This window comes from Vicia villosa, unplaced genomic scaffold (assembly GCF_029867415.1).
Source record: "Vicia villosa cultivar HV-30 ecotype Madison, WI unplaced genomic scaffold, Vvil1.0 ctg.001498F_1_1, whole genome shotgun sequence".
Lineage (NCBI taxonomy): Eukaryota > Viridiplantae > Streptophyta > Magnoliopsida > Fabales > Fabaceae > Vicia > Vicia villosa.
In genome coordinates this window covers 463,166-535,254 of record NW_026705641.1, presented here as the reverse complement: position 1 = coordinate 535,254, position 72,089 = coordinate 463,166, and the positions used below count along the sequence as shown (strand labels likewise).

At 33.1% G+C, this 72,089-nt stretch overlaps 5 protein-coding genes across 5 annotated transcripts; 2 read left to right on the top strand and 3 right to left on the bottom strand.

Moving 5' to 3' along the window:
• Positions 1-14,297: 14,297 nt before the first annotated feature.
• LOC131635485 (probable E3 ubiquitin-protein ligase LUL4) lies at positions 14,298-21,473 on the bottom strand. Its single transcript, XM_058906103.1, has 3 exons — positions 20,785-21,473; positions 14,814-15,330; positions 14,298-14,688 (listed from the first exon to the last, which is right to left on the bottom strand). The coding sequence occupies exons 1-3, from the start codon at positions 21,294-21,296 to the stop codon at positions 14,575-14,577; spliced, it is 1,143 nt and encodes a 380-aa protein (XP_058762086.1). The 5' UTR covers positions 21,297-21,473; the 3' UTR covers positions 14,298-14,574.
• Positions 21,474-23,073: 1,600 nt separating this feature from the next.
• Positions 23,074-26,550, top strand: LOC131635486 (uncharacterized). Its single transcript, XM_058906104.1, has 8 exons — positions 23,074-23,236; positions 23,745-23,960; positions 24,051-24,191; positions 24,885-24,993; positions 25,161-25,222; positions 25,346-25,449; positions 25,838-25,948; positions 26,256-26,550. The coding sequence occupies exons 2-7, from the start codon at positions 23,868-23,870 to the stop codon at positions 25,944-25,946; spliced, it is 618 nt and encodes a 205-aa protein (XP_058762087.1). The 5' UTR covers positions 23,074-23,236; positions 23,745-23,867; the 3' UTR covers positions 25,947-25,948; positions 26,256-26,550.
• A 1,299-nt stretch (positions 26,551-27,849) lies between these two features.
• Positions 27,850-28,691, bottom strand: LOC131635487 (uncharacterized). The gene has a single exon (XM_058906105.1). The coding sequence runs from the start codon at positions 28,597-28,599 to the stop codon at positions 28,120-28,122; it is 480 nt and encodes a 159-aa protein (XP_058762088.1). The 5' UTR covers positions 28,600-28,691; the 3' UTR covers positions 27,850-28,119.
• Positions 28,692-33,994: 5,303 nt separating this feature from the next.
• On the bottom strand, positions 33,995-38,490 carry LOC131635480 (uncharacterized). The gene is made up of 9 exons (XM_058906097.1): positions 38,000-38,490; positions 37,794-37,855; positions 36,614-36,668; positions 35,512-35,610; positions 35,173-35,259; positions 34,866-34,982; positions 34,572-34,664; positions 34,449-34,479; positions 33,995-34,349 (listed from the first exon to the last, which is right to left on the bottom strand). The coding sequence occupies exons 1-9, from the start codon at positions 38,093-38,095 to the stop codon at positions 34,162-34,164; spliced, it is 828 nt and encodes a 275-aa protein (XP_058762080.1). The 5' UTR covers positions 38,096-38,490; the 3' UTR covers positions 33,995-34,161.
• Positions 38,491-66,497: 28,007 nt separating this feature from the next.
• Positions 66,498-67,594, top strand: LOC131635483 (protein MAIN-LIKE 2-like). Its single transcript, XM_058906101.1, has 3 exons — positions 66,498-66,582; positions 66,661-67,376; positions 67,471-67,594. Exons 1-3 carry the CDS (start codon positions 66,517-66,519, stop codon positions 67,592-67,594), a joined length of 906 nt encoding a protein of 301 aa, XP_058762084.1. The 5' UTR covers positions 66,498-66,516.
• Positions 67,595-72,089: the final 4,495 nt, after the last annotated feature.

The window sequence follows — 72,089 nt, the reverse complement described above, 5'->3', positions numbered from 1 at the left end:
TCCAATTATCTTCTAAAATAATATAGAGTAAGAATAAACTCTTTGTGTGGTCCCATGAGAGTCGTAACATATGTATGGTGTTTTTCATGAACATACACATGTAACTTTCGTTTTCCCATGCATGCTTGATTAAAATAAAAACTAACCACTTGCATGGACTCATGGCATGATATAGAGTAGGTTTGAGTGATCACATGCAAGCTTTAACGTGGTTTTGAAGCTCCACCATTTTTGAGCTTCAAACATGTGAAGCTTTCGTTCTCCATGATACAAGCTTCAAATGGAAAAACTAACGACGCTATCATGTTCAGAAGGGTCCAATTAGGTGATCTGGGTGGCCTTTGTTTTTTTTTATTTTCATTTTGTAGGTCGTTCAAAAGCATGAAAAAAAGAAAGAAAAATCCGCAGGAAAATCCGCAGGTAAATATGCAGCAAAATCCGCAGGTAATATGAAGAAGAAGATGAATAGTAAGGTGGAATCTTTGACCAGCACGCGTGGCAGATTTACTCCCTCTCATTCGTTGGTCAACTGCACATGGGCCCCACGTTGGACTTTCCAAATCAGCATGATCACATGTGTTCCCTCTATCCATGTGCATCATGTTACTTCAATCTGGGCCATAGATCTCCACTAATTTTCCATCCAACGCATCAAAAACGTAGCTACACCATGCACCTTCATTTAATTACCACACATGATCATTGTCTTATTTTATTTTCTATTTTATTTTAATTTCTTTGTTAAATTAATTAAAAATAGTTTTAAAAATCCAAAAAATACACAAAAAATATTTTTAGACTTCTAAAATAATATATTATTTTCTGAAATAAAAATATTTTATTTTTCTTCATAATTTCAATATTTTGCATAATTAATTAGTATATATTTATATATTTACTTTTTTATTATTCTAACCAATCAAAAAATCCTAAAAAAAATTGTTCTTTGTGTTAAATATTGTTTATATATTATAAACTAATTTTGTACATATTTTGAATAATTTTCTCTTTAAGTTTTAATTATTTGTATAATTATTTGCATAATTATGTTTTAATTAACTTAAATCAATTCCAAAAATTCCAAAAAAAATTAGTTTTGTTTTAAAATTAATTAACAAATATTTTGTACATATTTTAAACTTAGTTTCTAGGTTTAAATCTATTTTCATCTTTTTTCTTCATTTTAATCTAATTAATCATGCATTAATTATAATTAAAATCAACCATAAAAAATCCAAAAACATGCCTTTTATTTTTCTTGCAATTTAAAATTCCTAGATAAATGTATAGGATGTCAAATTCATGTAAATAGGCTAGTTTACATTTCCCGCACAATCGATGTAATAGCGTAGATTTACTTTCCGCACTTTACATTTCCGCACTTTAATTTACAGCAAATATAAACTGCGTGTATGTCAAAGATAAAACTGAACCGTTAGATCACTAACTTCAAAGATAAATATCTGAATCCAATCACAATCACACTTGCACCTCTTAAGGTAAATCCCTTTTCAATCTTTCAAAATCAAAGTCAAATTCTACTGTTTCGAGTACAAAATCGAACCTTGCTTTTATATCCGGTGAAAGGATAGATTTTTAAAGGAAATAGGATAAAGACCTTACAACTCAGGGTAGACCTCCTAGTTTGCTTGCTCAAATCAAAACAAACAAAATTCTCATCCACTGTTGATTTTTCAAAACTTTCAAAAAAGACAATACTTTGTATACATCCAAACACGGGTTATTACAAAGTTAACGTTCTTTTCAAAACATCTTTCGAAAGATAAACAAGCATTTTGTATACATCCACACACGGATCATTACAAAATTCAATTTACAAAGGTATTTGAAACCACATATGAGCAATTTCAGAGCAATTGAAAAGTGATCGAAAAACAAGTGAGCTAAGCAAACTTAAGAGCCCATGGATAACCATGGATACAAAGGGTGCTAACACCTTCCCTTTGTATAACCTACCCCCTTACCCAGAATTTCTTAAAGGTCTTTTTTCTGTTTCTTTTATAAACCTTTCCTTAATTGGATAAAATAAAAGGTCGGTGGCGACTCTGTGATTTTCAAAATGCGAAAGCATTAAGCGACAAAAAAGAGTCAGTTCACGTATCTCTACAGATCAGAGGTATGGCCCGGTATTAAAAAAAATCGGAGGTCCACACATTGTTTACATGTAGAAACTTGTTTATTTTTGAATGTTAATGCTAATGCAATGATAATGTTTGTCTTGAAGTAATTCATTCGTTTCACTTATGTTTATTTGTTTTTATGCATTATGATACCAATTGCTTTTTCCAAACTCTTGCTTATGCAAAGATTGGAGGGAGAATGATGATTTGAAAATGCAAAATTTCTGGTTGTATGCTTTTGAATAAAACCCTGTTGATGATGTACAGGCATTGTTTCAAATTCCCAAACACCGGAGATATAAGGAAGATAATCCCTTGTTAACCCCTTTGAGCCTTGAAGTAGGAGTTTCTTTTCTAAACGTAAAAACCTAATTTTTAACCTGGGGCAGGGTAGTGTTCAGTTAATTTGGCCAAGTGTTCAAATTTCAAAAAGGATTGTGCATCCAAAGGTCAAGCATGTCATATCCACATCAATGGTTGGATTATGTGAAACCACAATGGTTATCCATCGCGCATCAAAAGGCTGGAAAATGTGAAACCACAATGGTTATCCTCCATCCGCCAAGGAATGAGGCAGTCACAATCCTCTCAACAAGTCAAGACAAAGTCAAATGTCACACGATTTGTTCAAATCAAAATAATGAAGAAAAAAAAGGAAAAAAGAAGAAAAAGAAAAAGCTCGCTAAGTCAGAAACTTGAAAATAAATGACTTAGGCAAAAGTTAGAGCATCCCGCTGGACGACCAATTCAAATGAATAAGTCCAGGAAAAAGTTAGGGAAAATAAATAAAATAAAATAAAAGTGAAAAGTGAAAAGAAAGGACTACAAAGCAAAAAGTCCTCAATAATGAACAAATCTGTGTGAACACAAAAACGAAGACAAAAGGGTGACTGCTACTCCAAGAAAGCTTCATTAGGTCCTTAATGGCACAAAATCCTTTTGAGAGATGAATACTCATGTTAAGTTAACTGAACATAGGACTGGAGAACATCACGAAGTTGGGGTGGGCTAAATAAGCTTTGAGCCTAAAAATCTTTTTTTCTAAAAACCGTGAACCAGGCCACGTTACAACCCTTAAAAGTCCTAATTGAAGCAGGGTTTATTTCGAGAGCATACTTAAACAAGAAAGCGTTCCTGACTCCTATCGGTTATGCTGAAAACTCGTGTTGGTATCATATGCATAAAAAAAATCAATGTCATCTCTTAACTAGTGATTCATTCACAAGGTTTTGTGACATCTTTTTGAAACTTCAAGACTTACATAATTGTTGCATTTTCATTATCATTCTCAGAATAAACATTTTTCTGCCTGTAAACATTTGTTTGACATCCAGGAAGTTTACATCTGATCATCAGTAGAAAACTAAAACATTGCCAGGGGCATGTTGTTTTCCCAGTATAATGCTTTTGCAAGTTTGATTACCATCATGGGGCAAAGCTCGAAGACTTTGTCGAGTAAAAGACTGTGCCAAGTTTAGTCAATCTGGGGCAGCTACGTCGAGATTTGACAAATCTCTCCTAAAAATCTGTTGATATGGGGCAGATTATTCCAAGCTTTCATTATGCCAAGGATCTCTATGAACCTTTTTGAGGTAGTTTCCTTTCATAGACCATGTAGTCTGGGGCAAGTTGTGAATCAGAAGTTACCTTGATCACCTCATTAGCTTGAAGTACAAAGGTTGTTGCCATGATTAGCCTAGAGTAGGTCACTATCTACCAAGAAGTTTTGAGACAACGGTTGACTGTTGGGTTTTCTTTCTCACATTGTGTTGAGTTTTGAACTAAAATCCCCCGCATGTTAACTTGTTTGCTTTGATGTTAACTTCTTAGTTCCTCTGCAAGTTCGGAATGATGATTTTCTCCAAAGAAATTTTCTCTGATTCCCCATAATAGAGCTTGATATGTTGGCCAATCTTTTTGATAAGAAAAAGATGATCTGTAAATTCCTTGCAGAGATTGATAATCCCCACTGAGTTTGTTCCTCGTGGAAGAATTTTGCTTCGGTGTTCCTCCTCGGCTCATTTGTCAGGATGGAATTAATCCCCAGTTGAGTTTATTCCTCAAGGGGCAAAGCTTTGTTTGGCCGTTTCTATCCAGTTTATTCCTGGAGTTGAACTTTAGTCTCTTGCAATACTATTTTGAACCTCTCTAGGCTGGGAAACCTAGATTGAGAAGGCATTTATTTTGCACCTCTTGAGGATTCTGCTTTCCTTAACAATGGAAAATTCATTTGTGATTGATGTTCTTATCAGATATTGAAAGACTTATTTTCCAGCAGTGATGTTATTGCACTCCCATGGAATTTGTGCTTGAAAGCAAGGGACAGGTTTTGACTTTAAGCAACTTATGATATCCCCGTCATGTTTTGGTTGACAACAAATGGAAGCCTCTTTATTTGAGCAAGTTTGTATGTCTTCACATATCAATCTTATCTTCAAATCAAGTGATAATCTCTCATACTTTATGAACTTCTTGATTCCAAATGGAAGAAGCTCAGCAAATGGTAAGTCTCTTCAATGTAAGTGACAGTTTGCATCCAAATGGAAGAAGCTCAGCAAATGGTAAGTCCCTTCATCAGAAGTGACAGTTTGCATCCAGTTCCTTTTCTCAAGCCATGTCCTTGATTAAAGAAGAAGTTGATCCCTGTTCTTAGCGACAACTTATTGTTCTCAGCAGCTTATCGTCAACTATTGAGGCGGTAATTCAATTTCTTTCTACCTTCAACCATTGAGTTGGTAGCTTATCGTCAACCATTAAGGTGGTAATTCAATTTCCTTCTACCTTCAACTATTGAGTTAGTAGTTTATCGTCAACTATTGAGGCGATAATTCAATTTTCTTCTACCTTGAACTATTGAGTTGGTAGTTTATCGTCAACTATTGAGGCGGTAATTCAATTTCCTTCTACCTTCAACTATTGAGTTGGTAGTTTATCGTCAACTATTGAGGCGGTAATTCAATTTTCTTCTACCTTCAACTATTGAGTTGGTAGTTTATCGTCAACTATTGAGGCGGTAATTCAATTTCCTTCTACCTTCAACTATTGAGTTGGTAGTTTATCGTCAACCATTGAGGCGGTAATTTAATTTTCTTCTACCTTCAACTATTGAGTTGGTAGTTTATCGTCAACCATTGAGGCGGTAATTCAATATCCTTCTACCTTCAACTATTAAGTTGGTAGTTTATCGTCAACCATTGAGGCGGTAATTCAATTTTCTTCTACCTTCGACTATTGAGTTGGTAGCTTATCGTCAACTATTGAGGCGGTAATTCAATTTTCTTCTACCTTCAACTATTGAGTTGGTAGCTTATCGTCAACTATTGAGGCGGTAATTCAATTTGCTTCTACCTTCAACTATTGAGTTGGTAGCTTATCGTCAACTATTGAGGCGGTAATTCAATTTTCTTCTACCTTCAACTATTGAGTTGGTAGCTTATCGTCAACCATTGAGGCGGTAATTCAATTTTCTTCTACCTTCAACTATTGAGTTGGTAGCTTATCGTCAACCATTGAGGCGGTAATTCAATTTTCTTCTACCTTCAACTATTGAGTTGGTAGTTTATCTTCAACCATTGAGGCAGTAATTCAATTTCCTTCTACCTTCAACCATTGAGTTGGTAGCTTATCGTCAACTATTGAGGCGGTAATTCAATTTTCTTCTACCTTCAACTATTGAGTTGGTAGTTTATCTTCAACCATTGAGGTGGTAATTCAATTTGCTTCTACCTTCGACTATTGAGTTGGTAGCTTATCGTCAACTATTGGGGCGGTGATTCGATTTTCTTCTACCTTCAACTTTTGAGTTGGTAGCTCACCTTCAGTGGAACGTTGGTATATTTTGTTCATCGTCAGTGGTACGTCGATGCATATCTTTTCATATCATCAGTGGAACGATGGTGTGTTTTCTGTTAATGAAAGATCAGCATTCTGATTCCCAAGTGAAAGAGGATGCATATTTTCTCATCCCCAGTGAAAGAGGATGCCCCCTTTCTCACCTCCAGCGAAAGGTGATGCTTTAACCTCGCTGGTGCGAAATATCTTCCCCAGTGAAGTTTCTTTTCCCAGCGTCTCTCCAACAAAGTCTTGCCTTCCCCAGTGGAGTCCTGCCTACAAGACATTTGTTTTCCCCAATGAAGTTCCTTTTTCTCCCCGGTGTTGCCGTGTTTCATCCTCATCATATGCATTCATTAAACATTGCATAGCATCTTAGGTTCAAAAATTGTGTTTTATATATTTAAGTCTCTTCGATTCCGTCAGAACAAAGATTTCCAATCATCGTACCTCTGAATCGAAGAAACTTAAATAGGGGCATCTGTCATACCCCAATTTTTGACCCTAAGATCATACATCAATTGCATTCAATCATTAATCAAGAGCACCATTGTGAAGCTCTATCCTTGATATTGTGATCGTCTCTGAGGGGAAGCATCAAGCACTTTTAGCTTTTTATTTGTTTAATACTAACCAAAATCCAAAAATATGTGTTTTGTCTCTTTTGTTTACATTTTACAGGTAAAAGATCGGGCAAAAATCAAAACAGTGCAAGGAAGCAAATTTTTGAAAATTTTAAGAAGGAAATCGATTTACCTAGGAAGGAAATCGATTTCCCTGAGGCAAAAATTCAAAAAAAAATAGGAGGGAAGCTTGACATCATTTTGGCACCTTTTTCTTTGATCATTTTTGTTATTTTACCAATTTTCCACCTCATCAAAATTAATTCCCTTCATTTTACCATTTAAATACCATTTTACCATTTAAATACCATTTTACCATTTAAATACCATTTTTACCATTTAAATACCATTTAAACACCAATTAAACATAAGCTAATTACCAAATGCAAAAAGACCAAATTGCCACTACTCTTGCTCCAATTCTATAAATAGATGTCTCTACTCTCTCATTTCTCAAGCTTTGAGAGCCAAAAAACCCCTTGCAATTTCTCTCCTCATCCTTACCAAATTCACCAAAGCTCTTTTTCTTTCATAAAGTTTGTGAGTCACATCTTGAACCTCACAAACTTTGAGCTAAACCACCATCCATTTCACTCTTTTTTCTTCAATTGTTTAGAGATCAAGATTTGTGTTGGTGATTCTTGAAGTAGATCTAAGTTTTGTTCAAGATTTAGTAATTTTCTTCATCCTTATTCATCCATCATAATGTGATTCTTTTGTGCTTGTATGTGATGCATCTTTGATGCTATATTGGTCCTATTTGATGGTGAATTGATGGAAAATTCGTGCTCCAATTGATATGTGATCATAAGGTGTTTGTATGTTTGCTTAAGTCAAGTTTTATGCTTCCTAATGCTGATTTTTTGAAAACTGCACAGAGGAAATCGATTTCCTCCTTAGGGAAATCGATTTCCATTCCGTTTCTGCGCCAGATTTGAAAACCTGCACTAAGGAAATCGATTTCCTCCTTAGGCAAATCGATTTCCCCTGGGACAGAATGTGTTTTTTTGCCTTTTTTATGCTTGTTTTGGCTTCCTTCTTCCTCCACTTCATTAATATCATTGGATCTAGGATGTTGATAGGTTTGAAATGACCTAATCCATAATATTAGATGAATGATATTAATGATAGTGTGAGTTGATTATCTTTTGTGAATTTTATTCTTCTTCCTCCACTTCATTAATATCATTGGATCTAGGATGTTGATAGGTTTGAAAGGACCAAATCCATAATATTAGATGAATGATATTAATGATAGTGTGAGTTGATTTTACTTTATGCATTTTATCTTCTTCTTCTCCTTTTTTCTTTTGATCGATGAAAGTCTTAACACCTTGAGAATTCTTATGGATTCTTGGTAAAGACTAGATCGTTACCTATTTTCTTTTCGTGCGGTATTGCTTTCGGAGAATGATCTACATATTATTTCTCTCGCATGCATTAGCACATAAAATTTTGACCGGCCTCGTTGTAGGGTGATTTCTACATAAATCACTTGGCGATCTGCTTAACATAGCGCAATATTTCGTGTCCCGAATAAAAAAGATCAAATATGGAAGAGAATTGTATGCGGTTGATTTAAGACTTATGGAAATTTATCGTGTAGTCGCTATGATTTTATCAAGCTTCTGATAAGTTTCCATTGACTTTAAATCTGAGAACATCCTTCACTCACCATCGATCTTCATTACTAACTTTGATAACATACTTGACAAGTTTCAAGATGGTTATCTTTAACATCTAACAACTAACTTTAATTTCCGCATTTTATTATATCGCTCTTTTATCTTTCGCTTTATTGCTTTATTTTATCATTTCATCATGTTTATGTTTCCGCCATTTTCTCTTTGTTCATTTGGACGTTTATATTCCGCTATTTTTTCTCTGTCCACTTAGACACTATGTTTATGTTTCCGCTATTTTCTTTTGTCCACTTGGACCATACTTTACTTTTTTTTTGCTAAAACACTAATAAATAACAAAAATCTAAAAAAACACCTAAGGTTCTCTTTCGGACTATTGGTTACTATCCTGAGCATTTTGGAGATTCGGACTTATGGACTTAGGACCTCTGGACCCTCATTCCGTTATTACTCTGTGATTGTTCTGTCTGTCTGGCATTGGATTGTTGTCTGTTTGTATGTGCAGGTATTTCCTTGAAAGCCCTTGATGGTTAATTCCAAGGCATCGATATAAGGATTTTACCCGAAAACAGCCGTTACTCTGCCCGATTTTCGTCAGAAATTTTAATGTGCTTAATGCGAAGTGGTGCTAAGATAATATGTTCATCTGGATCCCAAGTGTTAATGTGTTGGTATTGATAAGTCCAAAGGATGGGAAATCTACCTTGGCTCATAATGTCAAGTGTTGGCTTCTTAACTTGGTTAGACCGTTTCTTTCCTTAGCTTTTATTTTACGCAATAGAATAGCCTCTTCATCTCCTCCCACTTCTTTAATTTTCAAAATTTTCTCCCTTTTTCCAAAATATTCTTATGTTTGCAAACCTTTTCAAAACTTTTCTTTAAAAAATATCTTTTGCCCTTAGTGGCCTTTTTCTTCAAAGTTTAGACACCGTTAATTGTCGAAATGAGTGGTTATACCCCACAATTTTGAAATTGATTGATATAATGAGATCTTTTCCGCGTGAGAGAGCTAGTGGCATAATCGTTGATTTTATCCGAGTTGGAGCCCTTCTTTCATTTGCGATGCAAAGAACTCGTTTGTTCTCATGCTCAAGATCAATGGCTGAGTATTTCTCTCCAACGATAATAAAGTGTTTATTCGTTTTTCAAAACGTTTTCCCTTTTAAGCGGAACTACATTAGCTCTGACTTCTCCATTGCACCGAGGAGGTATGTAGGCCCAAGGCTTAATGCTTTGCCGAGCTTATTTTAAAAATAAAACAAACCCTTTTTTTTTAGCACACACGACACAGATTTTCAAAAAGGTTCCTGTGGAGTACCACAGATATGAGGGGTGCTTAAAACCTTCCCCTTTTATAAACAACACCCGTACCTAAGATCTCTTCTTTTTGTTTTAAAAACAAACTGTGGGTTTTATTCGTTCTTTTCCTTTTTCCTTTGGAAACAATAAAGCGCGGTGGCGACTTTCATTGAAATATTGAGTCGAGTCAATTCCATGGCTTCGATCTCAGATTTTCCCCGCTACACTATCATCAATCTTTATGATCATCCTGTTACTAACAATGTTTGATTGGAAATAAATTATTCGAGTCCACATCTAGGGTCCATAATGGTTTTAGGTCAAAGGGTGGTATGCATCATTATCACCTTGAGAGTAACTTATGACATTTGCATAACATTTTATGTAATATTATCATGGTGGATCAATCCAGTATAAGCATTATTCATAATATTTATATGTATGTTAAGACTTAATAACTCTTTATCCATGACCTATGAGATATGATCATCAATCTACCCATATATAATAGTCTTGATGCTTTAATTTTATCCCACCTCACAATAAAGGTCGACTACGAATACTTTAAAAATAATGTCCTTATATTTAATGAGATCTCATGATTAAGTCACACTTAATATTTCTTTAAACAGACTACCTATGTTAGAAATTTAATTATTTAGGTCAAAGGGTGGTATGCATCATTATCACCTTGAGAGTAACTTATGACATTTGCATAACATTTTATGTAATATTATCATGGTGGATCAATCCAGTATAAGCATTATTCATAATATTTATATGTATGTTAAGACTTAATAACTCTTTATCCATGACCTATGAGATATGATCATCAATCTACCCATATATAATAGTCTTGATGCTTTAATTTTATCCCACCTCACAATAAAGGTCGACTACGAATACTTTAAAAATAATGTCCTTATATTTAATGAGATCTCATGATTAAGTCACACTTAATATTTCATTAAACAGACTACCTATGTTAGAAATTTAATTATTTAGGTCAAAGGGTGGTATGCATCATTATCACCTTGAGAGTAACTTATGACATTTGCATAACATTTTATGTAATATTATCATGGTGGATCAATCCGGTATAAGCATTATTCATAATATTTATATGTATGTTAAGACTTAATAACTCTTTATCCATGACCTATGAGATATGATCATCAATCTACCCATATATAATAGTCTTGATGCTTTAATTTTATCCCACCTCACAATAAAGGTCGACTACGAATACTTTAAAAATAATATCCTTATATTTAATGAGATCTCATGATTAAGTCACACTTAATATTTCATTAAACAGACTACCTATGTTAGAAATTTAATTATTTAGGAGAAACAAACATAACAAAGAATTTTATTATTATTATTATTAATAGATAATTCGATATAAATATCAAGTTTTAATAAAATTATTGTCTTCTAGGACTTACATCAACAAAATTTATGATATAGGTCAATTGGACCAATATATATATATATATATATATATATATATATATATATATATATATATATATATATATATATATATATATATATATATATATATTTGAGTACTAGAAAGATAACCATTATAGTTTATTTATCTCCCGAAATTTAGATCTATGGAAGCTAGTATGTGAGTGCCGTGAACATTCTGAAAATGTTGAATGAAAGAAGTTTGATCCTTTCACTTTGGATGATGCTCAAAAGAAAAATTGCAAATTGCATCATAAAGTCAAAACCATATTGTAGCATCATTTTCTTCGAGGAGTATGATAAGATATATGACATTGAATTAAAAAAAAATATCTTCTGATTTGCTGACTGAACTATGAAGGGAAAAACAAATAAAAAAATTAAAAGAAAATGCTATGAAAAAGAAGTATGAGCTATTCAAAATCAAACAAGATGAACATGGATACCATATTTTTTAGATTTCACACTTTAGTCTTTGGACTCAAAGTGTTGAAAAAAGCTATACAACAAGAGATCATGTTAAAAAAATCCTTAGTTGTGTATCAAAGAAATTAAGGATCTAAAAAAAATCCTTAGTTGTGTATCAAAGAAATTAAGGATCTAAACAACTTATCTCTTGAAGATCTCTTTATCTCCCTCTAGGTCTTATTTCTCTCTAGGTCATGAGATAGATCGTGTGATGCATATGAATCCTAGAATAATCAAAACTTATTGCTTTAAAATCTAAAAATAGGATGATAAGCTGAAAAATCAAAAGATGAAGATTCCACAAAAGCATCGGAGGATGATATTTCCCTCGATTCTAGACAAGTGCGACATCTTTAGAATAGAAAGAAGAAGCTATTTTCCAACAACAGAGGAGTTCAAATATTTCAAATATCCAATAGACAATAAGCAATTTCTAGACAAATATAAATGATCTATGGTAAAATGAGCTCACTTGAAATTCTTAGAATGTAACATCATGAATTGAAAGATTATTTGAAACCATTAAATTCTAATTACATTAAGATATAACCATATGAATTGAGTTTGTGGTAATTTTTTAAATTATGTAATTGAAAAGATTTATTGGTGATGCTTATATGTTATAAAAAAAATTTCAAAATTTTGCAAAATGCTCCATGATTTAAGTGTTTAATGAATTAACTATTAGGTCACTATTCATTAAACACTCAAATGAAAATAATGTACCAACCACTAAATGTCAAATTACTTTTTAAGACAAAAAGCTAAACCACCCTATGGAATTCAGAGGGGGAGCACCTGAAATCATGGGGTCTCTCCTCAAGCATTGGTGCAAAAACTAGTGTGAATTGAAAATTGAATTTCTGGCCACATTTTTTAAAGGCCTTTTAGAAAGTAAGTTGCCATTTGTGTTGTGTGTGTACAACTAATAATAGAACTCTTCAGATTTAATAATGCACGCCCTACTTTAAAACCAATCAAGTGATCATAAAAAAGCAACTTCAAAATCAAAACTAGCTAACTCTTTGGACTCTGATGAATCATGTTCCAGGTTTCTTGTTTTTTTCCCTTTAGTTTATGCACTTTCCTTTTCTTGGTGTTTGCCTTTTTAAAAGCTTAAACCATATGTTCATATTAAACCTTTTATTTATCTCTTTAAACATGACATATTAATAATAGTCAAAGATTATTGTAAATTGTAATGGTGACAAAATAAGCAGCTATGACAACTATGTTTTTTACTTGCCCTTAGTATGAAGAAAGAGACATTAGAGTTGGTTTTATAAGGCATTATTTATTTGTTCTTTATGAGACCCAATTGTTTATAGTTCAAGACGTTGGTACTTTGAAGTATAAGGCTAAAATAATTGAAAATTTGGTAGAAGAAAGTGAACCAAGAATGTCTATTATATGTTTACTTGTCATTGTGCTCATAGCCTAATTTGTACAAATAATGCAATACCTTTTGAATGGAAATGGTTGATTTCATACTAAAGAATAGGTATGCCCTCAAATTCCACTAAACCACAAATGAAATGAAATATAATAATAACAATACACTTTGGGGGGTTATATAAAAAACAATACACTTTGGGGAAAGTTTGATATGGACCATCATTTTTAAGTGGTCCATGATGAATTATATTGTCATGGTTAGATTTTTGTTCTACCAAATCTAATGATTTACCTTGTGCAACAAGTTATTTCTCCTCCCTATTCTTACACATTTTCCTATGTCAAGCCTTCTTGTTGTCACGCGGTGAGGCTGCAACCAGAGTTTCGCACTTGCACAATGCAAATGGGTCACCCTGGTGGGGCTGCAGCCAGAGTTTTGCGCTTGCACCACACAAATGGTTCACGCTTCTCCTAGCTCGAGCTTCGCAATGAGGGTGCAACGGTTGTGGAACATGATTTTTTTTTTATGGATATTGGCCTCATAATCACCTGCCTAAACTTTGCTACATACATGATTGTCACACCTATGACATAGCATGGATTTTACATGTGAAGTAGCAAAGGGTAATTCTTATTGAGGTGAATAGGCCATTCTATATTTGGGTGTATGATTTTACAGACTTTGTCCCAAAGGTGCTATTGAGGAATTACTTGGGTAACCATGCAAAGCCATTTCTATTTCCACTGATGGTTTCACAAGAGTACAACATATTGCCTTAATTTAGACAGTGATTGATGAACAAGAATAAATTTTTTGCACATACTGAGAAAAGGAGAAGGGAGTGCATTTATTGAGCCTCATCTAGAAGAGTACAGTTGCAGTTACATCTAGCACATGGCCTGTTCTTTATGGCACTAGATTTTAGCATATAGTATATAAATATGGAAATTAATAATAGTGTGTAGGTGTAGGGAAGCTTTTACCACAAAAGAGAATTCATGAATCTTGTACTATTAATTTCCAATCCTTCACATGCTTTAATTATTACTCCATTGTTCCAAACATAGTAAAGAAGCAAAATGCTAAAGGTTGCCTATAAATATTCAAAGACATGAATATATATGTACCTCTTTTTTCTTTGATCTGTATATTCAGGAATTTTCTAAGATTTGTGCACTTGGTTAATTAACTGCTTTATTTGCAAAAGGTTGTAGAAGATACCAAAGTGTATTGGTACCTTGCCCTTGTTATTGTCCTTACATATGTATAGTTTAAGACATGAATGATACTAGATGATTGAATCTGCAATAGTTTACAAACATAAAATCTTTATGGACCAAACCAGGTGTCATTATATTTCTCCCTTGTTTGCTAAACAAGAACAATAAGGAAATGATCTCACAAACATCGCTAAGAAAAATACAGAAAGATTATGACCTATACATTATAGATGGATGACACAGGAGTAACATTCAATCATCGCAAAGCGTACATGACCAAATTTTCCCTCAAACATATACACGCCGAAACTATAGACAACTTATTGACTACGATTTACAAAAAAAAATTTAGGAAATTTGCCATATATCACCTTACTGCAGAAATGTAAAAAGGGGGAAGTTTTCTTACAAACAAGTGAGGAATTTCTAGGGAATGTCATGCAATTCAACTTAGCACAGATATAGAAGAAAAACCACTCATGGATCGCCACTCTTCACCTTGATCTCGATAAGTTCCTCAATGGGTTGACGGCATATAGGGCATTTATTGGATTGAAGCCGTAGAGCTTTCGCACAATCACTGCACATACACTTTAAAGTACAACAGATGTAATGTGAGAAAAATCACAATAGATAATGAATACAACGTAAAATAAAATACTGAGACATGATCATCACATATCAACTATATGTAATGCAAGGAGATGAAACCTTACCATATGTCGACAAGGTAAGACAGCTGTATCCTTTGGTTCAGTCATGCATATTACACACTCCTTCCCAGGATCATTGTCATCAAATCCTGCAGCTTCTGAGTTTCCTATTCCATATAGCTCTCTCAACTCATAACGAACACCATCAATCCACAGAATCTGTTTAACTACTTTTATCTGGAAAGCATCATTACATTTCTCCAAGACAGCTTGAGTTATTTGCATGTGAGGTGATGCATTTAGCGTGGAATCATCGGAATTTTTAGGTGTTTCGTTTTCCGAGGGAGTTTCCAAACATGTTTCAGCGCATATTACAAGAGGAAAGACGTCTTCTCCAGGTGAAGGCTTTGAAAGATCATCCAACTCAAAGAAGCCTAGGTCAATCCCTGTTCCTGAAGGCTGGGCAAATTTCTGGCCAACTCCTTTCCCAAAGGGGACTTTGACTGGCACAAATGCATCAGGAAAGAGTGGAACAAACCTACATTTATCTTCTTCCTTCGCAAAGTAGGAGACAGTAATGCTGCAAATTTCAAATACGAGTAAAAAAGTTAAGAAAAGCAAAAACATTCCACATTCCGTTATACAATTACATTTACTCCATCTTTGAAGGGTCTCATTTTAGTACACAATCATTTCATAACTAGTCAATCAAACTAATCGCAACGTCAACCCATAAAGTATGTTTTCATTCTGTTCTTTTATTAGTACTTGAATGTAAGCTTACAAGTAACATGAAACTGCTCATAGTCTGCTTATAGCCAGAATACAGGGAAAGCTGATTTGAGAGCACAAACAGTCTGCGACAAGTTCTTTACATTACATAAATGATGCATACCTAATTAATTATCCAATATGCTAAATTTAGACATCAACAATGTAAAGAAAATATTTTCCCAGACTAGCGTACAGCTAAAATATGTACTTTACATGTTTCAAATTCCTTCAACCAATAACTCTAACATGAGAAGATTTTTTCTCTAAGACATAATAGCCTACCAAGCAGAAAATTTCTACTAAGTTCACAAAAAGCATATTACAAAAACAACCACCAAACTTTATTCCACTAAGTAGGGTCGACTACATGGATCAACTTTAGTCATAATGTTCTATCAAGGAACATGCTTCTATCCAAATCAGATTAGTGAAGATAAACGCCAACCAGTTACCTCAGAGTCCATCAAACATGCTTTTTGTGATTTTCAAAGAAAAAGCCTCTCACAAGAAATAGAAAGTTAAAACCATGTTTATAATGCAAGTGATGGAAAAAGAGAAGCTTTTTGATGCAAAGAAAAGTGTCTATTAGATACAACTGTCTATGAGTTTGTTATTTTGTGACTTGTGAGTCTCCAAATTCCCAATATGATTCAAATTTTATGAGTTTAATCAATCTAGAATAACAATTGGAGTTCTTGCTTATGCAATCATATATTGAAACCATAGCAACCTCATTCAAGTTAAAGATTCTTCCAACATATATTTGGACTATTACTACGTATCATGAAACTCCTACTTAGGAAGTTTCAAACTCGGTTAGAATTTAATTCTTAGCTCACTTTCACTAAAATAGTGAGGTAGACATAAAGCCTAATTCATCGGTGAAAATTTCAAATTCAATCTATAAATAGCACTTCGGTCCCTTAAGCTTTGTTTGCGAGTTTGGAGGGGAAGGGAGGGGAGGGCTTTGGAAAATAGGAAAGATTGAGTGAAAATAATAAAAAGATTTTGGATAGGAGGGTTTGATTTTATTCATAACACAAAAAACCCCTTAATATGGGAGAACTCAAAAATTGTATTGAATGGGGGTTTTAGAGGGCTTACATAAATTTTCTAAATATCTTTTAGGTTGGTATAGTATTTTGAAAATTAAAAATATAGTAATGATAATGACTCTTTTATCATTCTAAATAAAATTATTTTTTCAAAAAATGTTAAATATTTTCTTATATTTTTTAAATTTCCATTTTCGGAAGCTTTCCCCTCCAAACTCGCAAACAAAACCTTAGGAGTAAGTTAGAGGAATCTGGAATATCCTATTGGTAGAAGAAGAGCTTAGAATAAGGTTATATGTTTATAAGGAAGAGTTAGGAACAATCCATATGATGGATTAGAATAAGGAGTTATTCATCCCACAGATAAAACTCAACACTTGTATTAGATATAATTGGAAGAAGTTCCTACCATAATAACAAAATTTTGTGTAATCAGCCTACCACTGACTTAAAACAAAAGGCCTACCACTGACTTAAAACAAAATGAAATATAAATTTCGATCCACTCAAAAATCTCCAACGAGATTTTCCATATCAAATGTTAAGGGTCATTTGGCTTGATTAAATAGTGTAAGTGTATTTAATTAAAGACCTAATTGAATATGTTTTTTTTAATAATATACTTATATCTTCACAATTTCCAAATTTTGAAATGTACATTGTCATGTCAACAAACGCTTCAAACAACATTTTGCGATCAATCCTTGACAAGGAAAAATTGTTGAGACAACTTTTTTAGATTGACACTGAAAATGGAAGACTGCCCTCAAACATGAAAAAAAGTTGCATGTCTTAGAAACTATCTGCCTCAAGTTGATTACCATGAACTTTGAATTGCAAAAGCAAGATGAGAACACGGCAACGTTTGATATGATCAAACACCTAAAGATGCTCTATCAAGAGTAGGCTAGACATGAGGCTTGAAATTTGCAAAACACTTTTCAAGACAAGCTAGCTGAGGAAGCCCCTGTAGGTCCCCATGTACTCAAGATGATTAGGTATGTCAAGGTTCTCCACATACTCAATCATCTTGAATACATGGGGACCTACATGAGGCTTCCTTAGCTACCTTGTCTTGAAAAAGGACTTGCAAACTTCAAACCTCTCATGCTTAGCCTACTTTATATAAAGAGTCTTTAAGTGTTTAATCATATCGAACGTTGCCATGTTCTCATCTTACTTTTGTAATTCAGAGTTCATGGTAGCAAGCAAGATGCAGACAATTTTCAATATGTCATCAACAAGCTTCTTATAAATATCTCTTTCGGCCTTAACAGCAGAACTTGGAGGCTCCTCTTCAAAAACGGATGCGCCTAAGACATGCAACTTTTTCTTATGTTTGAGAACAATCCTCAAGTTTCAATGTCAATTTAGAAAATTTATCTCAGACAATTTTTTCTTGTCAAGGGTTGATTGCAAAATGTTGTTTGAAGTGTTTGTTGACATCTACATTTCAAAAATTGTGAAGATATAAGTATAATTAAAAAATATATTCAATTAGGTCTTCAATTAAATATGTTCCCACTATTTTACTCGAACCAAATGACCCTCAACGTTGATTCGGAAACTCTCATTGGAAGATTTTCCAATAGATCGAAATCCACATTTCACTTTTTAAGTCAGCGGTAGGATGATTACACAAAACTCAATTATTTAGGAAGAAACTTCTTCCAAATAAATCTAATACAACTCTTAGTTTTATTAGTTGGGTGAATAAATCTTTTATTCTAATACATCATATGGATTGTTCCCAACTCTTTTTTCTAAACAAATATAATATTATTATAATTAGTTGAATTAAGTTATGCTTATAAACATATATCACTTTTCACTCTAATCCTTATTATAATTAGTTTAGCCACCAAGAGCTTGGTATGAAATTTTTAGTTAGTAGTGAAAAAACAAAGATATACCCAAGGACAAGCAAATCAAACATTATTTACAAAGTGAAGTCAAAATAGGATGATAATTGTTCTAATTGTCCACATTAATGATATTGTTCTTTCAAGTGATAATGTGGCAGAAATGGAAAGATTAAATAAAAACTTAACAAAAGAATTTGAAATCAAAGACTTGGGTTCACTCAATTATTTTCTTGGCATGGAAGTAGGAAAATCGAAGAAATTGTTGTTTCTCTGAGAAAATATTTTCTTGATCTCCTACAAGAGACAGGTATGAGTGATTGTAAGCCTGCTGACACTCCTATGGACCCAAATACTAAACTTTGGGAGAAAGGAGACACCAAAGCTGACTAACACCGGAAGATATCAAAGGTTAATTAGAAAACTGATGTCTAGCTCATACTTGTCCTGACATTGCTTTCCAAGTTAGTGTTAGTCAATTTATACATGCTCCATATGAAGAACATCTTCAAGCTGTATACAAAATCTTGAAATACTTAAAAACTTCTAGAAAAGGGCTATTCTTCAAGACGACAATGGTAAAAACGTGGCAATATTAACTGATGCGTATTGAGTAAAATATATTACAGATAGAAAGTCAGCTTCATGCTATTGCACATATGTGTGAGATAGAAAGTCAACTTCATGCTATTGCACATATGTGTGAGGGACCTAGTAACATGGAGAAGCAAAAAACAATGATTGGTTGCTTGTAGTAGTGTGGAAGTTAAGTTTAGAGGAACAGCTCAAGGAATTTGTGAAGGTACGTGGATTCTTAGAGTTTTGAAGAAACTCAAAATAGTGGTAGAACTTTCATTGAAGTTATATTGTGACAGTTAAGTCGATATAAGCATAGCTCACAACCATGTTTAGTATGCCCGGACAAAGCATATTGAAATCCATAGCCATTTCATTGAAGAGAAGATAGATTATGGCATTCTCTGCTTCAACTGTGTTCCCTCGAGTCAACAGACAACTGATATTTTAACCAAGAGTTTGACAAGGACAACATTGGAATATTTGATAAGCTAGTTGTACATGATTGATATCTAGGTACTAACTTGAGGAGGGTGTTAAAATATAATATATTATTTCCTTTTCTTATTATTCTAAATTTATGTTTATTTTATTTTCCTTATATCTCTTCTAAAATTAAGAAGTTGGTTGATTCTATTTTTTTCTATAAAAGGAGTCCTGGTAGTTATAATAATTTATCACAATATTTTTCTCTATATATAACTACATAAGTTCTCAAGTAACCATGCTACCTTCTGATTTTACATATCAGCACAACAACTACTATTCTATTCTAATTATAAGACCAATGGAGAATATTACATTTACAGAAGCCGAAGAGTAAAGGTTCTGGTGGGAGAGTCAAGAAGAGGAAAGGTTCTGATGGGAGAGTCAAGAACTTAAATGTGATCTTGAACTACATCAATTCATCCAAAAGTATAAGAGAAGTATATCAATATTTGTATTAGTGTTAGAAAAGAGAAGACAAAGTATGGAGATAAAAAATTCTAATCTTGTGAATAGTAACATCTTCTATTTTGTGAATTGCTCTAGAGATCTCAGGTATTAAGTGTACTCTAAAAAACTCCACCAATGGCAGTATTGTTTAACCAGACACCTTTGAATTACATAGATGAAAGCAATATTATAACACACAATCTCATTAATCACATTATGTTCTCCAAAATAACTAATTTCCACCCAATCCTAGATCACGTGTTTCCCTGCTTACAATCCCCACTGTGAAAAATATTTCAACTTGAACTTCTATACTTTAACACTGGAAAGGGGCGTCTTAGGGTTATTGGCATCAAAACTGTCTCCTCTTATCAATTTTGAGGTGACTAGAGATAAATACAGTTATACATGTATATTTGCAGAGGCTTCTTGTCTGCTTTGCATAATGCTTGGATGTATATAAAATATATACACAAGAAAGGAGTAAATAGTGTAAAGAAAATAGAGATTTTGTACTAATTATTGTGATATAGACCAGTGAAGTTGTATGAGACAATGGTATGCATAAAGATATGACATATGATAGAGAACTATGACGCAGTTTGATCCATGTAGCTAAGCTCTGCTAGTTGAATAAGGCTTGGTTGTTTTTGTATAGTAATTATCTTTATATATCAAAGTCCTTCTGAATTTAAGATCAAGACAGAAATCCCTAAAATACTAAGCTAGCATTCCTTTGCAGATTACTCAAACAAATTCCTAAGCAAGTTTCGAATCAGTTAGAATTAATAGAAACAAGTAAAGTCCAAATTTGCAAGTGAATTCACTTACCTGCCATCATAAACAGCGTCGAAAACGAAAGAAACGAGATGGTGATCAGGGTTATGCTCATCAACTTCAAGTCGCAAAGTATCCTTATGAACATTAACATGATTCCTAATCTTCTTCGCAGTTTGATGATCAACGTAAGGGGGCGGTGTGGAAGAAGAAGGTAAAGGAAGAGGAGGAGGTGGACCCCAGGCATGTTGTTGATTTACATAGTAAGAAGGATGGAACATAACACGAGGATTGGCGTAGTTGATAGTTGAATTAGGGTTAGAGAAGTAAAATGAATGGGTATGAGGTTGAAGAGAAGGAGGAGGAGGGTGGGGAGTGGCATAGCCGGTGGTGGTTGAGGGGTAATAGTAACCTTGCTGGTGAGGTGGTGGTGGTGGTGGATGTGATTCGGTTGAGTAGTAATAATGAGGCGGTGGTGGTGGTGGTGGTGGAAGTGAGGGTGGTTGTTGAGGTGGGTTGTGAATGAAATTGTTTCTTCTTCTACTACTGCTCCAGGAAATACCCATATGAGTGTGATGGTGTTGAAAAAATAACAAGATGCGGTGGTGGGTGAGGAATCGCGGTGGTGGAGTGCCCTAGTCTTTTTTTGTCTTGGGTTTTTCTTTGCTTCTATGGTAAAAGCGCGTATGTATTGTACCTTGTCGTATTTTGCCTTTATTTAGTTTCCTTACACAGCAGGCTATCACTACTGCTCTGTCTTTTGGGTCTAATAGTTGTCCAACTATTCAAACAAATCTCAATTTATTTATTTATTACTTTTTAAATTATATTTATCCTTCAAATCGTATTTGACTTTTTTTTTTTATAAAAAGTTATATGAATGATTTATTTACAAATAAATATTATTGTCGAAATTTGAATTCTCGACTAACAACTTCCTTAACTCAGCTAATAAGTGTCAACTAAACTACTCCACCAATCCATAATAAAGTTGATATTTAGTTTTAAAAGGTTAATTTTGTTTCAAAATTATATATACAACTAAAATACTAGTAGTGGAGAAGATTTCTTATTCTTCTTCTTTCTACAAAAAAACAAAATTGTCAATTTCTTTAGTTATTTTTATAAAGAATATTGAATTCTCAAATGTATTAAATTTTATTTTATTTGTACACTTATTTAATATGGAGAGAGAATTTTAGGAATGAGTAATTTATTATCATATTTTAATTATAGTTTATTATAATATATTTAAATATATAAAAATTACTATAGATTAATAAGCATAAACTATTGAAAAAAAATTAAGTTATATTAATTTAAAGTGAAAAATATTAATATAATAAAAATTATTGATATTAAGCTAAATAGGTCTATAAAAATTCCAACCCTTTTTATTTTATTTAAAAAAACCTAACCTGACTTAAATATATTCATGATATAAATACTTTTTATTCTAATATTTATAAATAATTTTAGTAGTAAATACAATTATTTAAATTATATATATATATATATATATATATATATATATATATATATATATATATATATATATATATATATATATATATATATATATATATGAAACTAAAATACTACACAATAGTTAACTATTTGCTCTGTTTGATACATAGATATAGATATGTATTTATTTTTTTAATTATTTGTAACATTGAAAATCTAATAAAATTAATTTCATTTTCACAATTTAATAAGACATGGCAATAAAACCCAGACTCACGGGTACCCACCCGAACCCGTCTCGAAGTTGACGGGAAAAACCCATTTTGACTGGGTTTGGGTTTTCCCCGATTAGAAAATATGGGGATGGGTCGGGTAATGGGGACACTAGTACCCACCCCGAACCCGCCCCGTTTATTTCAATATGTACATTATTATTTATATTTAATAATTTGATTTGTATTTATTATTTTAAATATTTGAAATATATTTATGAAATTTTTTGAGATTATGTTTTATTTTGTTATTTAAAATGTAATTTGATTTTTGAAAAAGTAAATATTTTTATTAAAAAAATTGATTTTATGAAATACATGGTGGCGGGGCGGGGATACCCGAACCCGTTAAGGACGGGTTTGGGTTTTAATTCCCCATCCCCGTTTGGGTTTGGGGCGGGTAACGGAGATTCATTGGAGATTTGGGTTTGGGTTTGGGGAGGTAAAAACCGTCCCGACCCGCCCCGTTGCCATGCCTAGATTTAAATCATATTCAAAATTAATTTTTAAAAAACTTTTACAGTACTCAAAACCCAATTCAACCATCAATACTTATAGAAATATTAGAAGTAAAAGTTATTATGTGATTAAAAATTTTAAGAAAAGTATTTTTAAACCACGAAAATGTTTATGCTTATTTTTCTTACATTACGGGTTGCAAAAAATATAGACTGAGAAACTAAATCGCACAACTTCGATCCGATTCCACCGTACCGTGTCTTTCTTCAACCACCATCTATCGCCGTCCGTTCCCACCGTAGACACCGGTAAACCTAATTCCGCCTCTCTCTTCTGCAGTATTTTCTTTTCTTTCATACTTCCCTGATCTGTTGCAACTGAATTGATTCTATCGAATTGCCACTGTTTCCGACGGTACCACTTTCCGATTCGGTTCTTTCATCACTTTTACTGTTTTCAACCTCTATCTCTCAAGTATATGAAAATTCGCGATTCGTTTTTCAGTATCTGTATCATGCATGTATTATAGTTAGGCTTGTTAATGTTTGAATGAAGTGACCTTAAGATCTAGCGGAGCATTGATCGATGCTTCTAGCGATTCAGAAATTACTTGATTGATATGATAATTTGAAAATGATAGAAAAATAAACTCCTTTTGTTGTGACTTGTGATAATGTTTTTCGATCAGATTTGTACATTGCCGCATTGAACATTGGAAATTTCTGATGCAACTATTAAATTGAAATTAGTGTGTTTCGAATTAGAGGCAGTCTTATTTGAGAAATTTTACCCATTTTATTCGGTTTTTCTGTACAGGAATTCAGTATTATACCGATGAAATTGTGAATCCATGAATAGTGCTTGAGCTTTTAAGTAATATGGCATGAGCTTCATGTTCCTCTATCCTTGAAGGTTTAGCTAACATAAACAGGATAAAGGATGTTTTCATTATTTTATGGACTTTGGCAGTACATGTTCAGCAAGTTAGAACTTCATGTACTCATTTTAGGGATAGACAAGGCTGGCAAAACGGTAAAACTTATTTAATCGCGTATTTTTTGAGAAACTACTGAGCTTTGTTGTGTGGCTTTGAATTGCTGTATAATGAATCATTTTTTGTAGACTTTGCTTGAGAAGATGAAGTCGGTGTACACGAATGTAGAAGGTCTTCCTCCGGATCGAATTGTTCCAACTGTGGGATTGAATATTGGTCGTATTGAAGTGGCGAATAGAAAACTTGTGTTCTGGGACCTGGGAGGACAGGTATCTCAGAAATAAATAGGCAATACTCATGTTTGTGAATTCTGTAATTATGATATTAGGACGGATTGTTAATTTGATTTGCGAAATTATTTTGTTCACCGACTCTAGCTTTGTGAGCTGCTTGTCAAAATCGTTTCGGTCTAGAACTTTGATAGCTGATATGTTTAACATCTGCATAGTTCTTGAGGTTTAATTTTTCACGCTTCTTTATAATATGCAATTGTTTAAAGAACAAGAAAAAGTTTTTCTTCTCAAAACATTCCTTGGGAAAGCTACTCCACTAAACTAACTGTGTTTTTAATGGCACTAAACTACCTGGTTTAGTGTCTGTTTTCTATTATATTATTTTATATTCAACATATGAGAACGGTTACTTTATTTATGGTTACTTATATGAACTGCTAATTAAACTAATGTAATTTGGACTATCAATTTTACCCTTTTTATAACTGAAACTTGAGTTTTATTGTTTCAATTGGCAATGCTGAAGGAGGTTTTGTAATTAAAGAATTAGTCTAATAATTAATATGCATGGACAATTGATTCAGTACTTCATTTTTAACTGTAAGCCTAGCAGGAATAGAATGTATTATTTGATGCAAATCTCATACTTGACCGTCTTTATATTGATCTTGCTATCATTATGTCCATTTTCATATGATAAGATGTTAATTTAATTTCCCCACTTATCAGCTTGGTCTTCGCTCAATCTGGGAGAAATATTATGAAGAGGCACACGCAGTAGTATTTGTTGTAGATGCGTCTTGTCCCTCACGATTTGAAGATTCAAAGTCTGCACTCGGTTAGTGAAACTTGATTTTAGTATTTGTAAATTACTAAATGTGTACTTCTTTAAGGAGTTGGCTTGCAGTTGCAATAGTACTAGGTATGTTGAAACTTTCAACATATCTAGTACTATTACTCAACCAAACAGCACCATGATAAGTGAATAACTGATTTGCTTACCAGAAAAGGTGCTTCGACATGAGGATCTCAAAGGAGCCCCTCTTTTGATTTTGGCAAACAAGCAAGTGAGTGTACCTATTCTCTTCCTGTCCATAAGACAAATGTTTGGTTTCCTCTTTTTTTTTGCCCTCTTTGGTCTGTGTATCAACACAGTGATGGCAGCATGCTTGACATTCTTGTTATTGCAGGATCTTCCTGAAGCAGTATCATCTGAAGAACTTGCTCGGTATCTAGATTTAAAGAAGCTGGACGAAAGAGTTTACATGTTTGAAGCCGTGTCAGCTTATGATGGGTAAGTGAGAGAGGTTGTATAAACTTTTCAAATCTTAATGTAAGGGAAAAATAACCATCAAGCCAAGCTAGTACATAATAAATTGCTCACTGAATGGACTTTTTTCTGATGTGTGTATGTTACTTAGGGTATTAGAGTTAGTTAGTCTTCTAGTTTGTTACTACTAATGAATGGGTGGTAGGTGAAATAAGACACTTTGCCTATGAACAATAAGTTGGATTGAAATGGGCAGTTAGGCATTAGAATGAATTGGGGCTTTTGAGCATTGGGGGGAGGGCACAGACCCTTGAAGTTCTGTGTTATTGTTCTGTAATCTAGGGGGTTCTTCCCTATTTCTTTATATATAGTACAATTCCAGTTCTTATCACTTTTCTTTGAAATGTTGCAGGCTGGGGATCAGGGAAAGTGCAGAATGGCTAGTGGAAGTGATGGAGAGAAGCAAGAGGACTGAAATGTTGAGATTGCGGGCAGGTGCAATGGGTCCAGGTTCTGCCTAAAGGTCGTGATATTTACTTAAAGGACTACTCCATTCATTAATAGCTCTGTATATCTAAATTGGAAAGTACATGATTAGAAGTCACTACAATGAAAAAGGAAACGAACAACTTTGTGTTACATTAATCTGAGCCTTGAAATTTAGTCATGCAGTATCTCATACAGCAAGTTTTCTTCAGACATGCCCTATATACTCAATCTGTCAAGTGTTTGGGCTGGAGGATTTTCTGCTTCTGCCTCCTTGCAACCTTTTGTCAATTCGAGATTTAAATTTCCTATTTGAATAAATTTATTTACTTTCCTTTCTGTAGCATTATGTGGACATTGCACTGCCATACAGATCCAGGTAGTGATGTGGCATTGTGTAAAATACAAGTTATGCATATAAACTTGGGGTAGCTGAACTTTTGTTAAAGGAGTCTGGTGGAGGAGCTACATAATGTTTGAATATTGGTAGTATTTTGGTAAAAAAAGATTGATTTCCAATGTATGCTTGAGGGAAATTTTTTGCATATAGTTTAACCCTGTATCAAACGTAACCACAGGACAGTCTGTAAAAGCAGTGTCTGAAACTTCATTTATTATATCAGTTACAATTTTATCTTATTTTGTTGGATTCCTAAAAACATGGAAATATAGGTTGATTTATTTGTAACTTTTTCATATAGATTTATTTTTAGTTTAATAAGTGTAATAGAAGAACAATCTCAGCAGCGATGTTCTCAGAACCACAGCTCATTGGAGAGAGACACTCCCCTTAAATGGATGTATGCGCGTCCACCAAATATCATCCCCAACTACATCACTCTGAAGTTTTCTTTATTTTTTTTTATCTTAGCTTTTTTTAATTACCCTTTCATAGATATTGATGGGGAAGTAGAGTTTTTCTGCAGTTGCTACATTGTTGGGAAAAAACGTGGCCGAAGATAGGAGATGAATCGGACTTTAGGGTTCATCTAACTTTTTTATTCATTTGCAAAAAGGATGGTAGGATAGGATGGGAGGAGGTAGTGTTAATTTTAATGACCTCTTGGATTTTAACTACCTTTCCCTCCAAAACATAACTAATAATAATGGGTTACAAGCTGTGGTGGGAGCTGGCCTGTAGGTGAAAGTTTTGGTCTATTGGCAAAGCCTTTAAATCTAAGTGTGCGCTTAAGGCGGGTTTTTCTCTGACTTTAAATGAATTTCCTGCTAGTGAACAGTGAGATTGATTCTCTTGAATTAGTCGATCGTCAGATTAGGTTGGATATCAAGTTTTTTAAAATAAAAATAGACAAAATTTAATCCCCACTAGTGATATTGGTTAGGTTGGATATCAAGTTTTTAAAAATAAAAATAGAAAAAATTTAATCCCCACTAATGATATTGGTTTTCTTGAATTAGTTAGTCGTCAGATTAGATTGGATGTCAAGTTTTCATAAATAAAAGTAGGAAAAACTAATTTACAGAAATTAATGTTAGTCGGGTAGGGATGTCTGAAAAGTATGAAAATGAGTAAACTTTGATAACTTGTCAAGCTCTAGTTCCCTACTAGGATGGCCTTGAATCTGTAAATGAGTAAACTTTGATAACTTGTCAAGCTCTAGTTCCCTACTAGGATGGCCTTGAATCTGTCCAATTTAGGAGTCCCAGTTATGACAGTCCAGCAGGTGACATTGTTTTTTTGTTAAACAAGACATGAACAATGAAATTGAAAAGTAACAACTAGAACCCTATATCAGTAATCACATTCATCATCTTATATCGATATGATTAAATCAAGATTATTTAACTAAAACCAAAGCAAGTGTCTGAGAGTTCACTGAGAAAAAGGTACCATTTACCTGATCTGCATTTATGTCAGTCTAATATCTCTATAAACAGCATAAGCTTAAAACATGTTCATCAATTAGTCAAAAGATATAATTAGTTAATAATTTATAGGATTTAATGGAAATACACTTACAGTGTAAAGCAGTTTTACACTGTCAGTAAATCGTAGCCGTTAATTACATGTGGCCTTTATTTATCTCTAAGAAAATTCATACAATAAAACAATCAAACATGACAATGGATAGGTATGTTCAGCAATTCACAACACACCCAACAAAAGAAAACACAAAATCAAGAAATGAAACTGTTATTTCCCACCCATAACAAACAATGTAGACTAGAGTTACATTACATTAAAATTCAGCATAAATCAGGTCTAGTTCTCTTACAAACCGAAATGCAACCCTTATGTTGATCCCTCAAGATCCTAATCTCACAACACTCCCTCAAATCCTCAAGACTCACATACTGTTGTTTCACCATCCTCAAAGAATCACCCCCTACATCATGAATCCATATATAAGGTTGACAAGTCTCATCATAGTAATACAACAAACTCTTCAATCCCACATCATTGCTTCCACTTCTCCCTGGCATATAAGCCTTATATATCCCTTTACTCTTCACTCTCTTAGAACACCCTGGCTTCAAAACATGAACCTTCTTCAGTATTGATCCTACCCTTATCTGCAATTCCACTGGCCTATCACTGAAGTTCCAAATCCTTGTGCCTAATCCATATTGTGTCTGATCATAGCAGCTATCAAAGCAACCACCAAAAGATAGAAGACTCAAACCTCTCATTTTTCCCATGAGAGACTCCAAATGCTTCTTAGTCATCTTAATGTTGCCACAAAAGATTGTGATATAGAAGCTTCATTTATATATCTATCTATATATAAGTCTCATCAAGTCATTCATGTCCTTGTAATAAAGATGAGTTATTTGGCAATATGTCAATAAGAATTAAAATATTGTAGGAGTTTAAAGTATTTAATAATTATGCACCAATCATATCTTATCACATACGTATGTATATGTATGTATTATGGATTTTTGGATAATATATATTATGACATATACTAGTAGGATGAGTATGATGGTAATTTATAGTATTATAAATGCGTGCAATTTTAATTTGCAACATTAACGTGTTTTGTTAAGCCAACTCAATTGATAGTTGTGTAACAATATATGATCTTAAAATGTGAGTTTGAATCTGTAACATTTCACTTATTCATCTTTAAAATGTGAAATTTCAACCACTAATTTTTTTTTTGAAAGCCACTAAATTATTAGACTCAAAAAATTTCATGAAAGGCAAATATTTGTCATTTTTGATAAATTTTAATAAATTGCTCTTATATCATTTTTTTAATCAAATTATAAATACATAATAAAGTTATCAAACTAATTTTTTTAAATAATTTGAACTCTTTCTTGTGGGTCACTCTAGTTGTTGGTAAGTGTTTTCTGCTGTTGTGATCACAAAAGAAAATAAAACAAATTATGTAGAGACGTGCACTTCACAAGCCTCACTATAATAGAATAATTCTTTTCCCTTCCATTAAGGAAATGGTAGGGCCTAATGAACCCTCAAATTTCAACACAAGAAAACAGTGGAAAAGTTTATCTACACTGACAAAACTTAAAAAATTACTAAGAAAATGGATTTTCCTTTGTTCTTTGGGGTAGGAAAAGATGCTATTGGCACCCCATATAAAGGGATTCATTCACATATTCATGATGAGGAAGCATATGATGTTGCCTCACCTTTTATTCAATTCAAGTTTCAAAATAAATAACTTTCCCCTCCAATAAGAAATGCGTTTCCTTTTCTTTGCTAAGCATTGAGCTCCTAAACTTTTTGGAATAAACTTCATAGTTAATGATGACTTAATGTTATTGGCATAGAATGAGTTTCTTTAGAACAAATTAGAGAATATAACGGTAAAAATTACAATAAAATGATAAATATTTATATATACAAATGGAGTGAGGGCAAACGGTTGGTTGGTTTAGGGTTCGATTTCTGACGGTAATAAGTAAATTGTTGGTTTAGGATTCGATCTCGACAATATGGTCTAAAGTTTGATCTTTGTTGCTAATATGGAAACTATTAGTCTAATTTTCTATCTCTAACAATAATATGTAAATGGTTGATCTAGAGTTCGATCTTCGTCAGTACTATGTAAATTATTGGTTTATTGTTCGATCTCTAACGACAATATTTTTGCTAAAATGAACACATGTGAATACGAATAATAAACAAAAAAAAATATATAGTTTAACCTTCAATAGTATAATGTATGAAATGAAATAAGATCATGGTTGATATGAATTACTACACATAGAACAGAGGAAAGTCCACAACATAGATATTTATTCTGATATGCATCTTGTGTGTGATATGAAATTTACTATTCTAATTAACTGGAGAAAAAAAGTGAATTAAAACTGTTTATCAAGTAGGACAAATCTTATTGGCATCCAACGACAACCCATCTCTTTTGTTGTTACCTACTCCCCACTATAGACAATTGCATAGTGGCCCAATTACACAATATTTTCTGCACATGTAACTCTTGTCTCACACCACCAACCTTTCCTTTCTTTAAATTTTGCATTTATATTTGTGTTAGTAAAAACTTAACATTGAAAATATGTAGTTTCACTTAGACAATTAAGATAAAGGAATTTTTATGACACTACAAAGTCCCAAAATGGCGTAGGGTTGGAATTGGAACTTAGGCACGTACAAGTGGGTTCGTTATTTAATGTAACCTAGTAATATGATTGGGTGGTGACGACACTATAATAATTCATTAAGAACCAACATGTGAATCAACAGTGCCACATGTATGCAACTTGGTTGAAGTCAAATTCACAAATCACTTTCAGACTATTCCTATCACAATAAATGTCATTTTAGTAAAGAAAACTATTTTAAAATAAATGTTTTTTATTCGTATTAGAGTAATGTTAACATTAGCATTAGTTATAGTCTCAAGACTCAATCCTAACAGCTTGAGTGTATACAAAATCTGCAATAGCAGGTCAATTGTTACTCATATAAAAGTAACGTAGTTGTAGTTTGTTGTAATTAACTTTTTCATAAATAAAAAATTAGTTAGAAACAGAAATAAAAATTAATCATAACTACCTCTATTAATTCTCTAATCTAACATGGTATCAAATGGCTAGATCACGATCTAAGGCCTGACCATGACTAAAGCACGACATTCATTGCAATTGCCGCCGTCTTTTGCTCGTACATCCACTGTTTTGGCACCGACACTCTCAAATTCCACTAATGAATCTAGTCGTATTCAGTTCTCACTCAAAATCACGTAGAAGCTTGATGAGAAGAAATTTCATCTATGATGACAACATATCGAACCATACATCAATACGCATAAACTCACTGAATTCGTAATTTGCACTCGAATTCCACTACAGTTTGTGAATGATGAAGTTTGTAATTCTGGTAATGTGAATTCTGAATACTCTCGCTGGCTGCAGAAAGATCAGATGCTTCTCTCTTGACTTTAATTAACACTTTCAAATGAAATCCTCTCCTATGTTTTTGGTTGTACTCATGCGCATCAGCTTTGGGATTGCTTGTTCAACTATTTTAAAAAACAAACATGTCGAGAGCCAGACAATTTCGTGTAGAGCTTTGTGCCTTATTGATCGATAACTCATCTGTCCAAGAGTATATGCTCAATGTTCGTACCATTGTTGATTCCTTAGTCTCCATCGGAGATCCAATCGCTGCTTCACATCACATAGATGTAATTCTTGAAGGTTTACCTTTAAAATTTTATCATATAGTTTCAGTCATTGAAAGAGTTATTTCCTCAAACTTACCATGTACACTTTCCTCCTTCAAAGGCCTCTCTCCCACATCTTCTTATCACTCTCTATGTCTCATCACTCTCAACTATAATTACCAGACCAATTGATCCTCTTCCACTTGAGTCATCTCAATCACCACATGTTTCCTCTAGTCATGACTCACCTGACTTAGCTCAACTTTGCCAAAGGACAACCTCTTCAAGTGAAACACCCAATGAGTCAGTCTCCTCATCTAACATGTCTCATCATTTTGTTCAATCCATAAATTCAAGTCACGTTCAACCAACTAACTTTGGTCAATCCATTGATTTGAACTCCGTTGGGTCAAATCCTACCTTTGAATCTCCTAACACATATTCCTCTTCATCTAGCCTTCTGCTTATCCCACCTAAAGTATCTATGTTCTAAATAGATCTGTTAACATTCATTCTATGCAAACTAAAATCAAAGTTGACTTCTCTTAACCAAGGCTTGAACCTAGATTTTTCCTTGTCAATTTTGAGCGTAAAACAGTCAAAAATACCCTTAGTGACTTACAATGTGAGGCAACCATGCAGGCAGAGTATGATGTCTTGATACATAATAATACTTGAACACTTGTTCCTTTGCCCTCTCAAAGACAAACCATTTGTTGCTATGAGTCTTTAGAGTAAAAGAGAATCCTAATGAGACAGTCAATAGATACAAGGGCAGTCTTATAGCCCATGGATTCCATTAAAGACAAGGTTTTGACTTTAATGAGATCTTCTCCCTTAAGGTCAAACCTATAACTATCAGAATCATCATATCCATTGCCATTACCTACAAGTGGTACATCCAACAACTTGAGGTCAACAATGCTTTCCTAAATGGATTGCTTGATGAATAAGTTAACATGGAACAACCCAAGAGTTTTGAAAGCTCCAATTCCATTTTGGCATGCAAGTTTAACAAGACCCTTTATGGCCTCAAACAAGCACCTAGATAGTGGTTTGAAAGGCTTCAAGTTTCCTTGCTACAGCTCAACTTAAAAGCAAGCAAGTGTGACCCTTCACAATTCACTTATTCACTTACTTCTTTAAAGGTAACACAATCCACCTATTTGTCTATGTGGATGATATTATCATCACTAGAAGCTCATCCTTTCATTTGCAAACCATAATTACCAAGCTCATCCTTTCCTTGGCATTGAAGTGAAACATATGTCTCCTAACTCTATACTATTAACTCGATCTAAATACATCATAGATCTTCTACTAAAGACTAATATGCTTGAGTTCATTCCTGTGCACACACCTATGCAACCCACCTACAAGTTGACCAAAAACTAGCTTCGGTGCCTTTTCTGATCATCATATGCACATGTCTGTTGTATGGGTCCTTCAGTATGCCGCCAGACATTTTCTATTATGTGAACAAGGTGTGTCAATTCATGGCTCATCCTCTTGAGTCTCGTTGGGTTGCTACGAAAATGATCTTAAGATTTCGCAAGGGCGCAATTGACCATGGACTTCATCTTTCTCCTCTCTCAACTACATCTCCACCAACCATTCAAATCTTTTGTGATGTTGATTGGACATCAGATCCTAATAATAGAAGAAGCACATCTGGTGCAACAATCTACTTTGGCGACAATCTTATTTTTTAGTGGTCCAAAAAGCAACATGTTGTTGCTAGATCCAACACTGAAATTGAAGAAAAACTCTTGGCCAAGCAACTTCAAGTCCTGCATATTTCTGACCAAGCCTTTTGGGGAGGGGTGTATTAGAATAAGGCTAGCATTAGTTATAGTCTCAAAACTAGCACATGTCACTTTGAGTGTGATGAATTTGTGTGGAGAGGGGAATTGGGAAGGGTGTATTAGAATAAAGCTAGCATTAGTATTAATTATAGTCTCAAGACTGACACATCACACATGTTACATTGAGTGTAATCTACTGATTACTCATAAAAGTAACACAATTGTAGTTCTTCAACTGATTACTCAAAAGTTAATAGAAACAGAAATGAAAATCATATCTACCTCTATCAATTCTGACAAATCTAACAATTTTTTTTGGCACAATGAGAAAATAGAAGACACATTTCCATTGTATTTTACACAAGATACACCTACATCCAATGGGCAAATGAGTTGAATGACATGAAAGATTGGTGAATTTTTATTGAACCACTAAATTCATGTAAAATTATCGTTTTTCTTTTAATTATTGAGTTGCTGAAAATTCCCCGTTTTCAAAAAAAAAAAAAAAAACCTATGTTGGATAGTGAAGCCCAAATTCTAACTGTCTGAGTCATGGGTAATCACAGCAAGTGGGAAGTATAAAATGACCGAGCGCATCAGTAACCATTCATAATAGCATGAACTTTTTTGTCAAAGTCAATAACATCATCTTGATGATAGGATTAAAAACTCCTGTCACAGACTATATTTCTAATCTTGGAACTGTACAAATCACAAATAAATAGGAGGAACTGGTGTAGCTATCTCTTGAACATCAATGGAAAGAAGAAAAAAAAATCAACTATGAGGAGAGGAAGAAAGAATTTACACAAAAAATTGATTTACTTTTCATGATTGTCTTCATTAGAATCTATCTTAATTATGAGTGGTTGGTTAAGATGATCTGATGATTGTTCAGCAACAGTTGGTAACTCTGGTGAGGATGTAACCCCGTCGATATCTTCGTTTTCGGCCAAGGCTTTATCCAATGCAGACTTTGCAACTTTAGTAACACATATTATAAGAACCACTGCACACATAACCCAAAATAATCCAGTTTAGAGTATAGAACTTATTAATTAAAACATATGCGTTCAAAATGAAAAATAAGAAAAACAATGTAACTTACCTGATATTACGAGACCGATAATGATAAATGCCTGCATTGACAAGAGAACGAAAAAACAAGCATAAGACAAACTATAGTGCCTCAAAGACATTAAGATAAGTTATTTATGATAGTGTCTCATACCCAACGAGTCTTGGAGAATTCGCTCCAACCATGAGTTACATCCGAAAGATCTTTAAGAGTTGTTCCGACATAGACAAGTGCCAGTGTTATTGGCTGCAATAGAAACAGTATCAAGCATTAACATACTGCAGTAATCAAGATAGTTTTCAAAGGTTTCAAGACCAACGAGCAAGAGGGCGATTGCTAGAAGAAATTCAATCAGGTCTAAACGACCTATAAATCATAAAGCACAATAGAAATTTATCATTAGGATAACTCCCAGATATATAATTGTCTCAAGGGAGAAGAGGATACCATCATTCCTAACCAGGAAGCCAGCATGTATTCCACAAGTGAAACAGGAGTCACCGACAAGAGATAATTTAACATGTTAAACGGTAGCAGCGGAACAAGCCGAAGCAGTAATACAATCTGTAAGGACAAAATTCGAAAGAAAAAAAATCAGATGATAAAAAATAACCAGTAGGAATATTATTATACCAAGTCACGAGGAAACAAAATGAAGCAAAGATATATCGCAGTAATAGACTTCTTAAGCAATGACAATAAAGTCACAAAACAGACTCAATAATTTCAGGCTATCAATTAGAAGCCTACAAACCTTAAATCCAGATCTCCGTATTGCAATTGCCACTGATTTAAATTGAGGATAATCCTTTAACCTTGAAACAACAAATGGTCTTCCAATCTGTAAAATTTGACAAAGATTTTAATAAGTAAACTCACAGGACACAAATAACTATACCATTATATAGAATAACATGGATCATACTGAATTCCAATTGAAATGAAAAGAAGATAGGAAAATCATGAAATGAAGAAAGATCACCCTGTTGGAATCAAGAACAATCAATCATTTAGCTATTCAGCTGCAAGTAGTGGACCAAAAACTTTGTATTATTTTGACATAAACACGTAAATGTAAAACGTGAAAACTTACTGTTCTACCGAGAAGAAATGCAGCTCCTGCACCAACAGTTGCACCAATAGAATCGGCAACAAAGCCCACTGGAAGCCCAAAAAGATAACCACCACCAAGCTGAAAAAGAAGTACATCGTAACAGGTAAGGAGACAGATCAGACTAGGCTTTTACAAGCTTTCTTCTTATTCAAGAGGTATTGTGATAGAGTTGGAAAATAAAAGCATGAATTAAAATAAAAGGGTGAATTGAAAATAACAATCACTCACAACCAAAGAGTCATATCATGAAGAAAATCACAAAAATCTACAAAGAAATGAATAATTTGCAAGTCCTGGCACGGGGAAATTATCTCCCTGATTACTTATTTTGCTCGCATCATTGACGCATGCTTCCTTTATCCCGGGTTACAAACTGAAGAGGGATATCAGAGCTCACCATTGAAGAAAATGATTGATTTTATAGAACTTATAGTTAATACTAGGAATGTTTTTTGTGCTCATTCATGTCGTCCAGTGACCATTCACAATACTAGGGACAGCGAGCAGGTAGATGATTCCCACCCTCACCTTGGACAGGTGCGAGATCTCAGCAACATGATGTTAGACCTCTTATCAGTAAACATTACGAGAGGCGGCCTAGAGGTTCAAATGGAATGGTCTGAACCAATTACAGTTGATATGTTATTAGCAAGCAGGTAGGTTATTAAACAGTTATTTGAGTGGTTACGGGAGGGAGAGAAGCACTCTAATTATTTGATGGGAATTTCCTTGCAACAATAGACTATCTCTTTCCTTAGTTTGTGTTATAACTTGTTTCCTAATTAGTATTGTAAGAACTCGTAGTCTTTTTTGTGATAACAGTCCAGATATTGTTATAAATAAATTGTTGTGTTTAATTTTCTCATTATAGATACCAGTTTATGACACATGAATCATGATAACCCGTAATGAATACAATTTTTGAATTTAAAAATGCATAAAGATGATACAATTATGTAACAATCCTAAGCAAAGTTGCATGCAGATGTATTGCTAGTAATTGAGTGAAGAATATCATTTCGCAAAAAATAAACAACTTTTGCAAGAAATGACAGGGTAACAAAAAGCTCTTAGTTCTTACAGTAAGAACTGAAGCTGGAACTGCCAGGACAGTCAAAGGAATGTAAGCAACAGCCCTGAAAATCACCAAAAAAATATCAAGTTATGAATGGTGCCAACTGATACATGTAAACCACAACACTACAGTTAAGATTTAAGACCAACATGTGACACTCCTGCTATACGTTTTGCAAAAGAAGAAAATCTACAAAAGAGATTACCAAATACGGTTCAATACTATCAAGCATCAACACCTGTGACAAAGGGATCTCATCCAATGTTGTAAATTGTGGATCACAGAAAAAAGCAATTTGTTCAAATTCCGCTATGCTAGAGAGCCAGAGCACCACAATAGCAACTATTCATAGCCACTATTTGAAGATATTTTGTACTAAATAGCGAATAGCAGAACACTAGAAACTTATTCAAATCAGTGTTGTCATGGCGGTCCATGGCGAAGAGCCAAAATCCCGCCATACCGACTGCTTTGGGCACCGTTATAGTGGAAATTGGAAAATCCCGCAATATCGACCAATATTTACCATTGTGGCGAGTCCAAAAACCAGCATGTATATCTGCCATAGTGCTGCCATGGCGCACATATTTGATAACACGGGTACAAATTCCACTATACAATGGCACTTTAGCACCACTACAGCCGCTATTTTGACATAGATAAGATCTAAGGAACACTCAACTCAACATTCATAGTAACCAATAACTCTAACTCAAGCATACAGCCACATTTCAGGCCTTTCACTAGTAAGTCCAAAGGGTAATAAAGTTCTTCTAAGACAGATTCCAAAATAGGCTTAGCAGAAAGGAATAGCTCCCAAATGAAGATTGAATCATTACACTTATCAATAGAAACAAGACATAACATGAAAACAAATAACTCATGCTTCACCTAACCAGCTTAACAACATAAAAAATGGCATGCACTACCAGAAAACCTAAATGATGTTATAACTATAACAATCTTTATGCTATAGCCAGGAAACAATATCAAAGCCCTGGCAACACATATTTCTACTAAGCTAATAAGCTACTTTGCAAAAAAAACCTCCCTTTAACAACTAATAACTCCATCAATTACAACTATTTAAACCTACACAGATTAAAACAATCTCTCACAACTATAACACTCCAAGAATTCCTATAAAAAAACCATTTGTAGAGCTACAAAATGAAAACTAACTTACAAAACAAGTGGACCCCATCGCCCAAGATCACGATCAACCCATATTAGGAAGTCCTTCATCATCTGCATAACAAAAACCAAGAAACGCAAATCCAATTAAGGGCAATGCTTAGATGAAAATCTGACAATCTAAACAATCAAAAAAATTGAAAAGACCCAGAAGCGAAATCGAACATAAAACAATAAAGGGTATAAGAAAAAGGAAACCTTTTCAATAGGAAGAGTGAAACACGCGGCAATAACAGCAGCAAGAAGGAGAAGAAGAAGAGTGATCCTGAAGGCAGAAGCCCAGGAAAAAGCCATGGTGATTCTCCGACGCCAAGGTCTACACTCCTCGTCGTCGTCGTTCAAATCAAGGGAAGGTTGCTTCAACGAAGAACGAGCCCTCAATCCTCCAAGATTTGCCAGGTTTGAGAATTTCTATAAAAATTGTTTTTTTTCTCTTAAATGCAGTGTTTTTGTTTTTGTTTCTGAGTTTTACGCCATGAAATTGAATTGGGTTTTCTAGGGATTTGAAATTGTTGCAGAAAGATGAAATTTTGATGGGAAGAGGGTTTCGGAGAAGAAGAAGATGAAGCAGATCGGAAAAGGATGGTTTTGTAATTTCCTTACGCGTTGTTTCCACTCTAACATGTGCATTCAACCGACAATGCTTGGAATGGATATTGGATTTGATTGAGATTGCAAACTTGGCTATTAAGGTATTAAGTGAGTATTACAAAAACATATAATTAAAGTTAATTGTGAATATTTTAGGTTAAATTTTAAATATTGATTTTTTAATATCATTTGTAATCAACTATTCAAGGGATGTAACAAATGAAAATTATTTAAGGTGATTTTTACTAAGTAAAGTACAATTCTAATAAATCTTGAAAGGATAGTTTGGATTGTGGCCAAAATGTTCTTTTACATTTTTCAACTTTAGAAGAAATGCTTCTTAAAACAAGTTGATTTGGTTATAGTTGTCAAGGAGTTACAATGTTAAGTGACACAATTGTGTGTCAACATGAATGTCATATTATATAGAGTGTTTTGACAAATAAATAAAATGATAAAAAATGCAGAACTTTTGTTACTTTTTCTTCTTCTAATCTTTCATATTCATATGACTAATACAACATCCAAGTTCATTTAAAAGAGATAAAGATAAATTAAACATAAGATATAATCTCGCATCATACTCATGAGACTACTGATTGAAGTTATACTTTTTTTAAGAATTTGATTGTGCACTTGGTTTTGATCATTCTCTAAGTATATTATGAAAAATTTAAAGTGAGTTATATTTAGAAGGATAAATGATCCCTCAATGAACTTATATCTTATTGTGTGCATGAGGAAGAGAGACCGAAGAGAGAGACTAAAAATATTCACTTAAATACTAACTTTCATAATAAAAGGAAGAAATTTGCAGTTAGCTTTTCTCAAAATAAGAAGAGAGTGGAACAACCTAAGAAGTCTATTTGCTTCTTTTGCAAGAAGGTTGTACACATTAAAAAGGATTGTCTCAAGTACGCCGCTGTTAATATATACAATTAAAGTTTTTGTATTCCGATTGTCAACCAAATTATATGCAAGAGATTAATTAATGTCAAAGGAATTTGAGTTGGTGCGATAGATACTACGGTGCTTTTGAAGGCTTCAATTTCAACAATGGACATATGTTATAATATATTCAAAAAGGCATTTGGAAAAGACATTCAAAGAAGTCATGCAAAGAGTCAAATATTGACATATTGCATTGATCAAACAAACAACTCCTACAAAGTTATCAGAAGTTATTAGAAGTAGTTATCTAAAGGGACATGGGTCAATTTTAGATTAATGAAGCTATTAAATAATACACTTGTCAAAATATTAGATGTAGGAAGTTACTTCCTTTTTTCTATAAATAGTTGTAATTACTAGGTATTTAGGGGTTGGATCCTATTTTCGGAAAACCTTGTAACACCCACGCCGCGGGGGCAAACGGGTTCAGGGGTGAAGAGAGATGAATTCCGCTCATCCTTTACATTTCCAACCAATTCAAGATTATTTTGTTTAGTTTCCTTTTCTCTTGCAATTCTACATTTCTTTTCACTTTCTTTATTTTTCTTTCTTTTGAATGCTTTGAATGTTATTTATTTTAAGTTGTCATGAGACAACTTGTTTTATAAAAGTTGTTGGAATCAATTCTAACACTAATAAGAACATGATTTTGTTCTTAAGAATGCATGAAGTGATATCATAAATCGCGAGACTTGAACGAATATTGTAAAAGGACTTTTACCCAGTCCTAAAGTGTTGATGGATAATGATTGTTTATATTACCAAAAATCGGTATAAACAGCCGCATGGCTGAAAATAAGGGTATTCTTCCCACTTTTATAGGTTAAAAAATGAATTTTGTATATGTACCAAAGAATAATTAGTGATTGATTCAGGTGCTACTACTCACGTTAATATGTCCAAGTAGGATTTCTTGTGTAGACGTCCTAAGTGATGCTGAAAAATTCATCTATGTGAGCAATGGCAATAAAGTTGCAGTAGTGCATATAAGGACTTTTAGATTATTATTATTAGGGTTAAGTATGTTTTTGGTCCCTTTAAATATTTCAAATTTTATTTTTAGTCCCTATTAAAAAAATGACATATTTTAGGCCCTATAAAAATTTTATGCATGTAGTTTTAATCCCTGCTATTTTTTAAAATTTTAAAAATTGTTTAATTAACCTTAAACTTTTAAATTTTGAATAATTTTTTTATATGTGTTTAGAATACTATAAAATATTTCTTTACTAAATTATAGGGTGTGTTTGTTTGAGAGATTAAAATTATAATCCCAGAAATGTTATTCCTAGGAATGTTAATCCTAGGAGTTTTATTCCCATCAATTTGTTTGGTAAATAACTAAGGTTCCTTGGAATAATTTTGAATTTTATTTGATTTATCATTTTAAAATTTTTAAAATAAAAAATAATATATTGAAATAGTATGAAAGTGGGTAATAGTTAGTTATTTTTTATTTTTATGGGAATAAAAGATTCCCACCTTTTGACATGGGAATAAATATTTACAATTTCACGAGTAACTTTTAAAATGAGAAGAATTAAATTTAATTTCAAAAGATAATGATAAAAGTAATGCAAATCTCGACTTAGAAATCAAATTTTGAGTTTTTTTTTTTCGAGTAACTTTTTATAATGTTCTAAACATGTTTGTAAGATAATCATTCAAAAATACATATCGATTTAACAGTAGGGACTAAAACTACGTACATGATAATTTTGTGGGGACCAAAATATGTTATTTTTTTAATAGGGAACAAAAACAAAATTTGATAATATTATAGGGATCAAAAATTTATTTAACCCTTATTATTATTATTCTTATTATTATTATTATTATTATTATTATTATTATTATTATTATTATTATACACAATTAATTTTATTTGGATTTTGTTGAGACTTTTGTTGCACCGTCTACTATACAAAATTTAATTTATATTTCTATTTTGAACAAATCTCATTATGCTTGTTCGTTTAAAAATAATAAATTAGTCTCTCATATGACTCAAATTTTGTTGGATACATTTCTTTAAATGATAATACTTATGTGCTTGATATTGAATGTCCTTATAACAAAATAATGCAAATAGAGTTATATGGTACAAATGAAAACTAAATAAGAATTCTGCCACTTTATGACATAAGAGATTAGGACATATCTCTAATATAGTATCTCAAAGACTAATGTCAGAGGGTGTCTTGTATCCTTTGATTTGTCAGACTTTCAAGTCTGCATTCAATGTATCAAGAGTAAGCAAACAAACAAAAGGAATTTTCATATCAAAAGAGATAAGGATGTCTTAGAACTAATTCATACTAATATATGTGGTCTTTTCCCTATAGATTCTTGGAATGGACATCGTATTTTATTATGTTCATGGATGATTACTCGAGGTATGGACATCTGTATTTAGTTCAAGGAAAATCTCAAACTATGGACGGGTTCAAGTCATTCATAGTTGAAGTCAAACTTTAACTTGGAAAAAAAATAAAGGATGTCGAGTCTAACTATGGTGATGAATATTATGATCGATATGATGAAGCGGATGAAATTTTTTTGGTGCCTTTCACGTGTTTTCTTGATGAGTGTAGAATTGTTCTGTAATACACAATGCTTGGAATACCCAACATGAATGGAGTTGAGGAAAGACGAAATCAGGCTCTTAAGGATATGGTAAGGAGTATGGTCAGTCATTCTTCTCTTCCAGAATCATTTTGGGGAGAGACATTAAACATTGTAATTTATATTCTAAATAGAGTACCTAGTAAAGTAGTAGGTAAGACCCCATGTGATTAGTACACTAGGAAAAGCCAAATATTAGGCACCTTCACATTTAAGGATGTTCATTCGAAGTGATGCCTTATAGGCCTCATGGTGGTATGTTGGATGCAAATATGGTTTAATGGGTACGTGAAACGCTCTTACAGATACAAGCGTTATACCTCTATCACTATAATAATATTTTAAATGTAAAATGTTAGATTCCTTGAGTATGTATAGTTTAGAGGATAAGAAAGTATATGAAGTGTTGTCTTTGATGAAGAAACTGTTATTAATAATGATCAAGTATTTGTACCTATCTATGTTCCATAAACATATCCTAAAATAAACAATGATGGTACTCTTAACAACTCTCAAGAATAAGACAATACTGAGTTTCTTCCCCAAGCACCACATTTAGTTTAAACTCAATAACCTTATGAGTTGTCATTAAGAAGACCCGTTAGAACGAGGAATAATGCAATTTCAGATGATTATGTTGTATTTTTTCACGAACATGAGGATGGCATTAGTTTGACTGAGAAAAATCCTATCAACTTTAGTCAAGTGTTGTAGAGTCCAAATTCTCTTAAATTGGGTGATGTCATGAAGGATGAGATGAAATCAATGGCTGACAATGATGTTTAGGATCTTGTTAAACTACTTGAAGGAAAGAAACTCATTGGTTAGAAATGTATATTTAAAACCAAAATGAATTCAAAGGTAATATTGAGAGATATAAAGCTCGTATTGTCGTCGAAGCCTTTACTCAAAAGGAAGGTGTTGATTATAAAGATACTCATTTTGTAACGATTTATAAGCAAAAGTCAATATTTCACACTTATTAACAAAATTCAAATTCTAATGTCTCTTTTGGAATATGTTTTATGGAAAGATGCATAAATAATTATAATTGATTGTTGTTTTTAGAAGAAAAAAAGGAGGGAGGAAGCCAATTAAATGCAATTTGCATTTATTTCAGTTTGGGAAAAAATTCATTTTTAGAATAAAATGCTTAAGGCTTTGATTAGAACAAAAAATAGAAGCGAGAGAGACATCAACGAGAGCGTAAGAAAAGAAATGTCATATTTTTTCGGATTGATGAAGCAGAGAAAGAAGGAAGAGTGATTAAATTGATGTAAGGCCCCCATATTTTAACTTCTTCCTAAAACTGAGAAGAAATGGGGGGGGGGAGAACGCTTACTTGCTTATATTTCTCCTTATTTATCCCTTTCTCTTATGTTCTACCATCACAATATATATGTATATTTTAATTTAAGGATATTTTTGTCTTTTCAAAAATAGTTACACTTCTCTCTCTCTCTCTTTTATTTTTCTTATACCTCTCTTATAACAAATAATCCATCAAATATACTCTAGTTATCATATCTTTCTCTTTTCCTACACCCTCTCTCACCTATTTCTCTCTTCTCATTTTCTCCTTATAACTAATCATATCCTAGATGAAATAAAGTTGATATTTTTTTCTTATAATCTGTAACAAGAAAAATGTGTATTTTTTGTTTATAAATTGTTACGGAGGGGGTACTTTCTATCTGTTTTCTTTGAAAGATTCTTATAAAATCGTAATGGGATTAGCAGCTCATTTTAAGTTAGAGCTGGATAATATGGATAAAGACTATGTTTCTAAATAGAAACATTGAAAAGATGATACATGGTGCAACCAGAAAACTTTGTGTCAAGTGACCCAATGTTTGTGGTTTGCAAGGAATTCACCTATAGACTTAAAAAAATTTCCCTTCAATGGCATTACAAATTTCATCAAGTTATATCCTCATTTGACTAATCTAGATGATGATTGCGTGTATCAAAAGTTTAGTGATAGTAAATTCATTTTCTTAATATTATACATAGATAATAGTGATGGTAACATACAAAGTTTGGATAGGGTACTATAGTACTTGTCTTAATACTCACATTTTGAAAATAATCTTTGTACTCAAACGTATACTCGTGTAGGCGTCAATGTTTGTACTTGTACTCTAAGTACTCATATCCATACCTATTACCCGTATTTCTAGTCAAAATAAATCGATCAATTATAAAATCTCATATCACTTTAAGTTTTTAACAACATTAAAAAAAATTCAAAGATTTTATTGTTGAATTATGATATAAACGAACACTTGTATTAAAATGTGTAATAGTTTAATAATTATATACTTTTTAAAATTGATAAACAAACCTTTTAATATAATAATTTAATTATAATATATAATTATATATTGTTCGAGTATGAGACAGGGTGGATACTGAGGTACCCGTACCCTCCACCCATATTTGGTAATTTTAATCAGTAATTATCTATGTCCATGCTCATACCCATTTGACGAATTTTTATCTTGTCCGCTGTGGGCATTTCTTTGCAGGTACCCATTAGGTATAAGTCAAATTGTCATCCCTAGAATATGATATCCTTTTGGCAAACAATAATATAGGCTTATTGCATAAAACCAAGAGATTTATCACAAATAATTTTGAGATGAAAGATCTTGGGGATGCCTCTTTTGTTTTAGGAATTCAAATACTTAGAGATCACTCGCGATGTATGTTAAGATTGTCATAGAGGAGCTATAGTGGTATAATTTTGGACATATTATCCCTGAAAGAATAAACATATAGACCATTCATTGCTAGGGGATACAAGCTTAGTCTTAAATAGTGTCCTACTATGGACCTTAAAAAGGAAGAGAGACATAAGGTTCCTTATGCTTCAACTATAGGGAGTCTTATGAATGTCCAAGTTTTTACTCGTCCCGATTGTAAGAGTTCTTGGAAGATATTTGAGAAAACCTGGTATGCAATATTGGATTGAAGTTAAGCATGTAATGCACTACCTGGAGAGAACTAGAGACTTCTTATGCTCACTTATTAGAAGTCAGATAACTTGGAGATTGTTGGGTATTTTGACTTTGATCTTGCAAGATGACCGAATAACACATTTAACATTTGGTTACATCTTCATCTTGGTTGAAGAAGTCGTATCTTGGAAGTCTACCAATAGATTTTAGTGGCTCCCTCAACCATGGTAGTCAAGTTTGTGGTTTCCTTTAAGGCATCAAATCATGTGACTTGACTGCAGAACTTTGTCACATGCCCACACATTGTTGGGAGCATCGAGATGCCCCTGAAAGTTTATTGTGATAATAATGCATATGTGGTATATTAAAACAACAATAAGAGATATATAAAGTAAAAAATTTAACGAAATCAAGTTTCTTGTAGTGAAAGAAAGAATTCAAGAGAAAAAGATTTTGATATAGCATACGGGGACAAACTTATTGCTAGCGGATCCACTAACTAAAAGTTTGACACCTAAGGCTTTTCATGGTCAAGTTTCTAATATGGGTATTGGTTTTGAGATTGTCTTAGATTAATGGTCAAGTTTCTATGTTATATACTTTGATTTTATTTTGCTACAATCTTTATGTTATGTTTGATTTTCTACATAAATAAAACTTATGAAGTATTATCGTTATAATAATATTAAGTTTTTGTTATGTGCAAATATTTTAATTTTGAATTGCTCTAAGGAACTTCATTTTGTTATGTGCAAACATTTTAATTTTGAATTGCACATATGAAATTTTAGTTTGACCTGTTGGAACTATGCATGATTTAGAGATGACATTTCATAAAATTTCCATGTCACTCTTCCATATAGATTTATGTCATCAAGTATATTGACGTGCCGGTCGTCGAAGTTCTGTTATGTTATATGTCAGTGACAATAGCCATAGTGGTCTAATGATTGATGAATGAAGTGAACCAGATTCTAAAGTTGAAATATAAAGATGAATAACATTTGAGAGTATGCATAAATAACAGTGATATAATTATTAAAATGTATTGCTCAAGTGGAGGATTATTGAAATATTTTATATCTAAATATTATTTAATCATTATATTCCAATAACTATGTGGGCATATATCCTAGCATATAAGTCACTGGTATACATCAATGCCATATTCATCTCTCTATTTTCTGAGCTTAAACATGTCGATTGGGCATAAAGGTGTGTTGCTTTGACGATATTATAAATTGTCCCTGGAGAGGAGAGTATCTTCGAGACAAGGCAACTTGCCTCTTATCCTTTATAACTGTGATGGAATATTAATTTTATTCTAAATAAAATTACGGTTATCGGGTTTCGAACCCATGACCTAAATATATATCACAATGGGTGTTTAAGATAACTATTGTGATAGATAGAACGCTACTTAGTTTATCACCACATTCAGACGCGTGTGGTGGAAACTTGCATACAATCACACACTATCTAACAACAGACGTACAACCGTCATTATATGTATATCACTACTGTTATCATATGTGTTTTTTGTAGTATTGTTTAGAAATAATCATGAAATACAAAGGTTAGAGACAAGCAACAAGCAGTCAATGGCTTACATAGTTCTTCCTCAATCACTACTCCTAATTCCTTCTTGAAGTCTCTCAAGATGGGGAGAAATGATTATTTGCTTATGTACAATATATTGAGGATCATAGCCTATATATAATGTGATGATCAATTAGGATTCTCATTATTCCAAAATGAGTCATCTTGACATTCACTCCTATTTGAACTCATACCCAACTAATTTATTAATTTATAAATATAAATATAATTAGCCTTTTTAACTTTATTTTGATCACTTAATTGATTAAGATAGTATTAATATAAACAAGTTGTTGATACTTATACATCAATAATTAAAAAAAAACGGTTAAGACTTTTAATTTGATAAATAATATATGAAATTAATTATTTATCAAATTAAAAGTCTTAACCGTTTTTTTTTAAATTATTGATGTATAAGTATCAACAACTTGTTTATATTAATACTATCTTAATCAATTAAGTGATCAAAATAAAGTTAAAAAGGTTAATTATATTTATATTTATAAATTAATAAATTAGTTGGGTATGAGTTCAAATAGGAGTGAATGTCAAGATGACTCATTTTGGAATAATGAGAATCCTAATTGATCATCACATTATATATAGGCTATGATCCTCAATATATTGTACATAAGCAAATAATCATTTCTCCCCATCTTGAGAGACTTCAAGAAGGAATTAGGAGTATTGATTGAGGAAGAAATATGTAAGCCATTGACTGCTTGTTGCTTGCCTCTAACCTTTGTATTTCATGATTATTTCTAAACAATACTACAAAAAACACATATGATAACAGTAGTGATATACATATAATGACGGTTGTACGTCTGTTGTTAGATAGTGTGTGATTGTATGCAAGTTTCCACCACACGCGTCTGAATGTGGTGATAAACTAAGTAGCGTTCTATCTATCACAACAGTTATCTTAAACACCCATTGTGATATATATTTAGGTCATGGATTCGAAACCCGATAACAGTAATTTTATTTAGAATAAAATTGATATTCCATCACAGTTATAAAGGATAAGAGGCAAGTTGCCTTGTCTCGAAGATACTCTCCTCTCCAGGGACAATTTATAATATCGTCAAAGCAACACACCTTTATGCCCAATCGACATGTTTAAGCTCAGAAAATAGAGAGATGAATATGGCATTGATGTATACTTGTGACTTATATGCTAGGATAGTACATCCTACAAGGTGCAACATGTATACCCTAGAGGTTACCTCATACATAGAGTGTTCCACCAGTGTCTGATACATCTTCTAGAGCCAAGAGAAATGAAAGTGAGAACCCTTGTTAAACCTGAACTCCTCCACGACCATGGCCTTGGTAACCCTCAAGTACTACTCAACCATAATATATGCAAGCTCCGGGTTAATGAAATGAGCACTAAAAAAGTTACCTGCAAGAGTAAGATGGAACAAACAGAAGACATCATCCATGGTAATCCTTATCTCATCAAATGAAAGATGAAAGGAGGATGTCTTCTTATGCCATCATTCAACAAAAGCGGAAAATGGAGCGTCGAGCATGGTCAACAAATAGTCCACCAACGAAAGCATAATGACATTAACGATAATCTGTCTGACCTCATTAAACATTTAGACATCTGATAATTTCTTCAACTTCCCCCCTTGGGTGGGCTCCTTTAACGGGGCGCGGTCTTATAATAATTAAAGTATAAACCATAAATTATTTTTAATTAATCATTAATTAATAAGAAATTAAAATAAAATAGTTATATCTCTCTGCCATAGTCTAAATGCCACATGTCGACATATGCGGTGAGCAAGGTACTCTCACTAGGTCCTTAAGAGAAGCCCCTATATGTAGACGACTTTGTATTGGCCTAAGTCGTCACCTCTATGTCAGTCTGAGCCTCCACCTCAGTGTCATCTTGAACCTCAATCCGAGTCTCTATATCCTCCTCAACTTTTGTCTATGCATAGTCAACAACTGCAACATCAGACTATGCATCAAGATCTCTAACTCGTCCAATTCTACCCCATCTACGCTAGAGAGTACGAAGTGCGCGCGATTGCTCAATCCCCCTCATGTGAGAATCGGTGGAGACTACTATATCTGCCTGAATATGTGAATCCTCTCTATCATCTGCCTCGGCATGAAAGCTCTTTGCAACTACTCCCTCAACTCTATTAATCCGTCTAGAAGCAATCATGTTGTCTCTTCCTTTGATCCTCATTACAGTAAAAAAAGAAATATGTACTAAATTTTTTAAAAATTAAAAAATAAACATGGCTTTGCCTATATTTAAAAAAAAAATCTGGTTACAAACGACTTCTTTCATTGAAATTGTTGAAATATACGGTACACATATATGCACTTCTATCGAATTTTTCAAAATGCATGTTATTTTTATTGAAATTTTCAAAACTCTGATATAATTGCACGTAAGTTATAGGATTTTACCTGACATTTAAAAAATGTAGAAAAAAATTCATTGTTTTCCTAAAAATGTGGTATGAATATTAAAATGCCGGTAAATTAGTAAAGTTTAAAAAAAAAAAAAAGGACTTGTAAGAATTCGGTAGAACACCAAAAAAAAAAAAGGACTTGTAAATTGCACAACTTTTATGAAAGGTCTAAAAATGACAAATCATATATGTGACTTTTACTTTACTTTTTTTTTTTTTTAAGCAAAAGATATTATAGTAAAAGACATAATTTTAGGGGGTGTTTGGTTAAATTTTAAGGGTGTTAGAACAAATTCTAATAAAAATGAACTTGGGTCCAATTTTAGACTACAAAGTTGGGTCACAAAAACTATCCATCAGATTCCATACATTCAACGTATGAAGACTACAAAACTTTTTATTTATTTATCCAATCAAATAATTGGATTTTTATAAAATAAGTGAATAAAACTTATAAAATTTACTAATATAATTATTATTTTGATGAATTATAAATTAAAGTTTTTAATATTTGTAATTTAAAACATGAAAAAAATATAAAAAGAAAGATGAGGAAAAGACACATTTATTTAGACAGACAATTTTTAATATTGTATTTCGATAATTATTGTATACTCATAGTCATAAGCATGGACATAAAAAATTTTGTTTAAAATTCAGAAAACATATAAACATATAGTGTCTGTGTTAAATTTGGCGTGAAAAATATCTGTCAACAAAGATATACTAAAATAAATAACATACATATATAGACCGATAAAATTTTAAATATATTTTTGATTTTTTTTATTTATATAAAATAATTTTTTATCTTTCCATTTAAAAATTGTTTCATCAATTTTGATTTTCCTTGAGTTTTGATTCCCCACATCATTCTATTTTAACGTTCATTTGTTGATGTTAGAATGCTTTCATTGCTTGTAGCATACATTTAATATGACATATTGATAAAACTATCTCTAAAGTATAAGAGCTTTGCTATGCTTACATTCAAATTCTCTACACCGTATTTACACCCATAACCTTTATAAACTAATTTTTATCATGGCACAGAAATTAAGGCAAAAAATATTATTAAAAAAAATAAAAGGTGTGTTAAACCGTATATAAATACGGTGTAGTTGTAAATTTTGGTGTAAAGCTAGTTTTTCTCAAAGTATAATATAGATATTAAATTAACCCATGAGACATGCAACATCACATCAGCATAATTGACCTCAGAAAATTTAAAACTGTATAAGAACATACTTTGAGCCAAAACACACACTTCTTTCGTTTGTGCTTGGACATGACAAACTTGAACATTTCCTCAAGATCATGTATGCTATTACTTAGAGTTTCATCCACCTCAGTTAGGGGTGTTCAAAAATATGGATAACTGAATTGTATACTTAAATTGAATTGCATTGTACCATAAAAAAACTAAACCACTTAAATGGTTAATGAACTGAACTGTTTAATTTATACAATTCAACTTCAGTTTAAAACCGGTTCAGAACCAATTTCAATTTATAAATTGGTTTTATTATATAATTAGTTTGTCATAAAAAAAATAAAAAATCAATTAAGAATAAAAGTAAAATTCTGAAAATAAAAAATTAATTTTTTTCTAAAATGTTAAAAAAAAAAAAAACTTCTTTGTTTAAAGTAAAAAATATGTTTTCACTAAAAACAAAAATAATTTTTTTGTGACAATTTATTACATTCAAGCCATCATCAATTATATGAGAGTACTATTTTCTTAGATAACTACAGAAAAAAAGTAATTATAAAAAATTAAGATATAAAGCAAATTAAGATTTGATATTTTGTGGCAATAGACTTACAATCTGAATCGCAGTATTAGCATAAGGAAAATTATGAACAGAAGTACACAAAAGTCTAAGAAAAGTAAGGAAACATTGAACAGAAGTACACAAAAGTCTAAGAAAAGTAAGGAAACATTATGTCATAGTGGTAATTTGGACATATTAAAGAGGAGTATTCATTATGTGCACCGAGTCGGTGAGGAAGGAAGAAAGAAAGTACTGAGGAAATGCTAAATAGAGAACAAGGGCCATTACTGAAAAAAGAACATGTCTGAAAATAACAAAGGTCTTAAAAAAATTTGAAAATAATATTTTTTACGATTTTTTTATTGAAAATAAAATATTTTTTGAAAATAAAAAAATTTTCAAATAATTCTTTTGAAAACTTTTTCTGAAAATAAAAAAACTTAATTTTTTTTAAATAAATATTTTGAAAACTTTATTTTTTTAAATATAAAATTTAAATTTTTTTATGAAATTAATAAATTGGTTTTAAAAGACTTCAAATTATAAAATTGGTTTAAAATTATAAACCAGTTTATAAATATAAACTGGTTCTAAACTGGTTTTAAACTGAATTGAAACCATTTTAACAGTTAACTGAATTTTTATTGAAGTGGTTATTTAAAACTGAACTGAACCATAAATATGGTTTGGTTCAGTGCAGTTTATGAACCATGAACACCCCTAACCTCAGCCATATTGGCCCAAAAGTATTTAAGGAATTACATATCTTTTTGAATCACACCAGCTTGATTGGGAGCAATTAAATCTAATTGCCTATTTTTAACTACAATATCTTTAATATCATCCTCAACATTGTCAAACTTGATTTGCATCTACAACTTTAGAAAGGGAGCTCAAAGAGTGAATGTCAAGCCTATTTCCAATTAGGTTGTGGGGACTTTGAAGATCCAAAGAGTTAGTGTTTTCAACTTGAACTTTTGTAATGACAATAAAGTTTTTAGGAACATTAGTAGTATGAGCAGAGTCAAATTGTTTCAATCATTGATTCGCATTGAGTTGAGCACCTTCTATGTTTTGAGTAACTATGTCAATTTGATCAGCAGGGCTTGATATCATGGGGGCCTTCCCCTTATCAATCCTAGCCATTATACTAGAACCTTATGCCTTAATTGCATGGACATGTCAATATTAACAATGATTCTAACAAAATGGCCAAAAATTCTATCAAACCTAAACTTATTTGTTATATCATTAGTGCAAATTGGGATTCCAATACTACTTGACATAACAAATACAATTTTAGCCTCTAGTATTCTTAAGATAATCCATAGATTCGGATCCAAATCTTATTTGTTGTTTGCTATTGAATGCTCGAATTGAAATCACATCCCCAAGTAAATAAATTCAAAAGGTCTAATTTAAAATTGTAACACCCCAACCCCAAATCTACCCGGTAATTATAATAAAAATCAGAGTATAAATTGCAAACAACATTCATTTGAGGTATCACATATTCGTCATTCAAAAACAATTATGGCTTAATTGCCTTCATATAGATACATAGCACGTAACTTAAAACGGACAATTAAATCATTATTAAAAAATCACTTTGTTTCAAATTAAATAGTTAACTCGCAGCGGAATCATCAAACTTCATAAATATTCTAATCAAATCGTAGCATCATTGCACAGTAACTTTAAGTTACAATTTAAAACATAATTCACTTAAAAATTCAGCAAACAAATTAATAAATAAAACAATCGCTTTATCCCCCCGAGTGCTACGTATCAGAGCAAGACACCAACTCGATTAACAGCAATTAAAGACTTCATAAAATCACTTCAAATTTCCATCGCTATCTTGAGTACCTGTCAATTTCCCATGGTAGGGAAACATCATTCAGAAAGGGTGAGATATCTACCAATATAAACAAACGCAGGATAAACAATATATTAGAATTTAATCATACAAAATTATCACGTTACAGCTTTCAGACTACATTTATAATAACAATTAACCTGAACAGTTATAATTAACAAAAATAAATAACAACAACATATTAATAGTTATAACAACTATTTCTCATCTTCCAGACAATACCTGTCACAACACGTCATTAGTATAACAATTTATAATTACAACTCCATATTATCACAATTTAACAACAACTCAAGTCACATCACATCACAATTAAATCACACTCATGCCACATACAATGAGACTCTACAACTGCACATGCATGTGGTACCCAGGGCTTCAGCCCCCATCGCCAATTGCCAGTTAAACAGAGGCATCAAGGCATAAGCCTTCGTCACTAATTTGCCAATCCAGGCCGTCGCCAAAAATGCATATGTATATGAATGCAACAAACACACACAACAAACAACATCATCGTCACAAGGCATAAGCCTATATCGTCGCTATACTAATAAATAGAGGTATACATCGTCACTGAAGCATCCTTCAACTTCGCATAAAATAACAACAATTATCACCACAACAACAACTAATTTCATCGAATCAACACGACAGAATCACAACAAATAATCAGGAATAATTTCCTACGAATTTAACCCCCACATATCATTCATCATGAGTCCGGTTATAGAGTTAGAACCCCACCCCTTACCTTGTATTCGGAGTCCATTCTACAATTCTACCGATCGAAGCCATCTAGCCTTAGCTCCCAAACATTGCCTCTTTTCATTCGAATAAAAAGCTGAAAATTTTCCTTAATTTGCAGCTACAGTGCGATGATGATATCTCACAACTCAGACCTTATTTTGAAGATCCCAACGGTCAAAAGTTATATATAGGTGTTGCGAACCTACCCACAAAATTTGGTGACGATCCAACGTTTAACGAATCGGGGATCTTCGATTTAGTGAGACTGCTGCAAGAAAAACGGGAATGAATTTCTCTCCTATTTTCTCTCTTCTCTACAACTTCCCATAACAAATTCCCCAAGACTTTTTCTCTTCTAATTAGCCTAATCCTTATCTTAACCTAATTTCATTAAATCTATTGGGCCTAACATTCACACCCCACCTTTTACTACCACCATCACTTAATTAAGTCCATATAATAAATCTAGTATTTCTTCAATACTATTTCTACAACTTAATCAATTAATTAATCGACTAATTAATCATAAAAACCCATGTCAACAATTCTCAACACTCCACAAATTCAATAATTAAATTCGAAATAATTTGAATGTATATAATTAAATAATTAACTAAATACCGGGTGTTACAAAAATCTAACTTGTAATTGATTTGACACTTCAAACATCTTCCATAAAAAAGAAATTGAACTCATAGAAACCTCTCCCAAGAGAGGTTATGTCTCATTTATCTATTGAATTCCAACATGCTGATAACTTGTCAAGCAAGGCATTTACTCGCAAGAGGGTAATTCTTTTCGGCCAAGTGATTCTTCCATGTAGATTGTCTTTGCAAGACTCAATTAATGCCAAGTGTTCATCCTAAAAACTTGTAATGGCCATACGATCACCTTTAATGCAAAGGCGCGTTTGTTGACTCATGGGAATGTCACAAACATCATTCAAAACTTGGGCAAAAGTTTTCTAAATGCTCGTGACTTTGATGGGAGGAATTGATGGTATGCATGGAGAAGAGAGTTGTAGAATTAGAAATTTCCAATTGTTGATAATCATATTTGAGATGTCAGGAAAGATGAACCATAAACTTAGAAATCTTCAGAGCGAAGAAAAACATTTTATTTTCCAAATTCAACCGATGTGTATGTTGGGGAGTCCGGGAGAAGTTGGGAGCACCAATAAGACTAATGCTCCAAGACCGCAAGAAAGTGACTCTACATCTCAACCCAAAATCTTAAGGTGTTAGGTAAATTGGTCATCTCTTTTATAAATCCAACATTCCATCCATTCAAAGGCAATGTGGAACTTTAATCATTCACACTTGCACTCAACATTCTCCCCCACAAGTGTGAGTCCCCACATCCTATAACAGGATCCAACACCGGATCCAGGTCCCGCTCCCCCACCAAGCCGAACCACGACTCTGATACCAATGTTAGGGAGTCCGGGAGAAGTCATGAGCACCAATGAGACTAATGCTCCAGGACCACAAGAGAGAGTGACGTCACATCTCAACTCAAAATCTTGAGATTTTGGGTTGAGATGTGACGCCACTCTCTCTTGTGGTCCTGGAGCATTAGTCTCATTAGTTGCTCCCAACTTCTTCCGGACTCCCCAACAGTTTCACCTAATGACATATCAATCAACTTGATCTAGTGGTTGAGAAATTTAAAACCAAACACTATTTTACGAGTTTAATCTCCCAACCTTACATTTCTGAATTGTATTTAATTTATCAGAAGACAAACATCAAATCCAACTTTATTATTGTGCATAGAAAAAAAGTACTCTCTCCGTTCCTTTTTAAGTGTCGTTTTAGAATAATTTTTTTGTTTCTATTTAAATGTCGTTTTTATAGTTTAATGTTATAATTTGTCAATTATACATTTATTTTTTTAATAATTCCCTTAATTAGTCATTGAAAAAAAAAAGTGATGATTGAATTTATTTAAAAGGAAAAAATAAATGAGGATATAATAGAAAAATAACTCTAACAATATATTATCTTGGTTGAAGAGCTTTATACTAAAAGAACTTTTAAAAAGGAAGAAATAAGTATTATAAGAATATACCCAAAAGTTCTAGTTCAAATGAAAAATATTAATATTTGATTTTAAATAAGATTTTGTTATTATGAGTGAGTTTTCAATAACTATCGTTACATTATCTATAAATAAAAATATAAATGAATAATACAGTGAGGTGACAAAGTGCAGGTGTATTACAAAGTAATTTCAATTACTACACACTATTTATTTGGTCATGAAAATGGCTTGAGTATCCCAAAGAGATTATGAATTTATGATGTAACTTTATCCATTACTCCATAAAAATTTATCGGTGGAAAGTCAAGCCTAGGAAAACGGTTTTCTCTATTTTTCAATATTTAGTAGAAAATTAAAAAGATTTGTGTTTTTTTTTTTGCCTCGTAGAAAACGTGTTAATTTGAGTTAGAAATCGCAATATGCAAAATTTGGAAATCGTTTTTCTCTTAGACGGTAGAGTTTAATGGCACATACATTACATAATAGAGACATGTCTTTGTATAGTCAACGTGGTCTTTTCACCATAATTAAAATATGTAAAGACTATAAAGTGTTGCAAATTTTAAGACATTAATAAAATATTGTAGAATAATATGCCGAATCCCATTGACATATTTTGAAAAATGAATTATATATGTCCATATAGTTATTTTTAACCCTTCACACATTCTTAGAATTATTTAGGGTTTGAATTTTTGTATCATATTGTCAAAAATATTTAGCCTATTATAAACGCCTCATTTATCACAAAAAATATTAAATAAACATCAACAATTCAAATATATTATCCATGAGAAATGGGAAGAAGGTTTGTGTTACTAAGAAAATAAAAAGGCCTGCTAGCTGTTGGGGAGCAATAGAAGAGAGTGTTGGAAACAAACAAACAAACTTAACACAACAATTAGAGACAGTTATTGCAGGCCAAAAGAAAGTGAAAGGGCTACCCAATCTCCAATAAGTCACCTTAAGAGCACTTAAAAGGTAAGAGATCTCTTTGTCTTTCAACTTAACAAGAAATTTCATGTTTGATGACAAATTAAATTTTTTCAATACAATTGCTTTTATAATTATTAAATTAATGGTATTTTTTTCTCAACCATATAACTATTTGTAAACTCTTGTACTATATAAAAAACTTCATAACATATAATTTCATTCTCTATAAGCATATACTGATATTTTATTTATTTAAAAAATATTTTTTCTAATTTTATCTATTATTATTTTTTAAAATTATTATATAAAAAAATAATTATTAGATCAAATACATCAATTATTTAATAATTTTAAAAAAATAATGTTTTTATAGTAAAGATAAGAGGAAGTAATATTTAAGGTTTACTATTATCAATAATAATAATAATAATAATAATAATAATAATAATAATAATAATAATAATAAATGTTGAAAACTTTAAATATTATTTTGTTGAAGTTTTTGATAAATGATATTTAGATATTATTATATTATTTAATGACATTGAATATTTTTTTATTAAATAATTATTTATTTAACTTTTTATTTAAAGGGTCTTGCTAACGAGTGCCCTCAGGGCAATGGTTAAGCATTCTAAAAAAAGAATTTTTTTATAGAAAATGTAATATTTCAATTTCCAATGCATTAAATATGCAGATTATCAAGATAAAACTACTATTTTTAAACTCTTAACCATTGCCCTAAGGGCACTGGTTAGCATTTCTCTTATTTAAAACTATGTATAGGATGTCAGCGTGACAGATAATGCTCGGAGAATGTTTTTCTGTTTTTTGTCCCGCCTCCAAACTTATTTTTCATTCCCGTCTCCAATCCTCGCCACGGAGGAATATTTTTTCTCATCCCCATTCTAACAAATCCCCACAAAGATCTATAGAGATCGATTCTTAAGAAAATTTCTATACTTTTCGATCAAAACTATGACACTAGTATTTCTTTATTTTTTTTCCTTTCTAAACATAAACACATATATTTTGCATCTTTTTTTTATATATAAAAATACATCTTGCATCAATAACAAAAAATAAAAACAAAAACTTTTGTTGTTGCTAATATTTTTTCTGTAAAAAAATAAAATAAATATTAACAGAACTTGTTGGTACCATACTTCTGCTAATTTAGTACCACAGTACTGCTGTTGTCTAGCGTAAGTGGTTGATTATGTGTGAGTGTGGAAAATCCATTTCTACTGATTTATTAATTGAGTGAAAAATATGTTAATAATGGAAGTAAAGTGAATTTGAAGAGTAATTACCATAAACACAATGAATAAAGGAGAGTGGTTGTTGTGATGATATGAGCAAATGAGATGATGAATGGAGGAGACAAAGATAATTGAGAAAAGAAAATGAGGAGACGGTGTATACACTCTATGTATTGGGTGCATTTTCCTAGAGTTGGGTACTTGGGTAGTGAAACAATGCATTATACAATAAAACATAAAAAAATGAAGTTGATGTAGATATGGATTATTGACTTGAAGATATGATCTGTGATATTGGAGAACATTATACGGTTTTACATACTTGTCTCTTGAATACTTTATGTAGTGACAAAGATGTTTCGTTATATAAGGGGTACACCAATTTTACACGATTGTCTGAGGTGTTGAAATTGTTTAATCCGAAGGCAAATATTAGGTGGACGAATAAAAGTTTCACATAATTGGCTGAGTTGCTGAAATAAGTGCTTCCAGAAGGTAACAATTTGTCAGACCGTAGTTATGAGGCCAAGAAGATATCGTGTCCAATAGGAGTGGAGTATATCAAAATACATGCATATCATAATAATTGCATATGATACATGAAAGAGTATGAAAAAATGAATCAATGCCCAAAGTGTGAGGAGGCACGCTACAAGGTGAAGAACAACAAATGGTGATTACGATGACGGTGTTAGCAGGAAGCGTCCTCATGCCAAAGTGTTATGATACCTTCCAATAATTCCAAAGTTCAAGAGACTGTTTGTTAATGTTAATGATGCAAAGAATATTATATGACATGCATATGAAATAAAATATGATGGAAAAATTTGCCATGTAGCTATTTCTTTACAATGGAAGAAAATTGATTTGTTGCTTTTAGATTTTGGTCATGAGACAAGAAACCTTAGGCTTGTACTTGGCACTGATGGAATGAACCTCTTTGGTAATCTGAGTACTAACCATACTTCGTGGTCCATTCTTCTCATGATTAACAACCTATCTCCTTAGTTGTGTATGAAGCGTAAATATATATTGTTATCTATGATGATTTTGGGGCCAAAACAATTTTGAAATAATATAGATGTTTATCTAAGTCTATTAATTGAAGATTTAAGAGTTTTTTGGGAGGAAGGCGTTGATGTTGATGATGCATATTCCGGTGAAAAGTTTTAGATGTGTGTCATGGTATTTTGCATAATCAACGACTTTTCTGCATATGATAATTTGTCTGGATACACCGTCAAAGAACATAAAGTGTGTCTATACGTGAATCTAATAAGTACCCCCACCAACTTCTATTTTAAAAAAATGATTGTTAATCTTGGGCATCGAAAATTTCTAAAACCTAATCATCTGTATTGGAGATTGAGGAAGACTTTTAATGGAGAAAAATAGTTTGATATCGCTTCTAATCCTTTAAACGGGGAGGAAGTTTATAAGTAACAACAACACATTAATGTTGTCTTTGGAAAGAATAAAAAAGGACCGTTGAACAAAATATATCGAAAAAGAGGTCGTGTTCTATAATCTTCCATATTGGTCTAGCTTCAATGTAAGACATTCTCTTGATGTGATGTATGTAGAGAAAAATGTGTGTAACAATTTAATTGGAACACTTCAAAACATTCAAGGTAATACGAAATATGGTAAGAATTCCTTTTTAGATATGGAAATGATGAGTATACGATAACAATTAGCTCCAAAAGAATTAGAAAAAAAGAACTTATTTGTCACACTCTATCTAAAAAGAAAAAAATTGCGAGTGGTTGTATGGTATTAAAGTTTCCTAAGAGTACTCATCAAACATCAAAAAATTTGTATAAATCAAATATTTCAAGTTAATTGACATAAAATCTAATGATTTCTATGTCTTGATTCAACTACTTCTACCGCTAAATATCTGTGGCATCTCACCGAAAATTACAAGGGTAACTATAACCAGCTTGTGCTTATTCTTTATTGCTATATGCAATAAAGTACTTGATTTCAAAAAATTAGATGAATTGGAAGAAGAAGTTGCAATAATTTTGTGTTAATTGGAGATGTATTTGGCTCCATCATTTTTTGACATTATGGTTCACATAATTATTCATGTAGTCAGGGAAATCATATTTTGTGGTCCAGTTTATTTTAGGTGAATATATCCAATAGAGAGATACATGAAGATCTTTAAAGTATATACGAAGAATTATCACCGTCTGAAATCTTTGATCCTACGAAATCTTCCTCCAAGCTCTTAAAACTCTTATGCTTATTTGAGCAATAATGCTAGCCTTCCTTTACAGCATGTTAGGTTCCCCTTCTAAACTCTTACTCTTAATTGAGTGAGAATTTTGACCCTAATTTCATCTGATAAGACACACTTTTGAGCTGACCACTAAGTCGTTGGGGTAAGAATATAGTATGACTTTGTCAACTAAAAGTCTTAGAGATAAGTGTTCTAGGCTAGACTTAAGATTGACCCAAGTTGAATATCACATCTTTTAAGCTATATAAGTCTCACATCACCACCTTTCGTGGTATGTTTTATTAAAAATCTAGCTCCTACTTCAAAAACACACTAACTTGAATTTTAGTGTATTTGCATGTATACTCATCTCTAATGGAACCGATGAGTCATATGTTTTGTCGAGTGCTTAAAAGCTTTCCAGTAGCTACTGTAAATTTTGTATCAGATCTCTTTGTATTTGGATTTTGGAGTACTAATATTCTAACTACTAATACAATATTTGATTATTAAAAAAAAATCTACTAGTGTGTTGTTGCCTGTGAGATATTGGATCGAACTCTAGTATGGTCGAATGGTAGCTTCTTGGTTCGACAGGATTAAGCATGAAGTCGAAGGTTGTTCACATGCTTGTGTCGAATATGCTAGGGTTGTTAGCATATTAAATTAGGTTTTAGTGTTTAAACCCTAATTTGTTAAGTTAGCTTGTTTATTAAGTTGGCTTGTGTAATGGGCCTTGTGGAAAAAGTCCATTAGTTAGTGTGTTAGGTTTTATTATAAATAGCATACTAGTCTCTCATCATTGCTAAGGTGCAAATCCTAATTTAGGGTGAGAGAGGTTATTTGTTATTCTTGTACACTTGTAATCTTGTTTTAAGAGAAAGTAAAAGAATAACAATTATAACCAATTCTTGTGTTCTTCTTATCTTCCCTAATTCCTATTATACTTTGTTTTTGGCATCGAATTCACAACAAATTGGTGCGGTGAGCGTGGAGAAGATGCCTTCAACAAAATATGAGATTGAAAAATTCACCGGAGTGAATGATTTCGGTCTGTGGCGCTTGAAGATGAAAGTCCTACTAGTACAACAGGGTTGTTTGGAAGCATTGAAGGGAGCGACGGCTATGGACGTTGCATTAACGGAAAGAGAGAAGACATTACTGAGTTGCAAGTTTTTCCACTGTATGCAGTTGCTAAAGCTGCATGAAGAAAGCTAGTTGTTCCCTTGATGTTGTAGAGTTAGATCCAAGGTGGAGATTTGTGAGATATTGGATCTAACTCTAGTATGGTCGAAGGGTAGCTTCTTGGTTCGACAGGATTAAGCATGAAGTCGAAGGTTGTTCACATGCTTGTGTCGAATATGCTAGGGTTGTTAGCATGTTAAATTAGGTTTTAGTGTTTAAACCCTAATTTGTTAAGTTAGCTTGTTTATTAAGTTGGCTTGTGTAATGGGCCTTGTGGAAAAAGTCCATTAGTTAGTATGTTAGGTTTTATTATAAATAGCATACTAGTCTCTCATCATAGTTAAGGTGCAAATCCTAATTTAGGGTGAGAGAGGTTATTTGTTATTCTTGTTTTAAGAGAAAGTAAAAGAATAGCAGTTATAATCGATTCTCGTGTTCTTCTTATCTTCCCTAATTCCTATTATACTTTGTTCTTGGCATCGAATTCACAACATCGCCGATGTAAACATGAATTCTATATCGGAGAAATTATAATGTTTTGAGCATGCCGATGTGAACATAAATTCTATATCGAAATAATTGTAATGTTTTGATCAAAAACAACAATCACACTTAGATAACATAATGCAAATTTTTTCAATAAATAGAAACGTTTACTACAATACAATAAACCTCACAATTTAAGGGAAACGTTTACTACAGTACAATACACCTCACAATTTAAGGGAACAAGTTCTCTATCCATCATAAAAAGTTGGATAGTGTATCTTTCATCAATCACATTGTAACATTTGGGGAAAAAAAAATCCAAATAACCAAGTTTAATAAATAATTTACACCAAAAACCATGTTTTCGGCAAAATTACGCATATGACCAGGTTTCAGAGGTGGTCTCCACATAGGAGCCACCTCATGTGGCGCCATAGGCCAAATTCCCTTAACTCATGCGCCACCCAGGGTGGCTTCAATGAGTATTTTGGCCTTTTTAGCCACCTAGGGTGGCGCCTACTCTCATTTGGTTTTTTTTTTTTTGTTTTTTTTTTTGTTTTTTTGTTGTTGTTTATATACTATTTTTTTTTAATTTTTTTTTATTTATTAATAAAATGGTTTTCAACATAAATATATAAGTTCAGTGAATCGGCTAAGTTCAGTGAATCGGCTAAGTCGAGTGTCCACGGAAAAGAGTAGTTCATTGATCATTCAAATGATACATAGAAAATAACCAACAGAAAAGATAAAGTAAAACATCTAAGAAATCACCACGGTTAAAACAATGTCATTAGGTCCATGCATCATTTGAATGGCATCAATGTCGTATTCCACCTTATGCCAGAAACTTATCGTTGCTCCAGTCACAGGATCGGCCCTTGTTTTAAGCCTCTTGATGCTTCTTATCTGTTCGCCGGCCTCGTACTCCCCCTCTAAAAATCTCAGGAGAGTCCTCTTGAGTTGCTCGACGGAAGAGATATTCCAAAATATAACCGGCATGGGAGGTTTGACGGCGGAGAATATGACATGTCCGTTCCTTCTGCGATACTCTGGCTCAGGTTCGGCACGCCATGTTGATCTCCGGGGCGGCAACTCTGTTGTCCGGTGACATCCATCTGGCCTAGTGGTTGTCCGGCGAGGCATGGTTGTGTTTGTGTGATTGTTTGGTATTTGGAGTTTGTGTATCTGTGTGTAAACTCAGCCATAGGAGCCCCTAATTTATAATAGTAGTGGGTAGAAAAAATTAATGATGTTGCGTACTGTTTACAAGCACGCCTAACATGTATGATAAATGCAGACACACTGATCAATGACTGACTTGATGGGACTAGACGAAAGCATGCGTATTTGACTGACTGTCCAAAATAAAGAGTGGCAGTATGGGCCATGAAGACAATTTCACTACGAGACAAAGACATAACTAGTTGATTTAATAAAGGATAATACAAATACATAACAAATAGAAATACAAATACAAATACAAATACAAATACGAATACTAATACAAATACAAAAACATTGTCAATAAAAATACAGATGACATACAACTAATTGTTGGTGGAATTTGATCCACGGTTAGGACAGGTATTTCTATTGTGCCCGACTTCACGACATATGCTACACTTTCGTACCATTTTCTCATGATCCATCTCGGTTGTGATCCGGGTGCTGTTCGGGCGGCCTCTTTTCTTTCTCCGCATGTTATCATTATGCCAAACCACGTCCCCTTCATACGTAGGCCAATAATCCTCCTTTGCCATCACTTGAAATGAGTTGTTGTACACCCCGAGCAAGGTATCTGCCTTGTAAATGGGAGATAAAAGTGCTAACGGATCTTGATGCGCATACGAACATGCTGCAATTACATGAGAGCATGGCATCCGAAAGGCTTGAAACTTTCCACAATCGCACCACCCTTCATCTACAAGAACCCTGTATTGTTGTCTCGGAAGGCCCTCGTTATGGTCAATCGTTTCCTTAACACTGAAGGTCCGGTTGAATCGATCGAAAGATGTCACAATGTGGCTGTTGGCTTTGGCAGATTGCTCTTTCATGAATTTGACGCATGTTTCGCTCCATAATTGTCCGGATTCTATAACTGCATTCCAACGCTCACCTCTTCTTGCGAAAAGAGAAGCCATCCTATAGTATGTTGCTTCCACCAAGGCAGTAATCGGAAGGTGTCTGATGCCCTTAAACACCCCGTTCATAGACTCCACAAGATTCGTAGTCATGTGCCCCCATCGCTTCCCGTTGTCGTATGATCTGGTCCATTTCTCTCTAGCAAGACTGTCAACCCATCTGCCTGCATCTGGATTTGCCGCTACAATTTCTTGTCGATAATATTGGAACGTCGGTTGCGTCAACGCATATCCGGCATTTACAAGAGTCTTCCGAAGAGCCCTGTCCTTTATCTCCCGCATGAAATTTTGTGCGATGTGTCGAATACAATAAACATGCGTTGATGTAGGGTTTTGCCACCCGTTTGCTGGATTGTTGTACGCACTCTCGATGGCAGCATGTCTGTCTGAAATCAAGCAAAGTCCAGGTTGGGGGGCAACGTGTGTCCGAAGATTTCTGAGAAAGAAACCCCAACCTCCAGCAGTTTCTCCTTCCACAAGAGCGAAAGCAACAGGAAAGATGTTACTATTTCCGTCTTAAGCCACAGCCATCAACATGGTGCCTTTATATTTTCCGTACAACCAAGTTCCATCTATTTGAAGAATTGGTTTGCAATATGAAAATCCTTGTACACATGGGCGGAAAGCCCAGAAGAGCCTGTGGAATATCACATTTCCTTGAAGTGATGTTCCGTCTGGAGATTGCGCCGGAAGGGTCTCTAAAATAGTAACAGTTCCAGGAGCATAAATTTGAAGCGCATATAAGAAATGTGGGAGTCGTTTATACGAATCCTCCCAATTTCCATACACAACTTCGATCGCCTTGGTCTTCGCCAGCCACGCCTTTCTATAAGACGGAGTGTAGTTGTACGTTGCAACAATATGAGAGATTATCGTTTTCACCTTTAACGATGGATCTTTTTCAACTAGAGGCAAGATTTCTTGACAAATGATGTCATAACTGAGCTTACGGTGATCTTGTGAAACATTTGTGTTAATACATGTGTGATCTTGGGAAATATATCCTATAACCCATGAGTCACTTCTCTTCCTGTATGATGCATGCAACCTGAATCCACAATCAGTGTTACTACAGTAAATTTTGTACCTTTCGACTTTGGCGCGATCAACTCTAAAATCAACATTGTTTGCCATATGAAATCTTTTTATGGCCATGATACATGCCTCCTTAGAACGAAATCTGTCTCCTACTTTTAACCGTTGATCTGTTTGGGTGTATGGATCATAGAAAATATCAGTCGATGGTTCGTCATCCCCATCAAAATTCAGGTTCCTCATGTGCACTGGAGGCATATGCACTTGATCTCGTGGTACAACAACTTCCGGTTCATCTTCACTTTCCTCGTTTACCAGGTTATCAACTTCTATTTCCGGTGCTTCTTCTTCTTCATCTACAACGTCGACCTCTGCTTGCTCGTCTCCAAGTGCATCAATGACTTGTGACTCAACCATTTGTGTGGTTTGAACTTCTGGTAGAGTAACATACAGTTCTATGCATTCGTAACCAGAATACTCATGATTGGCAAACATATTCTGCATGTCTTCATCGTCTTTGATCTCAACTTGGATAAACTTGACCGGGTTGTCTCCACGAAGAAATCGATATTGGTAAAAAATCTGGGATACACCACCCATTGCAAGCTTCGTCTCTAATCTCCCTTTGAAGTAACTGAAATTTGCTTTTCTGCTTAAACAAAATCGTTTAACCTCAGTGTTTCTAAACAGAAAACCAACTTCTTCGTTGTCATAGGTCTCGCCAAAAATATGAGCGTTGATAATGTATTGCGGAGGGGCCATTGTTGAGTGGGTAGAGAGTTTTATTTCAAATATGTAATCAGATGTGTAATGTGTTGTGTTAGTTTACACGTTATAGGTTTCCTTTATGTAGACGAACATTGAGTGATGACAATTATGAAGGCGAATACTATACAATCACATGCGTACTGAGTTGATTTGATGAATAAATGCCACTGCTGCACACCAGACTGTTTCACAATTGATTTGAGGTGTGCATGACACTGCTGAACTGTTGCACAGTCGACTTGACCAGACACAACCATACTGTACAATCACATGCGAATAAAGTTGACGGAAAATGAATGCCTGAGTTGATTTGAGGTGTGCTTGCCACTGGTGAACTACAGTCGACTTGACCAGACACAACCATACTGAACAGTGTACACTGTACAATCACATGCGAAGACTGTATGCTAATTATTTTCGGTGACACAGAAAACCCTAACCAAACCCTAACCCTTAATTTTCAAAAAAAAAACATAGAAAACCCTAACCAAACCCTAACCCTAAATTTTCAAAAAAAAAAAATAACAGTAGCATGTAGGCGCCACCTGGGGTGGCGCATTAGACAAAATTTTTCCAGCATGGCGCCACCTGGGGTGGCGCATTAGTGTATTTTCTTTTTTTTTTTTGTTTTTTTTGCCCTAATTTTGTCTAGTGGTCCCCACTGCCAAAACCCTAATCTGATCCGCCAGCATGTGATCTACCTACATCGGAATACTGTATGCATGCATGCCTAGACAATTCAGCACCGAACACGGGATGCAGGCCTAGTCTATTCTGCCAGAAACAATTAATGCATGCATGCCTAGACAAAGTCAGCACAAAACACGGGAATGCATGGTCATTTCAACACAGAATGCATGTGAACCCATCTTTATCACTTTGATATCTGTATCACATGCATGCTCACCACTTGGCCCTCATGCACTTAACATCAACAACCACCAACCCTCTATAAATACTCTCATATACTTGCTTTCTTTTCACCAACATATATTCTTCTTCTTCAAAAAACCACTTTGCATTTTCAATTCCGCAGAAAACTTAAAGAGTTCTTGAAAATGGCTCAACAACTTCTTACCATGGGTGAAACACACAGAGGAACTAGAGCGAATTTGGCGACCTTTGTAAGTTTATACTTATTTATTTCTAAACATCCATGCGTATATGATATCCAGTTTAATCGATTTATTTGTGGTTCTTAGGCTGTTGACCGATTCCGTACACGTTCTCACGCTTACGTTGAACCCGACGAGAGGATTATTCCGAATCTCCAAGCATGTGGCTTCGGACATATCATAAAAGTTAACAACAACACCATAGACAGAAAATTCATCCTTGCCTTACAAGAGCGATGGAGGCCTGAAACCCACACGTTTCATCTTCCAATAGGTGAGTGTACTATTACTCTAGAGGATGTTTATATGTTACTTGGTCTGCCCATTGATGGCAAGGCTGTTAATAGATCTGTTCAACATGCTAATTCAATGTGTGAGAGAGTGTTGGGAAGAGATCTAGTTGTGCCTACTCAAGGTTCAAGAGGCCAGGGTATCAGTCTGGTCTCCCTTAGAGATTACTATGATGAACTCGTCTTGATGGACAACTTTACTGAGGAGCATGTTTGGTTAATGACTAAGGTTTATATAATGTTGATGTTTGGTAAACTTTTATTCCCGGAGTCGACAGGTAACACTGTCAACTTTTTCTATTTAAGTAAATTTGACAGTATTAGCAAGATTAGGAAATATAGTTGGGGGTCCGCCGTTTTGGCGATGTTATACCAGTCTCTTTGTAAGAACGCGGTTGCCGAGAAGTGCACCTTCTATGGATGTGCGTTCCTCCTACAAGTATGGGGTTGGTGGAGAATGCCGACGCTGTCCCCGGTAGGCAGGAACAACTACACGTTCCCTTATGCAACAAGGTACGTCTTTTTCTCTTTTTCAACGCTATTCCTTGAATGCTAACTATCTTTTTCATAAAAATCTGAAATAACATTTTTGCTCTTTATTTTTTAGGTTCTGTGGTCCTAAATTGGATTACAGTAAGAATCCGAGGGGGAGTGTTGTTTTATATCGGGACCTAATTGATCACCTCCGAGCTGAAGATGTATTATCCCTAAACTTTTATATGATCATATAGATGTATTACAATTCATCATGCTTTTTAATAATATGTTATTTTTTCTCCCACGCAGTTTAATTGGAGACCATACTTGTTGCTAGACCATGAGCCAAACGAGAGTGACCGGGAAGTTTGGACTGCAGTAGTACCGATAATAAGGTTCAACATCATTGAGATGCACCAATCTGACCGTGTGAGACTGCAGTTTGGCATGCATCAACCGATCCCGGATCCCCCCACTGATTTGGGTCGCTGGCATATTAAAAGAGTTAACAATCAATGGGACCACGCAGATTATCGTACATTCGCACCTGAATTTTGTGAGATGTGGAGGCAGCGTCGCAGCCGTCTGTTACAATTCCCTGTTGCCCAACTCCCCATGTTTCCAACCGCGACATACCTTGCTTGGTATAGAACAGTCACAACCCCCGATATGTATGTGTCAGACCCCTACTACCTACACGACCCCCGCCAACAACAACACGCACAACAACCACCCCAACAATACGCACAACAACCACCCCAACAATACGCACAACAACCACCCCAACAACCACCCCAACAACGACAACAACGCCAACAACACCGACAACGCCAAACATCCGAACAACCTGACCATGAGGAATTTCAAACAACACCAACAACGCCCTACCAAAGTCAACCCTTCCAACCACAATCATGGGGCTTCACCCAACAACTCCGTGACGCCGACCCCTCCACTAGGCTACCCGTCCAACAACAATCGTGGGGCTTCACCCAACAACACTACGACGCCGGCCCCTCCTCCTCCACTAGGCAACCCATCCAGCAACAATCATGGGCCTTCACCCAACAACACGGCGACGCCGGCCCCTCCAGCTACAATAGGCAACCCAGCCCCGACATGGGTCTAGATGACAATTACGACCCAAACGAGCAAATGACCACTCAATCGTCACAGTACGAATTTCCACAACACCAACAATATGGGTACACCACACCCCAGCAAACAATGCCATTTTTTCAAGGTCAATCAAGCGCTGGATTTTACCGACCATGTGACGCAACTCCACCGCCAAGACAAATCTTTGAGGGCATGGGGACCCGACTATTTGACATCAACATACAAGAATACATGTCCAATGAGCGCATGGAGGGGCTAATCCGAGGACCGCCTACCCAGACACAACAAGAACAACCAAGGAATAGGGGGGGTCGTGGAGAAGTCGGTCGTCGAGATCCTTCCAACCGGATTCGAGTAGTTCCAGATTGCGGAACTGGCGGTGAGAGGGGTCATGGTCCGGCGCCGGGTCGGAGGGGTCATGGTCGGAGGGGTCGTGAATAGCATAATATCCATGTTTTATTATTTATCTTTTGTGTACCGTATTTGTAATGTTTGAACTGTATGACCGTATTTCTAATGTTGTTTCTGCATTTCTTGTATTTGTAATGTTTGGAATGAATGACATGTGGTGTTTCATTATTTATTTAATTGTTAAAACAATTTTGTTAATAAATAAAAAAAATTTAAAAAAAATAGTATATAAACAATTAAAAAAAAACAAAAAAAAAAACAAAAAAAAAAAAATATATATATATATATACATAGGCGCCACCCTAGGTGGCTAAAAAGTGAAAAATATGCATTGATGCCACCCTGGGTGGCGCATAGGTTAAGAGGTTTTGGTCTTTGGCGCCACCTGAGGTGGCTCCTATGTGGAGACCACCTCTGAAACCTGGTCATATGCGTAATTTTGCCGAAAACATGGTTTTTGGTGTAAATAAATTATTAAACATGGTTATTTGGATTTTTTTTTCACATTTGGGGCCGTTTGTTTTGATTTTTTTTTTTTAAATTTTGTTTGAATAGTTATTCTTAAAATGTGATTTTAGATATTTCATCTATTTATGGAATACAAATTTGGATATCAAAATTTCAAAAAATCACTTAATTTTGAAGTTATTTCAAATAGATTTTCATAAAAATCATTTTTTAAATACAACTTTTTGAAAACATTGTGATTTTGACTAAATTAGTATGTCTATGTTATAGAATATCAAAGTTACTGTTTCATTTAAAAAAAAAAAACGAATATAAAAAATTGTAATATTTTGAAAAACAATTTTGGAAAATCTATTTTAAAAAATACAAAAAAAAAATCCATTTTTTTAAAACTAAAACAAACCCGCCCTTAATTTTATCCTATTTAATTAATTATTAAATAGAATATTTTTTAATTATTTTCAAAGTATTTTACTTTAAAATTATATTCTACCCAACATTTTGTGAATTTAGCTTTTTATCCTCATAAAATTTATTCTACTGTGATAAAAATTAATTATGAGTAAATTGATTAAATTTCATAATAAATTGATTTAATTTCACAGTTAATTAAACATAAATTAATTAATGTTTAAAAGTTAAAACTAAAAATAAAGTAAATAATAAATTTGATATAAGAATTATGTTTAATGTCAAAAACTACCAATAATAACATTAAGTTAAAATTAATTGTATGGTCAAAATGAATTCTATCTACAAATTTGAAACCAGATGTGCTGTATGCAAGCTCTCCAAGTGAACGATAGAAAGAAGTATAATGTACCAAGTTGATGAACTTGCAAATGCGATTATAAGCACTAAAATGGTTTTAATTAAACATATATTAAGTTCAAGAGAGTAATGAGTGATTATAAATCTATCAACGAAATATTATATACTTTGTCAAAGATGAAAATGATAATATATTTGTTGAACAACATAAAATTGATGAGTAGTGATCTCGTGAGTCGTCACTAGGTTCTGCATATGCGCAAGAGGCAACTTGGTATGCTAATGATGAGTAATGATATATCATCCACACTTTGAAAAATTAATTGCGGCTAAAAGTAGCACTTTGGCCGCATGAAATATTCAGTCGGCCCATTTCTCATCATTCTTTTAATTTTCAAAATAATTTTTTAATTTTATACAATTTTTTTTTTAAATTGTATAAAAGTTCAAAAATATCTCTTCGTCATGTTTGAAAGTTATGCACTCTAAAATATTTTAGTAAATTTTGCAAAAAGATTTTTTTTTTTTTTTTTGCTAATATTTATCATTTCATGCAACTTTATCGAATATTATTCAAAAAGTTAATTATTTTAGGCTAACTCCTAGCAATCATGGCCTAGATCATAAAATGATCCACCGCCACAAATAGACCAGGTTGGATTATCTTAGTCAGAATATAGGTGATTTCAATCTAAGATAAATCAGATAGATTTTTGCATTCCTTGCTAATAGGTTAACAAGTGATTATAATCGCCATATTATACAAGAGGGAGATATATCATTTCTCATGTACTTTTTGAATTCAAATCTTATTCGCTCATCTTATTTTTTACTGATCTGAGCGTTGGAGTGTTAATCTTACATGTCAAGTCCTCTTCCACTACATTGAAAACTCAATTCCACCACTGCAATCCACATTCATCGATCACCAATTAAATATAGTTCTTCCAATAATTGTATGACAACCATTTTTAGTCCAATTGAAAAATTTGTTGTGGTTTCCTTAATTTTTATATCGTTTCCTGCATATTTGTATTTCACAACAAACTTGGTAGATTATTAATTCTTGTGGATATACCTGCAATTTTTTAGTAGATAATAGTATTTAGAAGTTAGGTATGACAATGAACGGAATTTAGATAGGATACCAAAATATATGTCTCTATATTCACATTTTGAAATAATTCTCTTACTAGAACCCGTACCTGCGTAGATACCAACATTTATATATGTACTCGTAGCCTATAGACACCCAAGTATCCATATCCGTGATCCTTACCTGCAATTGTAATCAAATTAAATTGATAAATAAAAACATATCATATTATTTTAAGTTTTTAACATAGTTAAAAGAAGTTTTAAATTTTTTATTAATAAATTATGAAATAAATAAATATTTATATTAAAATGTATAATAGTTAATAGTGATATATATTTTTAATTGATAGACAAACATTTTTATATAATAATACAACTTAAAATATATAAATTATTTTTAGAATGAGTACTAAGAAACTCGCATTAGCGTCTATACCCATTTATATTAGCGGAAAATTATTTTTGTTCATATCCTTATTTATTTTTGTAGATGTTTATTTTGTTGTGAAGACTGAAGAGTATCCATTAAATATGAGTAATGCCATCTTAAGTTCTTGGAAACCATGTGTTTGGTTATGTATGGTTCAACTTTAGTAAAAAATTGAGTTCCAATTTAGTTATGTAGTAATGGATTAATCATGACATATTCATTATAAAATTTTATTTAACTGCAATTAATTTATCTTGTAAAATTTGAATATATATATATATATATATATATATATATATATATATATATATATATATATATATATATATGTAATATTGTATTAATCTATTATTTTATTATTTGTTGAATTTTAATTTTTGTAATACAACTTATTAATTTAATTTAATCTTAATTTTTACATGTTAAAAACATAATTTATATTATATATCAAA

What these genes read in the sequence shown, in the direction of transcription:
- LOC131635485 (XM_058906103.1), bottom strand. Translation starts at nt 21,296, where the DNA reads ATGGGTATTTCCTGGAGCAGTAGTAGAAGAAGAAACAATTTCATTCAC. An exon ending in GACGCTGTTTATGATGGCAG is followed by an intron (nt 15,331 to 20,784) that starts GTAAGTGAATTC and finishes TGAAATTTGCAG; the next exon opens with CATTACTGTCTCCTACTTTG. An exon ending in TCTTACCTTGTCGACATATG is followed by an intron (nt 14,689 to 14,813) that starts GTAAGGTTTCAT and finishes TGTACTTTAAAG; the next exon opens with TGTATGTGCAGTGATTGTGC.
- LOC131635486 (XM_058906104.1), top strand. Translation starts at nt 23,868, where the DNA reads ATGTTTTCATTATTTTATGGACTTTGGCAGTACATGTTCAGCAAGTTA. An exon ending in TCTGGGACCTGGGAGGACAG is followed by an intron (nt 24,192 to 24,884) that starts GTATCTCAGAAA and finishes CCCACTTATCAG; the next exon opens with CTTGGTCTTCGCTCAATCTG. An exon ending in AGATTCAAAGTCTGCACTCG is followed by an intron (nt 24,994 to 25,160) that starts GTTAGTGAAACT and finishes TTTGCTTACCAG; the next exon opens with AAAAGGTGCTTCGACATGAG.
- LOC131635487 (XM_058906105.1), bottom strand. Translation starts at nt 28,599, where the DNA reads ATGACTAAGAAGCATTTGGAGTCTCTCATGGGAAAAATGAGAGGTTTG.
- LOC131635480 (XM_058906097.1), bottom strand. Translation starts at nt 38,095, where the DNA reads ATGGCTTTTTCCTGGGCTTCTGCCTTCAGGATCACTCTTCTTCTTCTC. An exon ending in TCACTCTTCCTATTGAAAAG is followed by an intron (nt 37,856 to 37,999) that starts GTTTCCTTTTTC and finishes TTTGTTATGCAG; the next exon opens with ATGATGAAGGACTTCCTAAT. An exon ending in CATTTCTTCTCGGTAGAACA is followed by an intron (nt 35,260 to 35,511) that starts GTAAGTTTTCAC and finishes CAAATTTTACAG; the next exon opens with ATTGGAAGACCATTTGTTGT.
- LOC131635483 (XM_058906101.1), top strand. Translation starts at nt 66,517, where the DNA reads ATGGCTCAACAACTTCTTACCATGGGTGAAACACACAGAGGAACTAGA. An exon ending in GAGCGAATTTGGCGACCTTT is followed by an intron (nt 66,583 to 66,660) that starts GTAAGTTTATAC and finishes TGTGGTTCTTAG; the next exon opens with GCTGTTGACCGATTCCGTAC. An exon ending in ACGTTCCCTTATGCAACAAG is followed by an intron (nt 67,377 to 67,470) that starts GTACGTCTTTTT and finishes TTTATTTTTTAG; the next exon opens with GTTCTGTGGTCCTAAATTGG.